Source organism: Parasteatoda tepidariorum, chromosome X1, assembly GCF_043381705.1.
Source record: "Parasteatoda tepidariorum isolate YZ-2023 chromosome X1, CAS_Ptep_4.0, whole genome shotgun sequence".
NCBI lineage: Eukaryota > Metazoa > Arthropoda > Arachnida > Araneae > Theridiidae > Parasteatoda > Parasteatoda tepidariorum.
In genome coordinates, this window is record NC_092214.1 from 46,199,380 (window position 1) to 46,262,268 (window position 62,889).

The window sequence follows — 62,889 nt, forward strand, 5'->3', positions numbered from 1 at the left end:
TATATATATATATATTAAATGATGAGAAATATTATGACTAATAATATTAATGGTTATACACAGTTATTATTGTATATATAATAATTATCGCTTTGCAATTATTCTTTCATATAATTATTCTTTATAATAAAAATATATTAATCATTTAGATGAACATAATGAATGCATTTTTTCTTTTGTGAATGTACACTTTTTTCATCAAAAATTGCGTTTATACACTCGAAAATTATTTTTCTCTAACATTTGTTCGAAATTGTTTATTGTATATTGCAATATTATATTCTCAAATGTGGATACATGTATCCTAATAAAAAACAACAAAATTTTTTTCGGAGCTTATTTACACTTTTTTTATGAGACTTTATTTCACTTTCCATTTTCTTTACTACATTTATTACAAAAAATTAAGTTAAAAAGCAAACATGCTCTGAAAACTAAAAATAAACTTACTTTCAAGTGACCATGTGAAAGAACGAAACTGAGATACCACAAGGGTCATGAATGAATGATCTATCGGTTTCATGAGAATATTTAAAACCTACTTAATTTTTAATATCTTCACTTTAAAACAAATATTTTTAGTGGAAAGTATGTGAAGTTAAATTTCTGTACGATAATTTAAAAATATATACGATTCTCCACTCTTTCGGCATCGAATGCGGTTATAATCTGGCAACAACATGGTTGAAGTTTCCATGGAAACCACAGCAGTGCAATCGCCAAGGCTCAGAAATAGCTTCGCCTGAGGGCAATTCTATGATTCATTTTCAATACGTGTGAAACCATTTAGTCCCTAATATCCGAGTTTATTTTATTATAAATCTTAAGGCAGCAAATATTTCTCCAAAGCTGCACAGTTAGAAAAATTAATTTTTGAGAGAAATATTTTTAATAAAAATGCGTCGTTAGCAAACTATTTTTTTAAGGGGGAGAGTAATGGAATAGGTTTTCACTTTTTATTTAATTCATGGAATAAAAATTTGATGCTCAAATATTCGATTTATTAATTAAAAAAGATAATTTTAAAAAAAAAATCTGGTGAGATTAAAGTGACCTATAACCTTTGTGATAACGTTGTTATTTCTCTTGCTTGCAATCTTATTTCTTTTGTTTGTTATTATCTTTCTTAGCAAGTCACTTTTTAAGTCTTAATTTTTATATTTGAATAAATAGTAAGTCTGAATGTAATATTTCTTCTATTTTTGTGCTTATTGTTCTGAAGAAATAAATCAGAAATCATAATTTGTACAATTAGTAATAATAAAATTTTTTGCATCATTTTTAATGTAACTTCATACGGTAAAATACAAAGTTTGAGCAAAATCGATCAAATAGTTTCTAAGAAATCAAATTTAAAATTTGATTTCTTAGGAACTATTCATGCCAATTTTGTATCTTGCAATGTAAAATTACATTACGATGTTAAAAAAATTTATATCCTTAAATTCAAAATTGTTTCAACAATTATTATATAAAAGAATAAAAATAATAAATATTTACTAAAAATTATTCTTTGCAGGATATTATCTTTGAATAAACGAATGTTATAAATTCAATAATATTTTAATTCGCTTAAAATTTTTTCAAAATATGGTGAAATACGCAAAATGTAAAATTGAAATTAAGGGATCCAAAGTTTGGATCACTCTCTTGACCAAATTATTGGAACCATATTTCCCAGATTGCCGCTGTATTTTGGGGATCATAAATACAAATTAACGAAGAAAAGGTATGTTTATTCAGGGAAAGTATGTTTTTGTGTATGATTTCATAACTTGAAATATCGGGGGCACTAATTAATTAGCATATTTTAGGTCACCCCCTCAAGCCATTAAGATTGAGTCAAAAAAATTGAAGATTCGATCATTTGATCAAAAGTTACTCAAAGTGGCTTCCTTTTTTTTTGCACACTATACTTGTTTGTTTAAAGCAAGCGGATATGAGGATATTTTTTTCTGTTGCCAACCATTTCTGTTTTAAAATAGCACAGTGTTTTATTTATTTAATTATTTATTAATTACTTAATAACGTACATTTGTGGGTTTGTGGGCTCAATAGAATGTAACAGCTTACAAATCCGGAACACATACATAGAAGAAGAGATAGCACGCACTAGAGGAAGACAGAATAAAGATACGTCAAGATTTATGGCGGGATCCGAACCCGGTACCTCAGCGTTTCAGAATGTTAATGCCCTTTAACCAAAATTATTGTTATTCTGGATTTTGCTGTTTAAAACTGAGCATTTTAAGACATAATTTATTTTAAAGTTTACAGAAAAAATTGGGCAAAAATATTTTAATTATCATTAAATTAATTATTAAGAATTACTTTTTACGTGAGATTATCTTCGTTTAACGAGTTTTAAAGATACATATATATTTTTTTTAATTTGTGGCATTATTTTTTTTAATTTTACAACCGTCGTTGAACAGCACACCCAATTTTGGGTTTACGACTACTAATGTTTAACTCCATAGCCTTGTAACTTTGAACCCAATCCAGAAGACAAGGAATCAAGTATATCAAGCGTTGGAAGAAATTTGCCTCCGTGGAGGACTTTTTGATGGAACCAATCCGCATTTGCTTTACATGGAGAAGAGAACCTCACACGGTTAGCCTGACGGCAAGGGGACTCTAACCCATGATCCGTCTACCACTGAGGATATTTTACGTTAACACTGTGGTCGGTGAATGATGCGAGCTCGTATCGACCAGTCATCACTGGAATTCGAACCAGGTTCACCTCATTGGAAGGTAACAGATTCCCTGAGCCATCATGGCTCTGTGGCATTAGTTAAAAATTTGTACGCAACTAGATAATAACATATTCTTGCTGAATAAATGAATACTTTTGACTCAACTAATTATGGTAATACACGTGGCACAGTAAAAGAAGCACTTATAACAAAAAATTCTTGCTTTATGAACCATATATCATGTACATAGAATACATTCAAAATGTGAGCTTTTATTTTTTAAACTGTTTTCAATGATAAACGTGCGTTGCCGTATGACATAGTTTAAAAAAAAATGCGAAAAGTGTGCTGTAACAGGCACGATAAATTTGCAAAGAGCCTTATTTACTTTTGCAAATACTTACAATTTTATTAATTGATTTTAATAGCCGTTTTAGAATACAATTTGGAATATTTAATACAGGTATAAAGTAATTTTTTCTTCTTAATAATGCCCTTCAGTTTTATATTTCTTATTGTTGAAAGTGTCTACTAAAGCTCATTTTATAGAGAAAAATCATATAATATTTCTAAAACCTTCAAGAAAAAATATATTTTAAACGGACATTAAATGACGATTAATTATTGAAATGATCCAAAACGAAGGTTCCGTTTAAGATAAATAAAATATAGTGAAAAATACATTATATCGTACGAATTTTCATTTTTAATTAGTTAAATGTGTTATCAGAGTACCTTATTTTTGTACAATTAAGACAAATAAAAATGAATATTTTAATAATTATACATAGTGGGGGAAGCTAGGGTATGTGGATCAATGATTGATGATAAATCAAGGAGTATATGTGTAAAACAAGATTGCACATTGCTTAGCATGTGCTTTTGATTTGAAATTGTACACTTTGAATGGAAAAAAAAAGTATAAATTGCAAAAATTATACAAAAGGATTAATGCATAAAGATAATACCACTTTTGGTTTTTACAAAATGATTTATTCACGAAAAATAGTCAGATGATATTTAACTTACTGATGTATGAAATATAAATTTTTTTTTAATCCTTATTACACGCCGATGCAGAGCTTTTAATAAGAAGATTATTTTCCTTAATAAGAATGCCGCAATTATTTTTAATTTGAAATATGCAACAATTATAAGGTTACTTCATTTTCAGTTCACAGAAATAATAACTTTTAGTTTTGAGGATAAATTGTTTTAATTGGATTGAATATAAAAGAGAATTTTCTAAATATAGGGTAATAAAATGGGTTAAGGAATTATCTTACAGAAGAAGCATTTTCTTCCTTTTAAAAGACAGATAGATAATTTTCTAGTTAAATAATGATGCAAATGTATGATAAAATATAAAAATGTGACTTTGGCGTAATTTTTTCCAAATTAAAATAAAGCGTGTGTTATTAAGACTATATCAATTTTTAAATGAAAAAAATTCGTAAATAAGTTCATAAATTCAAATAATCTATTTCAAATTATGTACTAGAGTCTAAATGGATTAAAATATTCATGATTATTCATGGCTCAATTAAATCTATGTATTTAATAAGATCATAAAATTCTTAAATTCGTTGTAATGTTATTCCTAACATCGATTGAAAATACATTTGTAATAATTTGAATAATTTATAAGATGTAAGACTATTTGATTTATGGGAAATAAAAGGAACTCAGATTGTGTTATTATTCAGCTGTTCAAGATGAGCTGGGTAAATAAGAAAAAGATCTGCCAAATCTGCTTTTAATATTTTAAAAGTTCTGAAAACCGGCTGTAAATATTTTGAATCAGTAATATTTAAACAGTACTTAAATTATATTAAGTACATAAACTTGGTACTTTAAATGACTCTAATCCAATAAAAGCTACACTTATCAAAACAAAATATGAAATGAATTCAAAGAATCGTTCATTCAAAAACGGTTTACAAATTCTAATTTTATAATAAGTAGTCGCTTATTTATACGAAACAATTAACAACAATTATCAATACGAAACAATTATCTATACGAAACAATTATATATATGAAACAATTAAGTTACTCACGTATCATGCAATAATCAATTCACAAATAAAAAAATCTTGACTCTTTAACTTAAAAAGTTTTGTTACTTAGAATTTTAGCGATAAAAATATTAAAACGTTTTAAGTTACGCATTATAATCCTTTTTCAACTAAATTTTTTTTTAATATTATGAGAAATATAATGATTTCGTGACATTCTCAATCATAAATTAAACCATGTTATCTCAAAGACACATGAATCCTGTTCGTTTATTATACATAAAAATTTATCAATCATAAAAATTGTACGAATTTCATTAACATTTATATAAAATATTGATTTTTATCACACATTCAATTTTGGTTTATAGAGATGAATTAAAAAAATCATCAAAACTGACTATCAAAACAAAACATTTGAAAATGTCAGAAGTAATTACCCTCCAAATATCGTAACAAGTAAATAATAAATTTAAATGCTCCCGTGTGTAGTTTTTTAATACAGATAAAATAATCAAATATATCGATACAATTTACATTGACAAAACATTATTGGAATCACAGTTAAAACCAGAAGCAAATCGAAAGAAAACTCATAAGTTAAAAACTTTTAGTTAGGGAATTTATTCATCCAAACAATAAAACATTTATATTTACTCACATAAATAACGTCTGTAAAAGTAAATATTGGTTAAAGTAAAGTATAGATTATTTATGTAAAAAAGAAGAAAAAACCTGTAGAAATAACATACTTGGAGAGTTGCGACATCTACAAGCATCACCACGAAAGATTATTCTATTTTTAGAATATAACTTGGCCTTCATGATATTATTTTGACAACAAAAATCATTGATTTAATATATAAAATTAAAATCCAATCTTTAGTAAATTCGAATAATATTTTTTTATTTATCAAAACAAGAAATGATCGTAAAATGTGAGTATCTTTAAAGAGAGTTATGTAATCATTACGCCGTTGAAAAATAAAAAAATTAATGAAATTAGAATTTTTTTTACCCTTTATCAGTTTTCTTTGGTAATATAAATTCCAGTTGTAAGGGATCGTCATCAAAAGAAGGCATCCTACTTCTATTTAAACTAAAGAAGCGTAAGATAAAAGATGCTTTCTCAAATGTTAAGATTCTTGATCATCTCCCTCCACATCATAGTTGTTAAAACGGAGGAGTAAATGCATGAAGCGCAAGCGCAATCCGAGAATCAATACAGCTAGAACTGCACATTGCCTTCGAATTGAAGAACGGATGAAAAACGCACCTTAAAAACAAGAAAAAAAAGAAAGAAAAAAAAACAGTGCGTACTCAAGAAAATTGTAATCTACCCTCAGGAGTTTATTTCACAAATCCATTAAATAATAATTTTATCTCTCCGGAACTTTTTATCTTAAAGATTCTGGTTTAAAATATATTTAATTATTGCAGTTTAGAATTCTCGTATGCAAAACTTGATACTAAAAAGTTATAAGAACTTGTTATAATTAAATTAAATATTTTAAAATTGGATATTAAACTTGGCACGACTTACTAATTACAATATTTGGAAAAATAATTGGTAATTCAAAGTGAATTTTAATATGAGGGTGATTTTCAAATTTAAGGCATTTTGAAACTGAAATCTTTTTAAAAATGAAATGAAAATTGACATTGTTGTTGATTAAAATTAATTCTTCCATATGTTTTACACGCATTTTAATAGTCAGCATCAAGATTGAAACAAAATTTAGACCTGGGTATTAAGTTAATCAAACTGCGCATCAGATTTGAAATTTAGAAATTGGGTATTGAACTTGACAGGACTTGCTAATAAATGCTGTAAAATATCTGTTTATTCAAAGCGTATTTTAATATGAGATAATTTTCAAATTTGAGACATTTTTGTAACTGAAATCTTTTTAAAAATGAAATTAAAATTGAACATTTTGGTGACTAAAATTTATTCTCTTGTATGTGTACTCTATACATTTTAATAGTCAGCATCAAGGTTGTATCAAAATTTAGATCTGCAGCGATCTTATTATAAGTCATCATTAAGCAAAAAAATACACTAACAGACCCCACAAGTAGCACACCGGATAATTTGAAATGAATATTTTTTTACTACCACGTATGAACTTACGTATCGTAGTAATTTAAGTAAACAACTTGAGGGCACCTGATAAGTATTAAACGTTTATTTATTCATTTTTTTAATCGAATATAGACTTGCCCAGTCGGGCATGTAAAGGCAAAAAGAAAATTTACATTCATATATATATTCATATATATNTATATATATATATATATAAAATCACATAGCCTATTGTGCAGCTCTAGTGCGACGTAAATGAACAACAACAACAATAAAATCACAGGCTTGTAAAAATATATATTAAAAGATAGAGAAATTTAGGCCCAAAAGAAGTCTTCCTTAATACTTAATTTTATATTATAACTGGCGTTGATCAGCCGACCCATTTTTGGGGTTTGCGGCTATCAATGTTCTACTTCATTGATTTGCAAATTTGAATCCAAACCAGAAGACAAGGGCACTTCAGGGTCAAGCATGTGAGTTAATTAACCTTTTGGGGAACTTTTGATGGAACTAACCCACTTTTGCTAAACAGGGCGAGGAAATCCTCCAACGGGGAACTCGATGACAAGAGTATTCTAATTTATAATCCGTCTACCATTGGTTATATTTAAGGTGGGCACTGTGGTCGGTGCGACCTGGGATCAGAATTAAAACCGATCAAACTATCGACAAGCCAAAATCCTGACATTGTCTGGTTCTATGTGAGTTGAGATTTTGGTTAAGACGGATTTCGGTATAATCGGTCTCGTTCTAAACTCGACTCGGATAATTTAGTTTGCGTTGTGTATTTTCCAATTCCTGTCCTTCTTCCAAGCTAAACAGCTGTGATATTTGAGGGAAAATGGATAACCAAATAATCGATAAGCCAAAATTTCAGTACTGTCGGTAGGTACTTTATTTAGGTGGCACTAGAGCTGGACTATGGGCTACTGACGACGGTCTGGGAAACATCCCTGAGGATGATCCGAAAGCATGCCATCGCAATTTTGATCCTCTCCTTTGGCTCCCCTGCTTTTGGTAGCCCGACGACCTGCACGCGAAGTCGAGCACTTTACGGTAGAACCGCTTAACGAGGACCGATACCAATTCCCTTCGGTCCTGACACAGGCTGATCAAAGTGGTCACCCACCTGCTTACTGACCACAGCCAGTGATGCTTAACTTCAGCGTCGGATATTCTAAATGTGTTGAAATTTTGGTTTAGAAGGATTTCAGCATTGTTAGGATTTTGTATGAGATGGGGTTTCGTCATGTTTCACACCTGACTTGGCAAATCTTGGTGAGCGATATCATTTTTCAGATTAATACCTTTTAAGAGCTACTCAGCTGTGATAATTCAAGACAAGATGATCAGCCAAATAACCGACAAGCCAAAATGGGGATAGCCAATCTCGTATTGTGACGTAAGTGACTACGTGATGCATGAAATTTGTGTGAAAATTATCTCGATACCTTCGAACATGGCGTGTAGGGGGTTCAGGAGGTATTCCGAGAGGGTTCCAATCATTGAAAAGCGGAGACGGTTTGAAAAGAATAGGAGAAGGATTGTTCAATTGACCTAAATAATGATTGGTCATAGTTTGAAAACGTTTTCGTTATTCCTCATTTAAATATTTATTTATAAGTCATAATATGCAGAGTTTCTTTTTTACCCAATTTTTTACAACGATTCTAAATTTATAAAATTATCATGGAACATCCTGCAGTTAAACGTCAAATTCAATATTCGCAATCACAACACTCGAATACGCCATCTGAGGAGAAGATCAGTTCCATGTCGTGACCCTCCCCTTTTCAGCAGTATAGGAATGTATTACAATATTTTCCCCTTTCTTAATATTTTTCCTATTTAATTATGAAATTTTTTTTTACGATTTCCACGATGTTTTCTTTTAGAACTATTTTCAATCTAGTTTTCAGTTCCATATAGTTTCTCAACGTAAGAATATTTAATCTATTTGAAAATCAATACAGAAACTAACGTACTTTCTTCTTCTATGACTCTCCACACGCTCTACCTATGGTAAACATGCGAAGTGTTACCATAGGTAGAGAGTTCTGCTCTACGCCACCTACAGCCCATTTCAATCGCCGATAAAACAAATTGAAATTTTTGAGCAATTTTTATCAACTGCATCAATAGTTCTGATCTTTCCAACTAAGTCACATTAAAAAGAAGAAAAAGAGTTTAATATACATACAAGCAATTGGTTTAAAAATTTATAATTAAGTACAAATTGTTAGCCAAATGCCCCCCCCCCCTGCTGTTTACCGTGTTGAGCGTATTTAAACATATCAAGACAGAGTGTTTGGTTAATTTGTTTCGAACCAATCTAATCAGGAAAATCAGAAACAAAGTAGGGCCGGTGGAGGGAAAAAAAAACGTTAAGTACAAAATGATTTAATTTTTGAAAGGAAAAAAAAAAAGATAATAGTTTTAGCGCAAAAAAACGCAATCTAAACATACTACTCTCAAAACCACTCTTACTAAATATTTTATTGATTTAAGTGAGAAAAATTATTTACTATGCTTTCTCGATTGTTATTCTTTGTAAGACAATAGAGAAATATTAAAGACAGAATAAAGGTAGTATGGTTTAGCTGCATTTAACTCTTTGACGCAGAATTTTTATTAAACATATTTTTCCTCATTTTGTATTAATTAAGGTCAAAATAAATGAAAAACATTATATTTAGCATTTTTATAACTTATTTATTTGAAATACAGCACGAAACTACGAAACTCCGTTGCATTTTTCTGTGATAGAGGAAAAATCTCCCAAACACAGCTCGCTTCCAAAAATTTTTTCAAATTTGCACTTCTTTTGATCTATAAGAAACAGCTACTCATAATTGAAATTTCTTTAATTTACAAAATCAATACTGATAAATTAATTAAAATGAAAAAAGAAATGTTTTTTTTACACAACTTTTTTTGAATTTTATATTTTAGTATAAATATAATTTTGGTAATTTAAGAGATTTTTTTTAGTAACTATTAAGACTTTTTTATCATTTAAAAACACCAAAATATATTTTTGCTTGTAAGTTTACTCAGAAAAAAATATATATAAAAGGGGCATCTGTGTCTCCTCTGCGTGAAAGGGTTAAGCCTCAACACTAAATATAATTTTGTTATTGAAAAATTTTTTAAGCGTTAATTTCTCTCATTGAAAAAAAAAAAGGTGAGAGATCAAAAGGGGGCAAGACTAAATAGGAAAGAGGCATAATGGATAAACTGCCTTCATAAGTTTACTCACATCATATCATCTCGAACATTTAAACATCGAAAATAAGGAACAGATTTAAATTTTTTGCAACATAGAAAAGAATAAAAATAAAGATAAGGCAATTATAAGCAATCTGCCCCTCCACACTAAACAGGTCCCTATGCTCCTACCTCCCTGCATCTAATTATCAATACATATGTAGATGTTCAAAACGAATTATCTTCGTGTGCATTTATATTTTTACTTTAATTTGAAGAAAAAAAATAACTAAAGACAAGATAAAGAAATGAAAATCACAACAAAATGTTCACTTCATAAAACATCAATTTATTAATAAAATTTTCAAATAGCTGAACAAGATAATCACAGCAGTAACACACAGAAGGTAGCAATAAATACTTTTAGAAGTGGGTTTCATTTCCACTTAGGTTTTTTTAAATTCTTTTATAATGGATTTACGAATTTTATGAAATAATATTCAAGATACAATTATTCAAAATTGATATTTTAGGTACATTTTTTTCCAGTTTTTCAGCAGCAAATATTTGCTGAGAAATGTTATTTAAAAATTAGTGCTCTAAAATTCAAAAACACGTTTTGCATGTGAAAATCTCATTGAAAAAGGTATTATTACAAGGCCACCAATGTTAACGTCAAAAACTACATATTCAACTCTGAGCACATTCTTTATGATAATCTATCATACATTTATTTAATGTAAAAACACTATGGTCTGTCACAGAGCATTCCTGATTTTAATGCAGATAAAGTATTTAGATGTTAGAGAATCAATTTTATGGAAGAAGCTTTTTATTTCACTCAAAGATAAAAGCATCTCATAATAGAGAAAAATAATTCAGTTAACTTAAAAAAATATAAATAAGTTTATATTTCAGCAGAAAAAATAAAATAAATTAATTGAAAGGATATACTTGGGTTAGATAATTACATTTTTAACTTAATACTTAGGGTCTCAATATAAGTATATTACACTAGTTAAAACCATTGACTAGTGCATTTTTTCAGTATTGTTTGAAAATAATGTGGCATTATGTTTAAAAATAATGTGGCAACTTACTATAGTTCCCAATGCAGGTCATACAAAGGGAAAAAAGAACAATCTGAAAACTAGCACTAGCCCCAATTTCCTATCTATTTTTGCCATAACTATAAAACTTACATATAAAAAATAATAAAATATTGACTGCAGAAAACTTTGTGCGTTTAACATTATCGCATTATAAATTATTTATTTAAAAATAAGTAAACTATTACTCAAAATATCCCGATTTAAAAAAATGTATATTCTAATGAAAACAAAAGGGCAAATATCTTTCTGATGAAGACACTAGCAACTTCTGGTACTTTTTGAACATATATCAGATTTATACTTAAGTTGAAACTACCTTTTCCTCCTGCAACCTTTCACTAAACTTTTTGTCACATCAAATATGGAGTAATTATGAGCTTTTTATTTGTTGCGTTTTATTATAAATCAAAAAAGGAAAATATTCGTTTAAATACATTACTTACATTCTTTTTCCAAATTTTTTTTTATAAATATGAATGATTTTTCATAAAAAGCTAATCTAAAGAGAGATTTTTATACTAGATAGTACCATATGTTTTGTAAAATTTCAAAGCAACTTCTTTCTACAAAAATGAGATATGAGCATTTTCATCAGCTAGAAGAGCTTTAAAATGGCGAATTTGTTGAAATCAAGTGCATTATGTTTTTTTACTACTTTTTATTTTTATTTCAATGATATTATAATATTTAGAAATAATTTTACACTTTCCGTTAATAATAATAACAAATCTTAGCAACAAAATAACGCATGTGGAATAGTTTAATTATTTTATAAATTTGCAAAATTAATGTAGAAAAATCATTTTTATACATTTACTATTTTTTTTAAATATTAATAATTTTAAGTAAAATTTCATATACTAGATATAAATATTTATAAAAATAAACTTTCATTATAATACTGTTTTTTAAATCTTTACAAGTATTGTCAGTTGGATTAATTCTATTTTTTTAAAAGTTTCAAAAGCAAAAAAACATTAAGAGCCATAAATTAATAAAAATTACATTAAAAAGAAAGCAATTTTCCTAAACATATGAGATCTTAAAGAAGTATTTTCATTGATGTGAAAATGCTTCCATATAATATTAATTAATGAAAAAGAAATGTATTTCAGCATGCGTTTTTAAATAAAAACTTGGCACTATTAAATTAAAAGACATTAATTAAATTTTAAAATAAGCAAAGTACTATGAAACAGTCGTTTTGTTAAGTCTAAAACCTTAAAAAAGCTTTTCCTTTAATATTAAGGATATTAAAGGAATATTAATATTTTTTTTATCTTAATATTATTAATATTTTTTAATATTTGAATAATAATTATTTAAAATTTTTGAACTAAATTTCATTTGTTAGGAAAATTTCACAATAAAAATAAGCAGGAAGTTCACGATGAATTCTATGATAAGAAAGTTTAATAAAATTGTGCTTTTAGTTTTAAGGTAAAAATACACTTCATTCTGAGTGCAAAGCATTAAACAATAGCCTTTTCTTAAGAATACCTCAAGAAATTTTAAACACAAAAAATTATAAAAAAGAAAAAAAACTGCAATACACGAAATTTAAAAACATTATTAAATCAGGAATGCTCTAGCATACTTGAGAAAATAGACACAAAATGCTAACAGTGATTTCTTAATAAAAGTCTAAGTTCTACATATACTGAAAATAGTATTTGCATCATATCAGAAAAATTAAATATATATAGTATTGCGTTTTTAGATAGATACTTTACGCTTTACAGCCTATGATACACATAATTATTTAACTAAGCCAAAATTACTTAAGTTGGGTAGTTTGTGTTCATGATATGTTTATATGCTTCGACTAGCTCACACGCTAGTAGTTAACTCTTTATGCAACACTCCAAATAGTTACATTGACAAAAAAAAATGCGTCAAAGAAATTGAAAATACATTCACATACAGTTAGCAATCTAATGATATAAATGCACATTAGATATTTTAATAACTTCAATAAAACAGGCACATAGCATCAAAATTTATGCTAATATGATAGCAATATTATATAATATTATAAAAATTCATAAAATATAAATCAAATACAATAAAAATGAAAGAAACTTCAAAATTTAAATTTGTAAAGTATGAAATTATTAGTTGGTTGTATCAAAATAATTTTTATCTTTATCTTTTAATGCCAATAAAAATTTATATATATATTATTCTTTAATTGAGCTTAATGTTAACCTTCTCTAATTTTATAATTTTGCTTGGCTCAACTTACCAAATAAAATAAATAATATCGCTCTTTATAAACTTTAAGATTAGATTTAAAAATTAATAATTTAATCTTTAAAGAATATTACACATTATATACCATAACAGATATTTAAAAAGATAATGTTTCCATAACACAGAAAAAGTCTAGAAGAATTACTGAAAAATTTTTTTAAAATAATTTATACATGCAATTGAAATGTTTAAATAACATAAAAAGCAGATTAAAAGATCAAACAGTAATATAATACTTCTGAAACAATTTAATGTTTTTCACAATAAAAACATTGTGCTCCAAAATTTGAAAATAAATTACTTCATAGAAATTATATAAAATACTATAATTTTACATTTATTCCGTTAAAAAATTAATAAAAATTCAATGCAGTTAAACAAAAAACTATTTGAAATTCGGGCACATTTATTAAGTTAAAAAGACTAGTAATATTCATAATGTTGTTCATTTAATTGAAATATTTAATATAATAGCATACTGAATGCAATTAATTTGGCTGAGAAAATTTAAATGAAAAATATCGAACTAGAAATGAATACTTAAAGACGCAAAAGTTTCAGCACCGATAATTCAAAGTAGTATAAAATTTTCAAAAATTCTGTATTTTTATAAATATCTTCAAAAGGAATACTTTTAAAAGTTGAGTCATGTGCTTTTTTTGACCATAGGAACAAAATATTATAATGTTATTTGCCAGATCTATAATGGAGAATAGTATGTTCAACCAATTTAATTGTATTAATACAAATACAACAAAACTAGCTCATATTTTAAAGAAAATTTATTTTAAAAAGTAATTTGTATTATGTATTTTTATATGTATGACAATATTGTAGTGAAATGGCGCTCCTGTAGCTCACTAATTGGTTTAAGAAATTTCTGAACAGATTTTTCTAAACTAAACAGATTTCAATCTGCTACCAAAATAAGCTTAAAGTGCATTTTAGTTTCTCCAAAAAGAATAATAAAAAGTTTCTTCATTTTAAAAGTTTATTTTAACAGCTTGTTTGTCACATTAGAAAATGTGTTAATCAATGTTTTTTATTATAAATGTGTAATTAAACCATTAACCAGGATGGATTATTGATTTAAAAAGCAAGACAACAATACAACATTTCATGATATGGACCCTTACTAAATAAAATTTGTATTTGTCCATTTAAATATAATTATATATTTTCCTGATAATTATAAAAAATAAATAAATAGTGACAAGCATAGTGATATCGATTTCTATGACTACATAAATTAAATAAGTTTTTTTTCAAATAACATTTTTAGATAGAAATTAGATTTTTAATTCATCAATGCATATTATGTACTTGTTCTGTTGCATTTCTATAAACATATTTTAATCTAGATGAGATGTTTTCAACAATGTAATCTATATCACTAATTTTATGTTCTCTAGTTCATAAAAACATTACTGATTTTCAGTGAATTTGTGCTAATGGATTGAAATGTATTGTTATTTATTTTACATTATTAGTGAATTATTTTGCTTCAAAAATATATTAACAAGTTCATATTTTATATTAAGTTTGAATTATTAGTATTTTTCCTCTAATATGGGCCACCTAAAAAATAAAATAAAAATTCTATTGTAGTTAGTACAGTTGAATTGTAATGAAATTTTACAGTTTATTTTGACCACCATGTAAAATCCCAAGATTATTTAATACATTCTTCCCCTTCAATTTCTTCTTTTTTTTTTCTTCTTGTTATTAAACTTTTTGAATAATTGGTAGAGTAATCATCGGTAAATTTTGTTAACATAAAAATACACAATTTAAAAGTAGCATAAAAAAGTTATTTAATAAATATCTTGTTTTGAATTTGAAAGATTAAATACATCCTGATACAAATAAATTGGCTGAACGTACTTTAAACGTAAATGAGTATGCTTACTAAATTATAAAGAATTGCTAATAAAATATAAAACTACACCCACTAAGTGAAACAGCAATAAGAAGTTTTGTGTATGGACACCATTTAATTGTTTGCCCAGTTGGAACGGTTTCACAAATTTAAAGTCGTTTCCTACAGTTTGTACAATAAATATTATGAATTATTATACAAGAGAAAAACCATTGAATAAACTTTAAATTAACATGACAATAAAACAACCAGCTAAGACAATAACACTATATTATATCGAATAGAAGCTTTTGCAGTTAATATTGAGCTGCTACACCTATGAGCATGTAAGACATTGTATATGAAATATATTAAAATCTACAAAAAATATGCTTATATTAGACTGATTAAAAACTAATTAATACTTAAATGTGCTTACTTCAATGAGACACAAATTTTTTTAAAAAAATATTTAAATATACTAAAAATACAATTATTAAGATGTTAATATAATTTTAATGAAATAATAAATTTATTAATAAATAATTTTATATAAAGCTAATTTTGAGTTTAATGCAGAATGTACTTTATAAATAAATTTTTATTTTTTAAAATACTTGAAGATTCATTTCTAAGGTATCACCCTTTCTTACTTATTCAAGTCAAAAGATAAAAAAATATAAGTATTCCCATATGTACTTAATATTAAAATAAACTCAATATATGATATTTGTAGAGCCAAAATTTATGTGGCATACACAGGGTGAATCTGAATTGTTTTTACAGATAAGAGTAGTGGTTCTGATCCAGAGAAATAATATTAGCCATGAAACATAGGATTATACTTGACTCTTAGAGATAATAAATAGTAAATTAGAAATTGATAGAATATGAATTGCCTCTAATGTACTAGTCCTCTCTTATACTAGTCTACAAGCTATCTTCAACTGGCCAGTGAGAATTGTGCAACTACATGTATGATTACCACTTTGAAAACCAGCAGTGAGTTTTTCTCTAATGAATAAATCAAATTGTGAAACATATGATATCATTTACTCGCTTTCTCAGTAATGTCATAAGTTTATGCTGAAATTCTAATCTTGCTCATTTCTGTTCAACAGAGTGGAATAGGACCCTATTTTACATGACAATTATTGCTAGTCTGAATGGGTACTATCACATCTCTAATTTTGTAAAAGCAATTTAGATTCATCCTATATTTTATCAGTCAAGAAGAAATATAAAGTTAAACAGTCAATAATAGTAGAATAGGTGCAAATGTACTTCAATCCATCTTAAGTCTTAAATGGCAGGTATCTTTGCACATTAAAAACTATGATATATGTAACAAAGTGGTAATTTTAATGATTAACTCAGTAAGAAGGATGCATTTAATCCACCTATAAAAATGATGGTTTAATTTTAAAAATCCAAATATATAAATAATATGATAACTGTATAAATTTTAATTTTTAAATGTATTCTTAAAAATAATAAATATTTTCATCTAATAACAAAATTAACAGTATTTTTAACTTCACAGTTATGAGTATAATAGTGATAAAAACTTATTTATCTAAATAAATATTAAGAAAACATTTTCTTTTAACAATGCTATAAAAAGGTTGAAATTACTTTTGACCATATATAGCAAGTTAATAACTAATCTAAGCTTTATTTAAAAAAAAAAAAAGTAAAGTATTTTAAAAACCAAATTTTCCTTCTCAAAAACCAGTAAATAAAATCTAGTCATTATATTGTTTCTATAAGCATTAAGTTATACTGATTTCTAAATGAACAATAAAAACTATCCTAATCAATAAAACATTAAAAAAAACTATATTTGAAAAATTAATTTATTATTAATTTAATATTCAGTTAGATGAGAAAGCATTCTAAGAAAATGTTTGAAATGACAAAAAGCTTTAAAATTTTATACATTAGAATATCCATTTTCAGAAATAAAAATTATATCTTAAGGTGTAGTTAACTGTAAAATATTATTATTCATTATTATAATTTTTGATAAAATTTAAGAATATATAAGCAATTGAATGATAAAATTTATAAAAACTAAGAATTTTGTCTAGATTGAGAAATAGAAATAAAATCTAGACGTACTACACAAATTTAGAAAATAAACAAATTTGTTACTTTGCTTTCAGTACTATTAAAATTTATTGCCAACCTACTGTTCATTTGACAATTACAGCATCTAGCTGATAACGGGGAAATCTTAATTATCTGCAAAAACTGTAGACCATTAATCATTTGAAATAACATTTCTAAAATGCTTAAATATGAATTGATTTAAAATTTAAATGTGTTGTACAATTGTTCTTTAATGTTTTTTTTATAGAATCAGATGATTCAATTTTATCTAAAAATAATGGAAAAAATTCCCCAAAAATATTTAAATTATTAATATATTATTGCATTAAGAAATTAACAAAATTTACTTATAAGATCACATTTATATATTATCGCTTGTATTCGTTGCTAAATTTACACCAATTACTATTTGCATCCAATTAGGTTTAAATTAATATAAAACTTCAAATAACTGCAATCCTAATCTAAATGCCACAGTATATTGATATTTATTCGTGTGAACACATAAGAACTTTTACACCTATAATCATGTACACATTCAAATATTTTCTTCATACATGCATATTAACTTACAAGGAAGACTAATAGAAGTGCAATATAACCTCTAGAAAACAGTTCTTCTTTAAAAACTCCTTTTTTTAATTTAATTTTTTTTTTATTAATTTAAATTAACAATAGTACATAGCAAAGAATTTTTATATATTTTTTAGTTTACTGTTGAGATTTTAAAGATTTTGCATCGTACATAATTGTTGATTAATATAGAGTGTAGCACAAAAAAGTTTATACTTAATGTTCTAAAAGCTAGAAAATAAATCTGGTATCAACACAGAAATAAACCATGCTTTTTCTAATCAAAATTTTGACAAGTCTCATCTTCATTACTTGGCACACAAAATCCAAATAAAAATTATTATCTCATTATTTAAGAGTAATATCAGCATTTTAATGTCCTTTATTAAATTCTTCACAAAATTTTAATTTATAATTAATAGAGTTTCTCATTAATCATGAGTAAATTCTTAATTTGAGCAGATTTATAATATAATTTTAGAAGAAATATAAATGTGAAAGGACTTAAAGTAATGTAATATCCTCCCTACCAGAATCCTTTTTTCAAGATCTTTAAAAATGAAACAAAATACTAGCACCGTCATGATTACTTGAATTGAATATTTCCTAAAATTTTCAATGCTTTATTACAAAATTTCCAGGTTTTTATTATCACTTCTTATATTGGATAGATTCTTCAATTTTTTTAAAAATGACTTCAAGTATCTATCCAATATTTCTATTAAATATATATTTCACGCAATTAAAGCGCCATTATTTATCATTTAAATAATGATATAAGTTTGTGACTATTCTATTTGACTAAGCAAAAATAGTATGTATTTTACTTTGTGCGTGAATTTGCATTCAAGAAATTTTAAGATAGTTGTTATGGTTTAAGTTTTATTTCATGTAAAGGCTAATAGTGAAGAGTTTTAGCAATTTATAAGAAAGCTTACTGTATAGATTTTGCACCCATTTTTACATATAAGTTTCATTTTTGCACCCATTTACTTATTAAATCAATTGTCAGTTAATTTCATAAATTATGTTAAGATTTCAAAATTGAAAGAGTAACATTAAAAAGTTATCTTAACAGTTCATGCTGCATAGAAAAAAAGAGAAACTCGAATTTTTTATTAAAACCAGTAAAAAATTCATGAATTAAAAATTGAGATTTCACGTTTTTTGTTGTTGTTGCATCCTGTATATTTGATTCTTAAGGAATCAACCAAATATCATTTTTTAATTAACTTATATTTACTATCAATAGTGTAATAAAAAGTTGTAAGATTAAAGTAAATAAAATGTTTCAATACATTTAATGTATAAAAGTTTTTTTGATAAATGATAGCTTGAATGTTATTTAGAGAAAGCATTAAAAATAATATGTTAAGTTAAGCACTAAAATTATGTTAATTATTAAAAATATTTTACCTTATATTCACTTAAGTAAAATAATAGTATTTAAAAGCAACTGTAAACCTCTATTTTAAACTTTTCATACAAAACATGTTAGAATATATGATCTACCTATGCCAAAATTGCTTTTTTTTTACTTGTTTACAATAGGAAACACTTTTATTTTTCTAATACACTTGGCATTTATATAATGAAGTCTAATTCTATATGTTCAATTTTAAGATAATGTAAAGTATAAAATTTGCAATTCATCCATTTTAATCAGTTTTTCAATGATGATAACTTTTTACAGGTAGTCAAAAAAATTTAACTTCATTGCTTTTTATACAAAATTAAGGTAATTTTTATGCAGAATATTATAGATGGATACCAAATTTCAATAAATGCTTTTTTATGAAGTCACAAGACATAAAAAGCTTGTTTATCAAATTTTTCAAAAAATTTACTTTTTTGTTGTAATGATAAAATATGTAATAGTTTTATTTAGATTAATGTTAGGGCAAGATTAATAAAGGCATCATGAAGATAAAGCTATATGAATATAAAAATATTTAAACCTTTCTTACTTTAATGACTTTCAAATGAAATATTTCCAAATATACCAAACAAGTTTGCAATAGATTAAATAGAAAGATAAACTAAATCTGGCAACTAATTAAAACAAAATAATACAGAAATAAATTATTATTGAACCAAGTTTGCTTTGTAATTTATTTTCCTAAGAAATTTTATGAATTTTGTAAGTTAATATAAGAATGTGATAAAGTAAGAAACTGATTTAGTAGAAATGAGATTCAACATAGTACAGAATTAGCAAATTTAATTCTATTTATAGAATAAAAAAGATCAAGAATAAAAAAAATATTTATAATATTTGATCTTTTTAGAATATGCATAAATTTGTGAAGGCAAACAATAGTTAACAAATTGCAAAAGGAATGAAGTTTGTAATAAGTAGTTCGCATTTTATATAAGGCATTACGTTTGAAAACCAGCTTGTTTGATTTTCAGAAATTTTACAAGCACATATCTTACTTGGATATTTGAAATAAGGCAGATGTACCTAGGAAGAATGTAAGTAAGTATTTAGCTGTTTTAATTGCGAAAACATTTAAGTTTTTAAAGCAAATATAAATTTTTAAATAAAGCAAATATTTTAGATCAAGCTGGTTTTAACACAAAAAACAATTCATCCTTATTCCTCAATTTGTAAATGAAAAAAAAAATTTGCACGTTTAATTTCATGGTTGTGGATTCAATAAATAAAGAAATATATAATTTTTTTTAAATATAGATTTAGTTTGTTTTTAAATCTTAGCTTTAAATTTTCAAGTAATTCAGAATAAAATTAAAAATGTAAATTTAGGTAAAAAAAAAATTAAAAAGTGAGTATTTTGTCGAATTAGAATTGTAGAAGGAGTTAAGATTTTAGAATAATGACAAAAATTAATTTAGCAAAAAAAAGAAGAAAAAACAAACAAACTGAAATTAAAGGCATCATATGTTTCTAAGAATAGAAATTAGTTATTAATAATAGTTAATATTTCTCTCTGCACTGTTTCCAGAAAACTGCATGGAAAGTTTTTATTTTATTTAGAAGCAATAAGGAATATTTCGTATTGAAACATTTAGTATTCGGCTTTTTTAATAAATCATATTTCTCATGAAACTAATAATAAATCATTTCTAGTTAATTTAAGGTTTAATTTGCACCAAAAGTTCATAAAGAACTTACGTAACAAGATATACATGTTAACACCCTACATTTTCACATACACATAAAATTGAACGCAGGTTAAATTCTAGCAATGTAATTCATAGATCATCTGCTAGACAATTATTTCATTAGTTATGTACCTATAGGACATATGATGCATTTAGATATCTTGCAGCTTTAAAAATATAACGCAGATATTAAGTTGGAAATACATTTCTACTTGGCATTCTTGTCAATACAAAAATCCTTCAACTGATTAATAATCATATAATTACAATAATTTAAAAAAAAGTTTTTGTGCTATGTTTGTTATGTTTACTTACTACGCTACAATTTTTTTAATTGTTGCTCATACACGCCTTTAACAAATACATACTTACTTTGTTAAAATAATAAAATTTAATTCAGTTCTCTTAGGTAGAATAAGACAGAAAAAACACATTAATGTGATAAGTTTAACTTTCTTAATACATGAAATATTGCACAATTTAAGTCATTAGTAGCTGAAACATAAGAAAGGAAAACTACATTAGGTAGTATTAAAGTCAAATGGAATTCATATATTGTGGCTTAATGAAACTAGTGCATAAAGAGAATATAGTTTCAATTATATAGAAATTGTAAAGTATTTCTAAGTACTTCACAAGAAAGTTCCATTTTAAGAAAGCAATTTTTGAAATCGTGTGTACAACTTTTTCAATAATATTAATAAGCCAATTATTTATAATGTATAAGAAGTACTTTACATGCATAAAACAAAACCAAGTTAGATTCTGCTCATTTACAATATATAAAATAGTTTAAATGCTAAGTTGTTTGATGAAAAATTATTTATAGATATTGTTTTAGATTTTAACCTGAAAATGGTTTGTTTATGCAGGCTAGATTGAATCTTTTAAAAACTAGGCTGTTTACATGTCGTTATTTTGAAACTCAATAAGCTTATAACAAAGATTCACATATATACATAACTATAATAGAAACACCCATGTACTAATAAAAGCATGCATTAACAAACAGTATATAAATTTAAGAGCAGGCAATTTACACTTCAAAAAATATATAAACTATGGGAAAACAATTAAGATATAATAGATAAAAAATGAATTCAAGAATATAATAAATTAAATATAAAATGCATAAAACTAAAACTTAACATTTCTAAATAAGCAGTAAACAGTAAATGATATTTTAATTCAACACCCAGTTAGTTAGATGAGAACAGACTAATTAACAAAATTTTCACAAATTATGCAATATTTGGAATGACATGGAATGATTTTATACAAGTTTTATAACAGTAAACTAATTTAATAATACAAAAGTAGTTTTTATTAACCACATAAACATAATAAGAAAATAATTTTTATTTAAAACTAAACCTAGAAATAAATAAAGAGCTCTATAAATAAAAAACTTTAATCGAAGATTGTGGCTAAGATCAATTAAACCTTGTACTGCCCACAATAGCAGTTCACTATTCTCTGTTTTCTGATCTATGAGCTACACATAGTCAACAAAGAATTTAAATACAGCTGAATGGATCAAGTTGCAATCTAAAAAGTAAATTTTATTGCTATACAGACATTTTTACTAGGATTAAATATGTTATAAATGCTTTTTTAACATAGATCAAATATACTTTAACTAAGCACTAGAAACACACATGCTTACATTAAAATTGAATTCAATAATATATATTTTATAACGACTTTAAAAAGAAATTCTTAATTAAGTTGAATGATTTTGGCTAAACACATTTTTGTTTTACGTAAAATGTTATTATGATCTAAATGTGTAAGAGTTTATTATTTAAGATGTTCAATGATAGCAAAATGTTAAAAAAAAGAAATAAATAAAAAAACTGATCATAGCAAAATGATAAAATAAAAGACAAGCCATGAAATACAAAGCTTATTAAACAATTTGTGTAATTTTATGTGATTCTTGCAGGTGCAAAGATTTAGCACAATAGTGCTCAAACGTTATTAAATTGATTATGCCACAAAACAATTAGTCATCAAACAAGAAATATTTTTCACTCCTCTAAAGCTTATTATCAGTGAAAACGGTGTCTTATTTTTATAACTTGAAAAAATATTTCAACTCTAAGCTTTTATGATTTCTTTGAAAATACATTTAAAACAGAAAAAGGCAAATTTTCTATCAATAGCAAAATTTTAACTTTTAGTTACACTTTGATTATATAAATATAGAAAACCCAAATTCTTTTAGGGTGGGAAGTATAAGGTTTAATTTTATACACTAAAGCCACATTTCCAAACAACAAAGCTACCTTATACAAAATTTCATATTTTCCACGATTTATAATAAACACGAATATTTCATTACTGAAATCTATTTATCTATATAGCTTACAAATAACTACACAAAAGCTTGTATCTGAGTAAAATTTTAACTAAAATCTAGTGAAATTTCTGAACACTTTGACATCAATAACAAGAGGAAGGAATGAAAGAGAAAATATAATAAAGTATGCACCAACTATTAATTCTCTATGAATTTTACTGAACAAAAATATGAATAATACTTTTAAAAATAAAAACTAAACATATTTTGTAAATAAAGAGAATAACAAAACTTAATTAAAAATATTAAGAAAAACTTAAGCAGTTAAATATCAAAAGTAAAACTTATCATTATATCAATTTTAGATATGTAGTACATGAAAGTAATTTTAAAAAAAGTTAAAGATTCTATAATTAAAAGATTCTCATAAAGGTATCAGAAATTTATACTGATTTATTCAAGTTGATAGCATTAGGAATGGAAAAAAAATGAAAGAAAATTTAAGAGTCAAATCCTTAATAAAGAATCAACCTTAAATAGAGAAAATTTAAAAATCTAATGTTCAACAATGTTGAAATTATATAAGAACTAAAAATAAATAAATGAAAACATGATAATTTAGTAATAAAATTATATCCAGAAATAAATCAAAGAAATTATTATAACTTTAAATATTTTTATAAAGTTAAATGAGAACTCGAAGTTGCTGGAACATTCTTTCAATAATACTATACATCATTGTATTTTTCAAAAGTTCAATGAAATCTAACATCTACAAGAACTTCTTCAAGATTTGCAATAAAAAATAGGTTCACTTTGTGCAATGAGAATTCGCTCTTCTTTTACTTTGGGAAGTGAACATCCAAAGCTTTATTTTTACTTACTAAACTACTCCATTTAGAGATATGAAAATAGATTTTACCAGACTAATTTACACCATAAAGGGAACTTGGCAGGCGTGAGGAAAATGGAACTGTGCTACAGACACATGTATAACATGGATGGCATTCACCTACCATTTATACTAAAGATACCATAGAAATAGTAGTAATTTACTACTTTTCATAATTGAAGTCAGCAATATTCATAAAATATTCACCATAGCAAAAGCTTCAATTCATTCACCTGAGAACAGCTAGAATGGAAAAATGTCTATGGAATTAAAAGCTTGGTCTTAATCACACATTATTCTAGAGACAATAAACATTTCATCATAGGTAAAATGTGCAATGTACAATGGGAAAAGTACCCAAAAATTCTTTGATATAAAATCTGAATGAAAAAGGGAACATTTTACATTTACTCTAAGGTAGGACATTCTTAAAGCTAACAGCTTTTTTTTCCATCTATGAAAAATTTGATTACAAAATGTGTAATTAACAGATTTAAATTTTCTTGACTTTAACACTTCTAAAAGTTATAAATTTAAATTACAAACTTTAGGATTCCTGTTTATTCAAAGTAATCCGACAAAAGTTACGGAATGTATGACTAGAAGACAGTGACCTAAAGCATTAATCTAAATCATGCTAATATCGATTTCCATAAAATTATTTTTCTAAAAGCACAGCAACATACATGCTCTCAGCAAATGTTGTAAAATGCAATTTTTAAATTTTAAGAAGAAAATTAAATATTAATGTGACAAATGCATAAACAAATATAAGTTCAAAAATAGTAAAATCGCATGCTTAAAAGAAAAATAATGTACATAGATATAACTAAAAATAAGTTTAATAGCTTTAATATTGAAGTGATAATCAAATGACTAGTGACAAGATTTAAGTCTAATTTAAATAATTCAATAGGGTTGAAAGAAAAATTTGCATAAACAATGGCTAATATGTAACATAACAATAAAAGTAACATTTTAAGAAAAATATAAAATTTGTACATGCTTGTATAATAAAAAATATAAAAATTTCAATAAATACTATGAAATAATATTACGTTCTAAAACAGTAAATAAGTAAAAAAATAATCTACAACTCAATAGTAAAAGTTATTTAAAATGAAAATTTAACAATCAAAATAACGAAAAAGTGTTGTAAGTATTTACTTATAGATAAGCATTAGTGTATTGACCAACTTCTTGTGATAAATTTTCAATTGGTATGCATATAAAGATAAACAACACCCTAATATCACTAATTATTACACAACAGCTCCAATGTCATGGAGTAATACACATTAGGAATCATAAGCTCACGTATACAATATCGAATACAACAAACACTTGAGTTAAAGGGCACCTGCTAATGTTTTGTACTATCTAACCATCACTATGAAATGGACAGACTAGTGTTAGTATTCAGCAAGAACACTATGGATGCAATATGATGTGTACAAGTAAAAGTTGGGGAAATAATTTTAAATAGAATCTTACTAGACAAAACAACAGTGTTACAGTGCTGTAAGATAAAAAGCTAAATCTATCTATACATTTAATTCTAAATACCTTTTCTTTCAACAAATTAAGTCCCCAATATTTCCAAGTACACTAGTATACATGTAAAAATACATTTCACAATAAGCACAAATTTGTTCTATCTTTTTTTTTTGTGCGAGTGACATAAATTAGAAAATAACTTTTAATGGAGAAGAACAGCAAATGTATGTACCACATGGTGTTTTTACTTCATTGCAAAGATAAAATGTGAAAGCTCTATTAAATATTCATCCTTATATAAAACATGTCCTGTTCTACTAACATCATAAGAAATGAGCTTGATCATCATTCATTTGCGAATTAGCACTAAAAACTAGTAATCACATTCAATAATTGCATTTAGATTGTTCACATTGAGAAAAATAAGATGTATATATATTTATATATATTTTAGTAACATTTTAAACATTGGAAAAAGAGTTTGAAATAGAAGAAAGTTTCAAGGGGGCTATTCACTTGTAGAGTGACTGATAATATAAACAGGAACACATGCAGACATTACTGCTATCAACTCTCTAAGATAATGAATACTTATTTCTATTTACTTCACAATATAAGGAATAAAAATACCTATTTAAAGTACAAAAATAATAAGTATAACACATTTTAAGCAAAGTGGGTAACAAGGAGAAAATTGTTTAAGGAAAAAAAATATCGACAAAACATTAGTTAGAAGATTTTAAGCATGACGTTATATTTGTCTTTCTAATTAATGAGCAGCATTGAGCAATGAACACAGAACTTAGTAAACAAATACATAAAAACTAATTCATATCTCTACTAACCATATAAAATATACGCTACTATATAATATAGAAGAATAAAAATATACATATGTGAAACACTGAGGTAGGCACTATAATAGACTATCAAAATTAAGATAGTAAAACTGTAAATCTTCAAATTCATGTATTTTATCAGTGTTAAACATACGGGAACAATTATAGCATCTCTATACAAATAAAGAAAAATTACAATACATAAGCAACAACATAAAATATAAATTTGTTTTAAAAAACAATAATTACAATAATAAAACACACAAAAAAAAATGTAATTTCAGTAAATAAGAAAAATTAGTAAAAAGTACTAGAATTTCAAGAATGATTCAATTAAGTATCAAAACACAATAAGACAGATCATATTTAAAAAGCAATAAATTTCATTAATCATGTCCAATTACATATTTATTTTCACAGCAAATGCAAAAGATGAGAAAACATCAAGATATATGAGATAATGTCTTCATGTGCGTGCAGGAAAACTTTATTTACTTTAAAAATGTTAAAAGATAAGTTAAAACTAGGAATTAGATGAAATATATGCTGTGAACTATGCACCCTATATTTACAGTTTTATCACAATGTGAAAACAGAGAGAATTAAGCAGTACAATTAAGATTATTTATTCATAAAGCATTCACATTAACACATTAGTTTGATAAAAAGCATAAATGCTGTACCTAAAATGTTAATAAAAATTATTTAATTCAACAGAAAAATATTAAAAAATATTCCTAATTGCATTGTCTGTAACAGTAAGTATCAGGAAAAGTTCAAATTAATTATACAAAAAAGTTTAAAATCATATAGAATGTTTAATACATAATTATAATAAAACTGTCACTCCACATTCAGTGATTTTAAATTCATCTGACTAGAATTGAAGAACTTTGATGATACTTTGAGCCTGTCTCCAAATGCAAATTTTATGCATGATGATAAAATAGCAAAAAACCACTTAGAAATACAAAAAGAGTGGAAATATTTTGAATCTTAAATCAAGCAATTATACCTAACAGTTTTTATTTCCATTGAAAACTAATCCCTCAAACAAAATGTGAGCAAAATTAGTGATACACAAAAAATTAAAGTTTAAGATAATAAGATAGTAAAGAAAAAAATATTTTTTATATTTTAACCCATTAACCATTGGTGATCTGTTTATACCACTATCAATATACTATATGATTCTGAAAACTTTACTATGAAACTAATTTTAAAGAGATTGCAGTTTTCGAACTATGAATATCATGAGAAATGTTTAGATAAAAAAATATGTGCATTCGATATCTGTTTTTTGCCAATGCTAGTTTAATATTAAAATTCTTATTTTAAGTTTACAAATGTATTATTTTAAGCCAAGGCTATTTTTTTTTTATCAAAACATAAAACTGATAAATATCTTATAAAAAAAATAAAAGGAAAGGAAAAGAAAACGGGTTTTGTGTTTGTGCACTGTCAGCATAAGGTGCAAATTTCATTTCTTATTGATTGGGGTGGTTTTTCTTATTTTGTACACATAAAAATGCATATAAATCAGATTTCAATGGCTAGAAGATTTTCCAGAACATGAACTCACAATTTTGAGAGATATAAACTCGAAAAAAGACAGAATAGAGTTGGGAAGAATTTAGTGCCAATTAAGTTGCAATTCCTAGAATTAATTTTTCCAGAAAAAGTTGTAATGGCAACTATTATAAACCAAAATGTAATGACTATAACAATTTCTGAAATGCTTGAAGAATCATAAAACTTTGGGCATAAAAATCCTCCGGAGAATTTTAAGTGGGAAATTCTGGTACATCTTTTGCAAATCTATTTTGAGAGTAACAAAGCAGAGAGATATTAACTAGCCATAGGAAGGCTAAATAAAACTAGCCTTCAGTTCCAAAAGGTCATTAGAATTCAGAATTTCTAAATTTTATTATTAATTTTAAAAACAATAGAAGACTTTACAATTATCACTGTGATAGCTGGTACAGTTATCAATATATTGTATTTGATTTTATTACTTTACAACATCAATGCAGATACTCATTTTATGTTCAAATAGTTTCATGTGTTTAAATCTGACAAATTCTAATTTTTTGAAGAGTAATATACACCTTTCTGAACATGAGCAAAGTTGAAAAGCTATTTAAGAAATTGAATATCAAAGAATCCAGAACATAACTTTGGATCAAGTTTATCAGTATCACCTTTCTGCTGATGTTGCTCAAACACAACACCACACATTTTTTTAATTCTTTTTATAACATATTATTATGGTATAAGATCAAAATAATAATTAATACCATTTTTATTCAACGTTTATAATATAGCTATTTATAATGAAGTTTCTGAGTTTTGGGAGTTAATGGGTTAAGTAAATTTAGAAATTTAAAGATATTCAAATTAGTTTGTTAAATTTTAAAAATATACAACTTGCTAATCAAATAATATATTTAAATTTTGAGAAGTAATAAAAATCTAAAAAAAAGGCAGTTTTATTGCCAAATAAAATAAATAAAAATATTAATAAACATAATGTAAACTATAAGTTTTTAATCCATTTTTCCAACAAATATTGCACAGGCATAAAAGAAAATAGTAAGATAACATAACTACAACAAGAAAAATACTGTACTTGCCTTTCAATAAATAAATCCTTTTCCAAATTTGTTCATTAATTTAAATATGAAAAAAAAATCTACAAGAAATTATTATTATTGAAAAAAATCTTTAAACTTAATAAAATGCTAATAAATATTACTGATAATTTTTTTAAAAATTTGTTACATCATAACTTTTCAGAAATTCTCCTTTTATACAGGAGGTTTAAATAAATTTCAAGTGATACATTTTTAACACAATATTTTTCTGCTTCTAATTCTAAATTTTTCAATAGCTCTTGTTTCTGTAATTACAGTTATGGACAAAAAGACCAAATTTCTTATTTTGAAACTTTCTGTTAACTAATAAAAAAACATATTTTCCTTTTCAAAAGTATGTTTTCATTTTCCCTTGTTGCCAACATAATGAAACGATTAAAACATCTATAACACATGCTTCTTAAAAAACATTTAATAGAGTTCCGTATGTTTCTCACATAAATAATTTAAACTTTTTTTGTCGCATAAAACCTTCATAGAATTATAAATTTTAAAAAGAGGAATTCATTAGACTACTTTAAAAAAGAAAGAAAACACAGCTTATTTGTTGGAATAATGAAATTTATCAAGGTTTAATAAATATCAACAATAGCTTCTGAATAATGTATTCTAAGATATCTATGAACTTTTACTAAATTAAAATGCATATTTAAGATAATCTAAAGATAAAACTTTTTCTAAATACTTGATTGAATGATAGCTTTTGCACACCTGATGTGTTCAGTATTTATTGCTCAAAATCTCACATTACTTTTGATGGCGCTTGAAACTTTTATGTTCCATAATGTAGTTGATGTTTAATTAAAACTTGCTCAGAATTTTATGAGAAATTGCATATATTTTTGGTATCTGAATTTTCTTAGGCACATAAGACATTTTTGAAATATATAATTACAATTACATTTTAAGGAAAGTTTTGAGAAATTATTACAGACAACTAATCTAATATTTGTGGCAAAAACCATAAAGAAAATAAGTAATAAAAGCTCTTTCAGTTGAAGTATAAAACTATGAATGAAAATATGGAAGAAATGTATACATCAAAAAACAAACTCACATATGATAATACAAAGAGCTACATTGTAAAATGTGTGCCTCATAAATGATAAAATCATTAGATTTGAAAAACTATTAAACAAAATAGATTTTTTGAGTTAATAGTTTCTTAAAACTTAAAAAAATGTATGATGAAAAAATAAGGCAAAATATCAAGTGAAACTGTTAATCTCAAGAGTCTATATCTTCTTTAAATCTTTTCAATTTTATTTTCTTGTCTTGAGAAGTTTTCAAGGCAAGATTTTTGGCAAAACAGTAAAAAAAAAAAAAAAAACATATTTTAAGCATATATAGTGATTAATAACAAGTTCAAGTTTTAGCTTATTCTGTTTTCTTAATAACATTTTGCAATCACAATATGCTCGTAAAACTTTTTTATGTTATGCAGGTAAATAAAAAATATTTGAATCCATATTTTTTTGAAAAAAAATATATGTGTTTAATAAATTAAATTAATTAAAATTTTAAACTATACATTGTTGACATGAAGCCAAAATAAATCATAATCATTAGTTGTGTCAATGAAAACTTTACCCATTCCAAGATACAGTCATTTTAAAGTCTAATTAATAAATCCTTAAATTAACATCTAGTTAATTAATCAGACCTAACTTTTGGGTAAATTTTTCTTAGTATTAATCAACCAAATAATGCTAAGGAAATTTGTTAAAACAAAAATGAAAACAATTTATATATTTTATGAGATAGATCAATAGGTATTAGCACCAGTGTTAGTAATCATATTTATTTAGTAGGTAACAACAAATAACTTGAATAAGTTTCCGAATAAATCATTATTAACAATTGCAAATAAAAAATCTATTAATCTCAAAAATTATTTAGTGTACATTCACTATTGCTTGTATGAAAAAAAATTATTTTTAACTGTTCAATTTTCAAAAAGCAGCATTTTAAATTTAAATGAGAAATAGCTAGGATGGTCTTTCTTTTCAACAACTATCCAGTAAATATTGTTTAAAATGAAATAAGTATATCAGAGCAGTCCATTAAATAAAGAAATTTTGGTAAAGAAATTATAAACAATGCCAAAACATTTTGTTAGACTATAAAATTCTGTACTACAATTCCACTAAAAAAAAGTTCTAACAAAAGTTCTGGATTCCCAAAATCTAACCATATTTAAACAAATATTTAAATTGTATATTAAAATATATGCCAAGTAATTTCTTATTACCAGTTAGAAAGAAAAATTTAAGATCTTTTATGAGAGTATAACTAATGCTCAAAATAATTATATTATTTTTTCATCTAATCTATAATTAAATAGTTATTTTAAGAAAAGTTATATAGATATATATCTTTTGATAAGTGTGTAGTGGAGGGGGTATGCACAGAAATATAGAAAACCCTACTGTTTTTTTTTTCGAAATCTTTTTGTCAATTTTGCAGTTTTGTTTATTTGAAATTTTTTTCCTTCTGTTAAAATTTGTCTATATGTGGAGAAGTATATTAAGTTAAGCACAAGTGATACTATGGTTAAAATCTAAAAATAAACGTTCGGTTACAACTTTGGCTTCAGATTTTGTTTACTTCTAAACTTAAAATACTTTTTCCTGTATTGTTATAGTATCTGTATTGTTCACAAAATGACTTGTGCTATTTATCATGCAATTTTGGAATTTTTAGCATTCTCCCATTGAAAAATTTGCCACTACAACACTGCTTTTGATATCTTAAAGTGGAAAGTATGTAGGAAGCTAAGAACATTTTACACAAGTCATGAATGTAAGTAAGAAAACAAATTAAAAAGAAGCACAACATTTTACGTAACTAATTTGAAAATATTGTTTAAAAAGAAACAAAGAATAAAAATTGTTTTTTTAAATTTTAAACATATCTTCAAAACTTGTGGATAAAAAAAAAGTTAGGATGAGAAAAATTACATCACAAAGGGTGTCATATATATTTAGAAGGCAAAGCTGCACATTGTATGTGGTAAGCAACATGGATATTTAAAATTCATTCAACTACACACATTTACAATTTGATAATCACATTTTACAAATAGTCAGAGGATTGACAACTTCACATAGCTGCCACTATCTTCACACATTAAGCATTCACACAAAACACTTGTACTATGAGTTTAATGATTTGTTTTTAAAACATGGAAGGGGTACTCAGTGGGACAAGGCAATATGAAATATATTGCATAATATTTCTCACTCTATTACGAAATTTTTGCAAAGCAAGTGTAAATTACATCAAAACTCTAGAGTATTCAAAGAGCTAAAAACAACAAATTATTTTCCTGTAACAGGAATTTCTTAATACAAGTGGCAAATACTGCAGAATTTAAGCAGCAGAATTATCTGCTACTTCATTAGAGGGTTTTGGCGCATCTTCAAATTCTTCGGAAGGCTGACATATATTATTTATAGCTGCACTGTTACACGGTTCTTCTTTTGCTGCCATACCTTTAGATAAGCTTTCTGATTCGTTTTTGACACTAGAAATTTCTTTGCTGGAGGAGCAATGGTCATTTAATTCAACAGTATCTTTATTTAAGAGAGCTTCTTCAGCAGTACTAACAGCACCATATTCCTGAAAATCTGAAGGCAATGACTGAGCAGTAGCAATATCTGGATCAACATCTAAAAGAACTGTAGTAATTAATGCACACCACATAGAAGTTCGAGCTTGTCGAGATGCTTTGGTTAACTCCATTATGCTTGAAGCTAAGGCCACAACATCTAAGAAATTAAAAATAATCATTAGAAACTAAATAAATAGTATTTTAAAAATTATAACGATGAATAAATTTAAATAAATGAGAAAGTGAATAAAAAATTGAATGTAAGCAATCAACAATTAAATTAAGTAAAATATAAATTAGCTAACATTAAAAACCACTAAATTTAATTTGTAAATTTAAATTGTTTTGGTGTTTGCAGTCTAGCTTCCTTGGTTGCGTTTCATTAGATTTCGATACTATGCTTTTTCCTTGTTTTAATATTAATTTGTTACCCCTAGTGTGTTTACTTTTTTTTTAAACAAGATTCTAAACATATATTTAACAATTATTATGGAATACCATGTGTATTTAATAGTGTGAAATTTTTTAAATTTATCTTACAATCATAGAATATAATTTTTTTCCAGAATTCTCTCCTGTTTTTCTGTATCGGTAGAACAAAGTATGCATATAATGAGTTAATTTTATTTTCTCTTTCATTCCCCTACTCAGCCAGTCATTGAGAACTGCTTTGTGGGGAAAAACTTTTTAGCACTAGAACACTGGTAATGGCACCGTATTCATCTTTCTGCTATCAAAGAGAAATTTAAAAATTTATCAGGTTAATCTAACATCACTGGTCGCAAACATTTTTAATGAGAACACATGAAAGGACGTTTAGAGATAAGAGAAATTCTTAATGGCTCATGGTAATTATGTTTGTAGATTCCCCTTTTATATGTTTATAAATCTGATTTTTAGAAAAAGAAATGCAATAATTTCTAATACTCTTCAATAGACTACGTCTTGATAATTAACTTGATAATTAAAATGATAGATTCTTTATTAAAAATCAATAAACTAAACTTAGCGGCGCGACACCCCTTGAGGGCCAAGGCCTACTGTGCCCATCTCAGTTTTCCTGACCCTGGGCTCTGGGGTGCAGGAGCAGATGTTCAGGTCAGGTGGTCAGCCGAACGTGGAACCCCCAGTGTTTAGTTCCCAAGCATGCTTGGTACTCATTTATCCACCCACTGAAGGGATGAAAGGCTGAGTCAACCTTGCCTGGCCCGAGGATCGAACCAGGGACCTGTGGCACGACAGCGCGATGCGCTACCACTCAGCCACCAGGCGTCATTAAAAATCTCTGAGTATGATAATTTATTTCAATACTGTATATCATAATGCATTAGTTTAAAATTGCTTTGTGTTGAAAAAACAAACAAGAGAGTGTTCTTATAGAGTTGGAAATTGTTAGCTCAGAAAGTGAAATATTTAAATAATAATAAATTTTTTTAAATGATTTTTACAAGAAGATTTTTTATTCCAGAAATTCTTAATTATTGAGAAATTTTAAAAGCATTTTGACAAGCTGCTTATTAAATCAAAAGTCAGTAGCATGCACATTAAACTCATAAACAAAGTGTGGAAATAAGTAATTTCCAGTCATAAACTTTATTGTTTTAGTCTTTTGCTGATTCGTCTCCAGGATGGAAGTGAAGGGAAGTCAAGTAATAATCAATGTGACGTAAGACATCGTGTTCTATAAAAGAACAAACAATTCTTTTCATGATGGATGAACAGCCTGCCCTTCTTTTCAGTCTTAGGCCGATGGCCTGATATCCGTCATAGGATTAAGATTGTTGCTGATGATTCTTTATATATTTGTTCAACATTACGATTTTTAGATCTAAGTTAAACATTTAAAGTATTAATAAATGTATTCTCCAGTTTACTTGTGTAATAATTTTTTTTAAGTGTACTCTGCTTTGTGAGTGAAACCCACAAAAAGTATGGTGCGCAAAATAAAAAGCCGACCACCTGAAGAATTTTATTCTTATGATGGGATTTTCATGTACTAACATGCATTCTTAACAGTTTGAAAAAATGACCTGAAATACACCAGTAATTAATTTGTGCAAACAACATTTCAAGATACAAAACCAGACATAAAAATGTACTTTCTCTGAATAAATACATTTTTTCTAGGAAATTCGATTCTTGACAACAAAACATGAGAAGAATAGTTACAATATGGAAAATATGGTCTTAACAGTTTAGTTGGGAGAAGAAGTAATCATAAGTTAAGACCTCGTAATGTTAATTTTCTATTTTGAATATTTCTGGAAATATTTAAATGAATCAGAATCACTTTTTACACAGAATAATAAAATTTGGTAATACAAAGATAATTCCATGCAAAAAAGTTATTTTTATATTCACTTATTATTAAATTTAATGGCAAAAATTTTTAATTGTAAATTTTACAACTTTTTAAACTATTTTGAACAACGTAATTTAAAATGAGAATATCCAAATTTTGAGGGGAATCAGTCAGATAATTGAAAAGAAATGATATGATTTCTTTAAAATTTTATTACTTAAAAGCAATGTGGTTGATTTCATTCATATTTTGGATTTTGTCATTCAAAATTACATAATTTAGAATGAGGTAAAATATTGTATGCCTCACAATTCAAATATTTTTTAACCATCACAAAATTAAGCAATAATAAAATAATAATCACAATTTTTCTTCACCTGGATTTATCTTTGGATGAAGGAGTTTTAAAATTTTACGTAAAAAATTTGTTATTTGTATAAAAAGTTCAAACGATATGGCAAAATACACAAAATTTGAGAAGAACACATGCTTTGCTAACTTTCGTCTGCTCTCTTGACCAAATTACTGGGTTACTTTTTTTTAAAATGTGGCTACTTCACATTTTTTGAAGGTCAAGAATCCAAATTCATGGAAAAAAGATGAGTTTTGCAAAGAAAGTACATTTTGTATCTGATTTTGTAACTCAGAATGCTGATTGTATAAATTAAACAGCCTATTCAAAGCATGGACCATGAACCATTAAGATTGCATCTTAGAGCACGAAAATTAGATGAGCTGGTTAAAAATGATTTAGGTTCCATTTTTTATTTTGTGTACTACTGTACAACAAAAAGTAATAAACCATATATGGGCAACCTCTGATTCACAGACCATTTTAAGATTACAGTGAAGAAAATAAGTAATCTCAGTTTTTGTCAAAAAGGGAGCGAAAAAAGCATTCTTCTGGCTAGATTTTAAAATAAATTGACAAAATTTATATTTTTATCCAAAATTACTATCTGATAAGATGGATGTCTCAGAAAAATTGTCACTAGGTTACAAATCTTCGAGAGAGGTAAAAACAAAAGAAAAAACAATGAGGAATTTTGAGTTTGTGGGAGAGAAATAGTGTAACAAGGCTTTGCTTTTGTCTATCTGATTTCACCAGCAATAAAATGGATTTTACCATGTTGCGTCAGCTTTTTTTTTATCAGTAAATCAAAATGTTTGCAGAAAGAGTTTTATTCGTAGGAACTATTTATCTCTACACGACTCACTTATAGTGAAGAATATAGCAAACTTATAATTTTGATTACTAGTTATGTGTCACTAAAACCCATGATCATAACACTTCTGCATTTCACTACAGATGTTTGTGGAATGTCCTATTGCACCCTCAATCACATGTCTCGTCCCTTTTAGGTGCACTTAATTTAATATGAAGCATAGCCATAATTTTTGCTTCTTATTAAGTTTTCTTACTTTTAAAAATGTATGAAAGAATATCTGGCGTAAAAAAGTAAATAGTAGGTATAAAATGACACTAATTTCAAGAAAGACGGATAAATAGGTTTTTATCATATTCAATTGCATATAAAATAAACTGCATGAGTATTTTTTCACAGCTACCTAATACCTACAGCCTGCAACTTTCTGAAGGTTACTCACATCTGTTATAAACAGACAAAATAATCAATACTTAATAAACAAAGCCTATTCAAAATATTGAAATTGGGTAAATGACTTGTTCCAATATATAGGGATGCCAATTCCTACGCTTTTTGGAAAATATTTTATAGAGGGGTAGGTATTGAAAACTAAAGCTTTTGGAATGTTTGTTTGCAATGCAAAGTGATGTTTTACATAAATTTTTGAATCATTTGAACCTAGTGGTGTAGAAAATAATTTGAAATCAAATTTACAAAACAAAGAATAATACATTAAAACAATCTTAGTTATCACTAGAAAACAAATTTCCCAAAAAGCAATGAAAGTTGGCAGCCCTGCTTGTAGCCAAATAAAGTATTTTTTGCAAGATCTTTCAATGACTTCACTAAAATATATGTGTTTAATAAAAGTAAAGAATGCCCATAAAATAATACATAAATTCAAAATGCTTTTGTGACTGTTTAAAAAAGTATACACTAAATATTTTAAAACTTGCCTTTATCTTCCTGGATTCGGCTAGCTGAGCTGCGTTGACGATTAGCAACATTGATTATTTCGTCTCTTCTACGAGCTTGAACATTACGAATTGCATCCAACCACTTCTCCATTGTCAAATGGATATTCGAATGAACAGCAGCTTTACGTAGTTGCTCCATCTTTGCAATTAATGTAATAACCTGCAATAATTTTTTTAATAGCATTTTTATTACAAAACATGCTTAAATAAAATTTTTACAGGATTTGCAGTTTTACTGAATATAGTGGTCAAGACTTCCTTTATGCTTGACTTATCTTTTGCACCATCCTAACTGCCAACATTAACAGTAATGAGGAAGCATTTTCTTGATTGTAATAACATTTACGTTTAAAAAGATTTGCTTTACTTACCATGACAAATCAATAATTTCAACATATATATGTAAAATATAATATAATTCTTCCTAACATCAGTATTATATTAGTACATATCTTAGCTAACAATCATATAAGCTGACAGCTAGGTAATTTTAATTTTATCTCTGGGCTTAAACTCATGAATCAAAACAGTTTAAAATAATTTATAATTCTTAATAGCTTATTATTCTAATAAATATAATCAATACATCTTTGAATTGTAAATAAAAATTACATGATTACACATGGGGAAAATAATATTAAAGAGAATATAATTTTAAACACAATGCTGCAATTTTAACTTATAATATTTTTGCTTCTGCACTTTATTCATGGATCTAAATTCATGAATCAAAACATTTTTGAGCTAGCAATAATAAAACTTATTTACTTAAAGAAAATTTCCATTACATTATAACTTTTGAAATTTATTTAGTTTATTAAAGAATGATCAATACATTTTTGAGTGACTACACATGAGGAATAAATTTTTTAAAAAGGTCAAAACAAATAGAGTTCAGTAATTTTAAATTGTTACTAATTTATAACAAATATATCAATTCATTAAAAAAAATTTTAATGTAAGAATATGTTAAATAAACTTTATATAAAATTTTATAATCGTATGATTCAAAGCTGTTCTCATCATTGTTAAAGTAAAAAAGTAGTTATCCGCATCATAAAAAATTGAGTTGTTTAAATCATATCTAAATCTGGTATATTAAACTTTTAGTTGCGGCTAGTCAGGTGAAAAAATTCTCCTCTCGTTACGGCGCCTTTTTGCAGAAATTCTTCCCCCACTCAGTCAGTGGGTGGTAACTATTTTAACAAGCTATGAATAGGAAACGTTTTGTTGTAATTTGTGAGTTACTTTTCGAGGATGCAAAAGTAGTAGGGTTGTTATGTATATCGTTATCGTAGACGTTTTGGCATAGTTATGCAAACTTTGGCATTTTTTTATATGTGACGTTTATCACATTATGAGAATAAATTGAAATACAGCTTTAAATTAATTTTACTTAATAAAGTGATGTTTTTTCTAATGCAAAGAAAGCATTCATTTAAAAATGATTTAAATATGTTGCTAATTTAATATAAAATAAGAATTTTTTTTGCATCTGAAAGATTGTTAATAAACTATTATAAACAAATCTCTTTAAATTTTTTAAAAGAGAATAAAAAAAAAATATTTTAATAAAATGTGCATTTTAAAATGTGCATGTGCTCTTATAAAACGTGCGTTTTATTGCATCTGAAAGATTGTTAATAATCTGTTATAAGCAAATCTCTTTTAATTTTTTCGAATATATAAACCATTATTTGAAGTTCTATTCTTATCCTAAAATCTTGAACACACTAATTAGCTTTTATAATTTTGTAAAGCAAACTATTAGAATTTGAAACGATGAACATTGTATCTCTTATACATTTCCGAAAGTACTTTTATCTGGGAAAAAGAATAGCAAATGTAGATTTTGTTTTGTTAAACATTTTTTACTCATTTAACTTGTTAGTTTTCCCCTTAGAGTAGCGTCTATAACATTCAAACAAAATTAAAATATAAATATTCTTTGATTAAAAATTTTCCGAGAACGTTTCGCCTTCATTTCTGTTTTGAAAACAGAAATGTTACACGCGTATATTAAATAGAAATTCATTAAGATTTTGCAAGTATATTTTATAGAGACCTTATTAGAAATATAAAAGATAATTATAAAGACACTGAAAATAAAGAATATGTTTGAAGTAAGTTCAAAGAATAAAAAAACTCCATTGTAAAATCTTTTTTACAGCAAAAATATTGAGCAATAAAAAATTTGCCACGTTTCCATTTACCTTACATTTGACCCCCATATTGAAAGAATAAAGATATTATTCAATTTTGAAATTTTGCAATTATAGATTGATTGGTTTTCTTTATACTTTCCTTTTTCCCTTCTTTTTCTAATACAAAAAGGAATATTCCTCTTAATTTCTTATTTATTTTTATCTTTAGTAGGAAAGGTTTTGTTCAAAAAAAGTATCCCCTGAGTTATTTCACTTCGTCATTACTCTGAGAAGTATTTCACGATTTCCATGTCCATATGAAATTTTTAAGTCATCAATTGTTATAAGACACATCTATACAAGTTCTATTGACACAATGATGGTAAGACATGCATTTCCTTTAGTCATGGTGTGGTCTTTCTGCAGGTGTTTGAAATAACTATTGTCAAGAATTTTAAAAATGACAGTAACCAAAATAAATAATAAGAGCCCTCCCAAAACGCATTCTGACCGATAACGCAACAATAAGCAGGAAATGCCACCTCGCCTGTGGAAGAGGCAGGAATGATTTCGTTTTCCTTTATCTTTTAGAGAAGGAGTAACAATTTATTTTGTGCCCAGCAAGTTAAATTATGACAAACTGTAAAACTCTCAATAGAAAAACTTCGTCGGAACTTGAAAGAATAATTTGTCCTTGAGAACTTCAGCAAGAGGCGAGAAAGATACCTTTTTAAAATGGTTCAGTAGTTAATCACATATAAATGTTTGAAAAGCAGAGATAGTTTCATTGTGACTAAACTTCCTGTTCAAGGTCACGCATTGAAAACCTTTCCACAAATATTTAATTTTTTTTCTTTTCGGTTTTTAACAGTATTTTTTCACAATAAATTAATAGTATATATGCGTTTTTTTTCTTCCTTTGTTTTAAAAAAGAAAGAAATCTGAAACATTTTCTAAGCGGTTTCAAAAGTTAGATTCCATAAAATTACCAATGAAAAAATTTACACATGCATTCATTTTTTTGTGCAAGTTAGATTCAGAGTTTCAAACGGTTGATTAGATTTTCCCTTTAACCCTATAAAACAGCATATTACTCATGTAAAAAATATACAATACTTTGTTTTCATAATAATCTTGTGCTATAGACTGGAATACAAAAAATAATTGAACTTCATTTACTCAATCATACTAGGCAAAATTCAATATTTCGTTTAATAATTAATTATCTTTCTTTTATCTTTTTAATAATTATTACTTTCATCTTTTTGTGCACGTTAGATTTAGAGTTTCAAACGGTTGATTAGATTTTCCCTTTAACTCTATGAAACAGCATATTACTCATGTAAAAAATATACAATACTTTGTTTTCATAATAATCTTGTGCTATAGTCTGGAATACAAAAAAATAATTGAACTTTATTTACTCAATCATACTAGGCAAAATTTAATATTTCTTTTAATAATTAATTATCTTTCTTTTATCTTTTTAATAATTACTACTTTCATCTTTTTGTGCACGTTAGATTCAGAGTTTCAAACGGTTGAATAGATTTTCCCTTTAACCCTATGAAACAGCATATTACTCATGTAAAAAATATACAATACTTTGTTTTCATAATAATTTTGTGCTATAGACTGGAATACAATAAATAATTGAACTTCATTTACTCAATCATACTAGGCAAAATTTAATATTTCTTTTAATAATTAATTATCTTTCTTTTATCTTTTTAATAATTATTACTTTCTTCTTTTTGTGCACGTTAGATTCAGAGTTTCAAACGGTTGATTAGATTTTCCCTTTAACCCTATGAAACAGCATATTACTCATGTAAAAAAATATACAATACTTTGTTTTCATAATAATTTTGTGCCATTTTAGTAGAAACATAATTTAAATGCTTAGAAGATAATTATTTTAGACAGGGTAGCATGAACTATTTTTGGTTTTAAAATTTTTAAAGAATAAAATTGAAATTGTGTATTTATATGTTTTTAATAATGTTACTACATTTTTAAAATAAACGTATAAGATATTAAGAAATATTGTGATATACATAAAGAATAAAATTGAAATTGTGTATTTATATGTTTTTAATAATGTTACTACATTTTTAAAATAAACGTATAAGATATTAAAAAATTTTGTGATACATCAAAATATGGAATTTTTCCTATCCTATAAAGTACTTTTTAGCTTACAATACCAAATATTCAACATTACATCCAAAGCCAGGAATTTATATCCTTTTCAAGATAGGATTTTTAAATATTTTTTTGTTAATGTTAAGTTCATGCACTACATAATATATTTATAATAGATGACACAATAATGATCAGATAACGTTCAAATTCTTGAACTTGGTCCCTAATTTTTTTCTCGGTAGAATACAATAATAAACACAGTCCGAGTTAAAACTAAATTTCTTCATTAAATGATTAAGACTAACAAAATCAAAATCTTTAAAAAATCAAAACCAGGTGATCTTCTCAAACGATAATATGAATAATATTTTTTGATACATACTAATACAAAATGCTGATTAGATAATTTAAAATAAAACTTTTCTAAGGGTGGGATAAAACAAGTATCACCGAAGATTAAATAGTATATAATGTTACATGCATGTAAAAATCTTTTAAAAAAGAGCATATAATATTAGCTAGCCATAGCATACCTTTAGATTAACAACAAACAATGTGAAATGATAATGCTCCAATAAAAAATATTTTGGAAGAATAAATTATTTTCAATAAGTTTAATTATGATTTAATTCTAAAGAAAAATATTATTAACATGCTAATACTAGCAACATATTTAGATTAAAAATTTTACAGTAGCATTTGTTAGACCTGCTGAATTTTGAGTGATCTCATTTTATTAAATCAATAAGAGAGAAATAAGATTTACTTCATTTTTTTTTGCTTTTATTGACTTGATTAATTTGACTTTCTATAATGACATTCTATACTATTGGGAGTACAAATTAGTTCAGTCCATTTTCAAAAGATGGCTCTGGCTGTTATGAATGTTTCATAGCGACAGCTGGTTTCGGTGGTCTCAGAGAGGTTAAACATCTGTCAATAATATTCAGATTATATCGCTTTGAGTTTCATACAAAAACCCTGTTTTTTACTTTGTTGAATAGGTCAAATTTTGTGGTAACTATGCAGCATTTATGGGAGGTTTTATGCTTCTGCTTTAATTGGAAGAAAAGTGCAGCTGAGCACATCGAATGCTTGTAGAAGTTTATGGTGACAATGCTCCAACTAAACAAATAACCAAATTTCTAGCAAGTTGGGTATATTTTTCAACTGCTGAAAAAACTAAATATGGAAATTTCCATTTTATTGCAAAACCTTTCAAAAAGTGTGGAATTTTGAATTCTGTAGATAGGGGTGAAGAAAATTTTTTGTGGAACTCATGCATATTGTATGATGATACAGCTAACATTATTGAATCTGACACAGATAATGTTCTAGCATTTTTAAATTTTCAGCTTTATGTTTTCATTGAGATATATTTTTTGAAATACTCTTGAATAAATTATCTTAACTTTTCTTATTCTTAATTTTTCTTCCGAGCGTAATTTAACGAATTGATTCTAAAAATACTTTATATGTAAAGAAGATGTGATGAGGAAAAATGCAAAATTAATTGTATATAACACATTAACACATCTAAAAGGGTTTTTGAAAGGAATAAATAGATACAGAGTTATTCTTACCTATCCCTTCGTTTATAGTGCATCAATATTTCACTATCAACGAATGTCTACTTGATTTTCATAAAATTTCAGAGCTTTGAAAATTCCACTTATATATTGGGACATACATTGCACATACATACTTATATATTGCACATACACATAGTTTTATATTATATTCAAGAATAAAAAAACTGGGTACTTTTATTAACATTTTTCTCAAAATTATGCAATTACAGAGTTAACTAAGACTGATCAAACACCAGCATCAAGAAAAAACAGTACTGTAATTTGATGCACAGAATTATTTTCATTTTCTTCTCAGGTTATAAATATAGATTTTTATTATGCCTGAATCAGTCTTGATCAAGCTTTTACAATGATTTTATGAGATACATAGAACAAGCTCAGTATATCCCTAACATCTATGTTAATTTAATATATTAATGTAACACAATTTTTTTTAACACAATAATGTAACACAATTTTTAAAGGAAAAAGAAACTGTTACATTTCTTCCTCATTTAAACACTTATTGTATTGTGACAAAAAACATCTAACTATACCTTAGCATGCTCCCGCAGTTCATCAATAATCAAACGATCAACTCGCGATGGATTAGCTGCCAAGCGTGGGATGGGGATAGTGTTTGTGCTGGAAACTTTTTTACCAGGGTTTTGGCGAGCTAGTTCTGCTTCAGTCTAAATAAATTAATATTGATATAAATATATTTGTTTCAATACGTGCAATTTAAGCACTAAATTTACAAAAAGAAAAAAAAGTCATTTGAATGAATAGTTAAGAGTGAAAATCCTATAAGTATTATAATATTTTACAGAATCAACAACACAGTATCGAAAATTATTTAATAAATCATCATAATCCACAGTTTTATATAAGTAAGATTTCTCTTAATGTGGGCAACTTTTATAAAGTGTTAATAAGAACAAATCAAAGTTAATTTACATTTCTTATTTCACATTCCTTAGCATTTGATAATACAATACAACTGGTTAAAGTGAATGAATATCGCAGGGTTAAATAACACTGATTTAAATCTAATTTGAACTTTATACAGGATTAATGAAATAATTGCGCCATGGTAATAAATATGCGACGTATAATGTGGACTTTTTAAAACACTTCTACGTGTTGTTTATCAGATGCATCCTAAAACATAGTGTGCTAAGTTCAATGTCTATTCATTAGTTGTTTGTTTGTTACTAAATATATTTCTCAAATAAATTGGTCGAAATGTAAAGGCTAGTTTATTTTTATTTTCCCCTATCGACAATGTTGCTTATTTTGAAAATAAGTCCAATAAACAAAGTTTTGAATTGATAAAGGGTCTTCTGTTTGGATAATAGGGCTATGCTCTGACTTTTGACAAAGACAGTATATAAAAATTCTTATTAGACATTTAACCTTCAATATGAATTTAAAGAAACTTATTAAAAGCTGAATACAAACTTAGATATTGTGAAATAACAATTTCCTTTGCTATCAAATTAAACTTTTATGCAGAAAAATATTAAATGAAATAAATATAATTAAACATATGCTAAAACAAAAAATTAATACCTTTTTTCGTTCTTTCTCAAGATGTCTAAACTGCTCATAACATTCTTCTAGTCGAAGATGCAATTCGTTTGAGGGACCGCTACGCCTAAAAAGAAAATGTAAAAAAAAATACTCAGTAAAGGAGATTATAACCTTGGTAACAAATAGTGAAATATAATTATAATTTGCTGATATTTAATTACCGAAGAGGGCGCATTCCAATGAAAGTAGGTGGCACAGAGAAAAAAGCTGAAGATGTAGGGTCAAAAAACATGTCATTAGTTCCATAGACAGATGATGGTCCTCTACGATGAATAAAATCATACGGATGATAAACTTCAAAAAGAGATTCAGATATTGGAGAAGAACCAAAAACATGTGATGGATATTTCATCCCTGAAGGTAGAGTGAGTGGTCCTCCATCACAGTTACTTAAGTCAGCATGCAACATATCATGATATAAGCCAAAAGCATATAATCCTGCCAAAGTACGAGCAGATAAATGCTGAAGAATTTCAGGAGATATGGGTAATCTATTGGAATTAATGGCTCCTAATAAAGGTTTATCTATATCAGATGAAGATAAGTTTTTGTCTAAGCATGAAATATCATTTCCGCGTACATAATGCTTCAGAAACTCTGGCTGTTTCAAACAACAAAAACCAGAATTGCTGGCTTGATGTGACCTCTGACACTGTATTTTATTTAAGTTATGTCCACTTCGAACTGATGAAATATTGTCGAAATTGCAAGTAGTATTGGCACTATTATCAAACATTGGACAGAGACAATCATTTTCAGTAGATATTTGTGAAGATGAGATAGCTTTTTGAGCAGTCTGGTAACGAGAACTTAAATTACGAGGGAAATTCTGATAAGCTGGAGAGATTTGGTTTAAAGTTCCATTTCTATTTATTGAGGAAACTGAGCCCTTTAATGATGGTGATGAATTTATCCCATGAATACCATGGCAAGATGCAGCAGAAAATGAATCATGTGCTTCCGATATATTGGCCATATTCAAAATATTTTGACTTAGAGTAGATGTCATAATATCAGTTTGGGAATCAGAACTTGAGCTAGATGCAGATGAAATTGGCTTATAAGTTCTATTGTTTGGATGTCCATTGTCTTTATTAAAATGATTCTCATTTAAAAGCATCATTTGAACTTCACCATTAACAAGTTTTTCTCGGTCCTGAAAAAAAGATACTATAATACATAAAATATAGTAGTACAAGAGTTTACATAAAGGCTTATTAGAAAAGTTTATAAAACTTACATATTCAACTTAAATTATAAAAATACTAACAAATTGCATTCACCGTGCAGTTAAATTCAATGCAATAAGATGAAATTAAAAATGACTACGACTATTTAATACTTATTTAGAAAATTAAACTGAATATGAGGTTTATAATACAAGGCCCAATCATATTTTAAAAAAAGCTTATTAATCTATTATTGGCTAGGGTAATAAAATTTTGTAATTCTTACTAAAGTTTTCATTAATTGCATTTGAAACAGAATAAATAGGGCTAATCAAGTATAAAAAATAAAAAGAACATCTGAGTGTGTGTAGACATTTTATAATGGGAAATTATAATAAGATGATCTAACAATCAATATTTTAGCTGTCATTCTGAGGATATAAGAAAACAATAAAAAATTACATCATATCACTAAGAAAAGGAAGAAATTAGAACACTTCCACTGGTTATATGAATTTAACTAAAATTGAAAAAAAAAATCTGATCAACAAAAATTTATAAATTTAAATGTTATTTGATAAAGAAAGCAGTTGCAATAATTTATTTCTAACTAAATGCATACTACCCAATGCTGTAGAGGTAAAAACGTTTTTATTGGAAAGCATGTTTTACAAGAGAGGGGCTAACATAATGATTTAAAATTATAAAAGATAATTTTAGATTAATTACGAAATTATATATTATGAAATTTTTACACATTTAAGTTACCTCATTTTTATTTTCCTACACCTAGATTTGTCTTCATTAGTAACTCTTTCCTCTAGCCTTTTTTCAATTTTAATCTCCTTTTATGATTCTACAAACCTCTTTCCTCTAGCCTTTTTTCAATTTTAATCTCCTTTTATGATTCTACAAATTAGGTTTTCATAAATTTTAAAAGGACCTTTTGGTTTGTCATTCAGAATAGAATTGTGTAACCATCTTTATATTAATGTTCCAACCAATTTGAATGCTAAGTCTGTATAGCGATAATATGTTCAACAATGTTGTAATGCTAGTAATTTTTCAATGAGTTTTGTAAATAAAAGCCAAGGAGGGGCTTCACCCTGCTGCTCGACCAGCACTCGTGCTGATTAGAACCTGCCTCTCCTTTCCTGAGGGGGACTGTCATTGCGAGTTCATCATGACTATCCCGTATACCCTTATAATTAGGGGGAGGGTCAGGCTTACCATAAACCCTTTTCATTAGCTAAAAATATAACATGAAATACATTTCCTTACCAATAATCAAATCATCTTTTCCAAAAAATTAACTTATATTGTATAGAATCATACAAGTCTATGTGTCATTTATTAATAAAATGAAATTGAAAACAAATATATTAAACTGATTTAATGATTCGAAAAATTTCCATACAGGTAAGGGAACAGATGAGAGAGTATAAATGGGTTTAAACAAACCAAACGTTTTCCAAAGGTTAAATTTTTATATCAAATTCTACCTTAGTATTGTCTCCATTGGGTACCTTATAAATTTTGTTTACAATGAAAATGAGATTAAACATAATATTGCCTTAAGCCCTTCAAATATAATCAAATGTTAATATTGTATAACTTAATGTCCTCATTGTCTCATTATAAATTAATATATGAGTAACACAAAAAAAAAACATTTAATAAAAAAAGCATAAAACTGATCAATAGCTATCAGATTTAAATAAAAAGTACCTGTTTTCTAGACAACTCATTCATCTGAGCATGAGATGAAACAGCTGATGAATTAATCTGACTGGAGGTATGATGAGAGAATGAAGTTGTTGCAAGTGGGGACCACGAAGTAGCATTGTTAGCCATGTTTAGAGCTTCTGATACTTGTTTACCAAAATCCTGAGTCCAGAACTAAATTAATTGAATCAAAATATAAGTCAATGAAATTTTGGCTTGAATTTTAAAATTTTGAATTATATATTAAACTTTATGTACCTGTTGATCGATAGAATCACAAAGTGTATTGTTATCCAAATCTGAAAATGGAAAATCTGGCTCACAGAATAAATCATTCTGGTTATCTGCTTTTTGTAAAGCATCAAATGTTCCCCAATCATCATAATTTATAGAATTTCCATCATCTTGAGGAAACATGTTTCGGGCATGTCTTGGCACCTAGATGTTAAAAATGTCTATTATACAAAGAAAACTGGACCAAAATAGATAAATAAAGTACATTCACATATTTTTTGATGTTAAGAAAACAATCGTTTGATTTAAGCTGAAAGATTGAAGTAAAATAGAAATTTAAAAAAGGGAAATTTCTTCCATTCTGTTCAAAAAAATTTCATAGCCTTATGTGGTAATACAGTTGATCCTCAATATAATAACTCCAGTAGTTCAAACAAAAATGGAGATTATAAGGTAAGATCGTTACATCACGAGTACACAAGACTATTGCAAATACAAGTGATGACTCAAAAAATGGTTTTTACATAGAATCTGAGAATACTTTTTGTTATGTTCCATACACTTGAACTATTAGTACTTTTGTCACATTTCCTACACAACAGCATGTTAAATTGACTTAATTAATAGAGGCCATAAGATTTTGATAAAGTCGTGAAACATTTTATTGATATTTTCACCCCGAATGTTAATGTTAAACTATATGTTTCCTGAACTTAACATTCTTAGGTAGAACATAAGAAATAACAATGAATAAAGGAAACAGCAGCATACCATTTCTCCACTATAGTTGAAAAGAAAATCAAAGCAGTCTCATTATTTAATTGCTATAAAAGCATCTACTTGTACAGATTTCTTTACATTTAAAACACAAAAGTTAAATATTAAAGGAAATTAATTTAAAAATTTATACCTGATACATTTTATTTTGAAAATTCAAGGATGATACATCACAGTTTTCATGATCAAATGAAGAACTGAAGGAAGTATTTGGACCCAAGTTTTGAGCTTGTGCTGATTTTTCTAAGAAGCCAATATTGTCACATTCAGTGTTGTTATAATGTGCTAAGAATTCTTGAGAATGACCTCCCTTTTTCAGATTATTACACCGCACATCAGATATGGCTTTTGAAGGTAAATCAATATTTCTGAAACATTAATTTTTATAAATTAACTAGCAATCAGTTTTGTAATTCTTAAGATGTTCTAATTTTTGCTAGTAATTTAATTTAATGGAAGGACATTCAAAACAGCAAGCTATGAAAAATATGGAGAGTTATGAAAATGCTATTAGATAAGAGCTAGAGTCGCCTCTACTACAGAACAACAAGATGAAGAAGTTATTTTCGAACCTATAATAGCTTACAATATCTTCATTTGATAGAAAAAAATAATAAATTACAAAACCAATAATTTTCATTCTATAAAGATAAGAAGGAACAACAGTGTGATAGATTTAAAAGAATTTTTTTTTTCTAAAAACTTCTAAAAAACTTTACAGCACTACATCAGAAATTTTTTTTTTAAAGGAATATGTTCAGAGACATGCTGGACATAAGGTAAAAAAAAAAAACTACAACAATGAAATTGCAATATTATTGAGACGATTTGCATTAAAAATACAGATATGGTCCAAATTGAATGTGCCAGTCTCCTATTGCATATACTGAAACCTGTGCAAATGATAATTGGCATATTAGTTGCGTACATTAAGTGTTCGCCCTTAAAAAATTAAAGCACAATACCCAGACAATTCTGAGAAAAACGCACTTGAAACTTTAAACACACTTTATATGCTTGTTAAATTTTTACTTCATCAACAGTGTATTTGCCTAATGGTAGAGTACTTGCCTGATTACAAGAAACTTGGAGCTTGATTCATGCAGTGATTATTTTATTTCCTTTTCCTTTGCTTTTTTTCAATGAAGATTTTTCTGTTTACAAATACTAGAATTAATTTAAATATTTTATTTTATTTATCTTAATTCTTGATATTTAATTTACAGTAATTTAACCTTTCAATAAAAAAATTATGGTTGAAATAATAATAATATTAATAAAAAGTGCTAATATTAGTAAATAATATTTGAATTTTTATCAATAAGCTTTATTATATATGCTTTATTATACGAACAATAATCTTGATGAAGATGACAATTATTATGAAAAAAATTTAAAACAAAAAGTTTTGTTATCTATCATAGTTAAAGAAATAATGATTGCTTACATGAATAACGCTTTTGTAACTGATCTTCGGAAATACACATTTCATTAATATTTCTAAAAAAATCTCTATCTCTTGAAAAGTTAGAGGCATACCAATCACAAACTATAATTTTTTTTAAAAATTGGCAAGGAAAATTTATGAACTATTGTTTGCATTTAAATATACAGTCTTCACAAGAATTTATTTTCTTGATTTTGTCAATTAAACATGATTCTTAAAATGTCTTACTTGATTATTACTGTAATTTAAATGAGTAATACCTAACTGAAAAAATACAATATATATAAGAAATAAAGAGGTTTACTGTGTGAATGAAACCTTAAGTGACTTGCAGTCAGGCAGATACCCTATCGTTTAGGCCTTTGCACAACTAATGAAGTGATAATTTAACTAGTATATAAAGTGAGCTTAAATTTTCAAATGCGAATTTTTCAGAATTGGCTGGCTATTGTGTTTCATCATTACAAAGAGTGGACATTCTTAAGGTATCCTAACGATATACTAAGTTACATCCGTAAGTAAATTTCCACAGTTGTGCTCATTACTTGTGAGTAAAAAGATATTTCTTTTCACTGAAGTTTGATTCCAAGTAATTTTAAAATTATTACACAAAAGTTTTCAGCGACCCAATTTTTAATTAGTTAATGAAAGTTCAGTTATGTCAGTTAGAGTAGTTAAAATTGAATAGGTAAACTGTAGATTTTGTCACTTGTTTTGCTTTGTTTTAAGCTGTTAATGTCTTACATGCAAAAACATTACATTAATTGTATATTCTTTTGATTTCTCAAAAATAAAAGTAAAAAATTCTTGAAGTTAGAAGATTTCAATATTGATCTATAATGAAATATAAACAAAGAGTAATGGTTTTCTAAAATTACTTGGGAGCGTTTCTATATAAAGTCTTAGGGATTTTCACATTCCTTTCTTTATGATTTTTAATGGGTTTCAACATATCCTTATCAAGAGTTTAGCCCTTTCTACTCATATAGCCCTAAAGTTTAAAAGGGATGATAATTATGCTAGATCACTTAGGTGCAGAGGGAATAATAACAGGATGTTAAAGACGTGTGTTATTTTAAATTTCTTAAAGGTAAATGAAAGAATTAACCAGTTTTTTAAGCAAATCAAAATTATGTATGGCAAATGTCTTCCACAGTGGAATAAAACTGTGGAAAAACTATAGCACAAGAAATAGGTTTCTTCGTATCCAAGTGGAAGAAACTCTTTTTAATAAAGAAGTATCAAGTATTAATTTAATATTTTAAACAATTTATCATTGCAATCTAGTTTAAATAATAGCATTATTTCCAGTCAGTTAACAGATCCTTAAATAAGAGAAAATAAAAAAGCAAAAATTGGAAAGAAAAGAAATTTAATGCACTCTTAAGGAATGAAAACAATTGTGATTTTTTTTCAATGTTTTACATAAAGGAGTATAGTCGAACTTTATTTTAGAAATATAAACAACATTTATTTATACTACAAATGACACATTGCAATCATAATAACAAACAGCAAACTAATTTTTTCAAAACTAAATTCTGTTAGATATGAATACTAAAAAAAATTAAAAGATGGTATAATAAAGGTATTTATCAATAAATATTTTTAATACAAATTGTATTCCTATATATCTAATCTCAAAATTATAAGTTAATTATTATTTATAAAATAAACTTTATACTAAAGAGTATTAAACAGTGTACATTATTATTCACAAATTACTGAATTTTCATTTTCAAATCACTGATTTATTTTTGAAAAATTATGTGGTAAACTTTTTAAAGCTTTTTTAATACTTGAGTAAAAATTCTGCGTTAAAAGTTGTAAGCATTAATTTTTTAAAAATAAAACTTGTAAGTTTTCTAATATAAATGTTATAGCTAAGGTTTTTTTTCCTTTCATATTTTGTTAGCTTTACAGTATATTGCTTGCGATTTACTAATATTACTAATGTTATAAATTTTGAGAGCCCAAACTAGTTTTTATTTTATTGTGAAATAAATCAAAAAAAGAAAATGAATTAAATAAAAAAGAAAACAATTCAAAAAACAAAATTAATATCAAAACTTACTAAAAACTACATTGGCCTTAAAAAAAACTTGCAATAAAAATCAATTGAAAAAAATTTGAATGAAGTAATAATTTTGAAAAAATTTTTTTTACCAAGTAATATATTTTTTTCAGATAATTAAAACTTTAAAAAATATTCAGTAAATTGAAAATAATATAATGTGACATCATCTAGATATAAGTATACAGATGTATTTAGGAAAATAAAGATAACAAAAATAAAAATATGGGCTTTCAAATTCTACATGAAATTAGAATATGTAATAATAAAATAGGTGTTTTTGTAAAATAATTTTTTACTCTTTTTATTTATATTAAATTTAAACTATTTATTTATCAGTTATCGTTAAACAATTGTATTAGTCAATTTTAGTTCACTCCATTTCGTTCAGATTCTTCCATTTCTTCGTTTTCCCATTTTCTTTCAGTGTCATGGAAGAAATCAATTTCTTAAAGTCAAAATCCCAACACTGTTCCAAACTAATTCTGGGTCAACATTAAAATATAGTATTTTATTCAATAACAAACAAAAATTATATATCATGTCCATTTATAAAAACTTTACCTATTAGACGTAGCAAACATCCCATTGTTTAAAGTTAAACCTAAAAACTCTGCATGTTCTTGCAAAAGAGCAGTATTTAAATGCTCATCATCAACAATTCGTGAAACAAGATCATCAAGACCACATCTATCATTTCCAGCTCGAGTTATAGAAAATCCTTCAGTTACACCACAAGAAGCAGAAGCTTGGAGAGCCATTGTCATTAAAATGATACCTTTTTTAAAAGTAGCTGGAAAAAAAAAATTTAATATTTAAAGAAATTTCTTTAACAGTATATTTGATAACTAAGTATAATTAAAAAAAGTATTACAACATACAGAAGTCAGAAACTCTATTTCATAAATATGAAATTGAGATTATCAAATGAATATATGCCACAATATAAAATTAAACTATCATGCATAAGTCTCATTTATTTAGTTTTTTTTAAAAAAAAAAAAGATTAATAATTAACATCACAAAGTGTCTAATTTACTCGAAATTATCTATTTAAATTAAAAAACTAACTCTTTGATATTGAACTGATTGGGGCAAATCTCACGGAGCATCCTCCCCGCATGCAGTTGCCGCTGCTCCAATTGCCGTCAAGGAAAAAAAAAAAAAGAAAACAGTCGTCAAGAGAAAATTTCATGCAAAAATTTATTTCATCAATCAGGTTCTCATAGTTTCTTGATGCTGATTAAAGGTGTGTGCACCGTATGCAGTGAGAATGGCCCTTTATATAGGTCAGTCAATCTACATGATGAGAATGCCTCTGTGGCTGAGCGTTACTACGAATTATGTCTGATGCTTGAGAGCAGTTTTTTTTTCATAAAGGACTCATTTTAGTGATATCAAGAAATATGAAAATCATTTTTTGTGTGTATGTGTAACTTTGCTTGTTTAAAAAAAGTTATCAGCTTCAAAGTGACTTGCTTGTAATTTGAATTGCCTTACCTTCAAATGCAAAAATACCAGGGTATGCAAGTTTTTAAAGATTGTCGGTTTTATACAGTTTAAACCATGGTTTTATCAGTCATGTCAAAAACCCAAAATTCTAGTGTATGGATTATTATTAGCCATTATAAAGAAGAAGCATTTATAAATAAACATACATATAAAATTACAAGTGATCAAATTACATAAGGAAGATAGGGTACAGGTGGATTCCCCATGCTTTTCTGTGATTGTTTCAAAGGCACATAATAACACCTAAAATCAAATAATAAAGTATCCAGCACAAGAGAATGGCTTAAATTAAAAAAAAAAAACTTATTTATTAAAGTCATTAAATTGCTTAACAAAAATTATAGTTTTTGATGTTTTACTTGTTTAAAGAAGTAAATCAGCCCCACTATTCTTATATAAGTTTATTTAGTCTGAAACTTACCCAAAATAAATAATTTATTTAGCCTCATATTTCTTTCATACATAATCTTTTAAAAACATGTTGGGTCAGGGAGTTTTGTTTTAAAAAAAAAAACGAAATTTTTTTTTGGGGGGGGGGGCAATGCTTTTTTCTATAATTTGAAAAGCATTTTTTACTATTTAAATTGTTCTTCACACTTTAAAAACCATTAAAAAAATCTAAAACTTAATAAAGAGTATAAAGGAGCCCTCTTGGGTGACATTAATAATAATAGGATGCAAGAACACATTTTTGTCTACTGGCTTCATTGTTATAACAAACAATATTAGCATTCTTAAAAGAATAATAATAGTCTCAATTTACTAAAACAAATTATGTACTATTTAAAAAAAAATTAAATCAACAGTAAAAAAAAAATTACTTAAAAAAATATTTTTATTTAGAAAAATATCAAATACTCACTCTTTAGGGCAACGCCGAGTCTTTAAGTAAAAACTCAGAAGCAGTATAATTCAAATTAATACCCATCAAAGCCGACATGCTCACAATATTTTTCAAACTTATTCAGATTATAATTTAAAACACATAAAGTTAGGAAATAGAAAAACTAAGAAATTAGTCCAAGCAGAACAAGCATGCCAATAGTTGGAACTGATACTTCTTTTCCATAATTTTTCATGCCTCCACAAAAGTAGCAAACATTTATACGAAAACAATTAGTTCAAGGAGAACTCCTCTGAAGTATACGAATCTGAAAATAAAAGTATCCATTTGAAAAATTCAATTTACAAAAATAACTTATCACATGAGAAGCTTTACTGTTAGTCAGAGCATTAGTCATTACTTAAATTTGCTGTCTCTTTCGTAAAATGCGCTAACTTGTGAGAAAGTTTCTTCCGTAATTTGTTACTTTTTTATAGTAAAGATCTATAAAGAGTATTATGTATTCACCACTCTTAAAAGTACTAATAATTCAGTAAAGGAAAATATTCATTATCAAAATCTGATAAATCATTATACAACAAGGTGGAATTAAAGACATCAAGACCCCTTTCATTACTCGAGGAAACTATAAGATTTAACGCCTTTCACCTTTTTTAAAATTTTTATTATCTATTTCTTTATTTTTCTACCTTTTCATTTTTATTTACCATATTCCTGGCAGTGGTTTTCTCTGCTGTCAAAAGATGGCAGTAGAATAAGAGGCATTTATAACTTTCTCTGGATGATATGAATGCATTGATTTACACTAATTTGAGCTAAGAAATTTATATTTTTATTTAATGTTTCAAAAAAATTCTTATAAATGATATAAGTTTTAGAGAACATGCTATGAAGACTAAAAAAATCTTTAAAAAATGTGGATAAAGAGGAGATTGATGGAAACACATTCCTCTTGATCTTTATGAAAGGAAACATAGTATTTTAAAATGAACTTCAGTAAAAATTAAATCTTTATATGAGTTCAATTTAAAGACTAATTTCATGTATTATTATTATAAATACATAATAATAAAACTTAGATCTTTTGATTAAAGTACAAGTCAGTTTGAAAAACAAGATTGAACACATTTTTCACTATTCCAAAAAAAAGTGATACAAACTTAATTATGACAAAACTATAATCATTCAATATTTATTCCTATAGATATTCAATAAAAATTTATTCATAAAACTGAAAAAAATAACTAAAAAAAAATTTGTAAAATTACAAATTTGCAGCTTACGTAACGTAAATCACAGTTCTATGTCCAAGCGATATCTTTTCTTTTTCTTAAAGCCACATACAAACTAAATTGTTTTCTCATCAAATAAAAAATGAAGTGAAGAACTGTTTAAAAATATTCTATATTGTTTTTATTCCATTGTTTCAACTGTGTTATGATCTAAATCTTAAGGAAATAAACAAGCTCTGGACGTAAAAAAAAGAAATAGTCATGGCATGCTAAGACATCATGGAAGAGCACAAAACTTTGGTAGGGTTTGTTTTCACTTTTAGGATAGAAGGTGAATACTTTTATAATTATTTTTAGTGAATGAACTAATAGTGGTACTTATTTTGAAGGCTGTAAAAAATTGCCCAACTATTTTTGACGTTATTAGATATTGCTGGTATTATTTATCTAGATATAACTGTACACATGTATTTAGGAAAATAGGGAGGATCATAAATCTAAATTGGTGTTTAGTTTTCCTATGTATAATTTCTCGCAGGAAGTTAATTTTAGTTTTAGGATTGAATTTTGCATGACATTAGTTTTGTGTAGACTGATTGTTTTAGTAGGGGTTTCGGTTTTGTGAAATGATTTATAGTTGTATTTGTGTGAGTTTGAATGTTGGAATTTTTAAGATGTACCTTTATATTAAATAAAGGTCATGATGTCATCAAATAAAAGATTTTAAATATTTGTGGATACCTCTTATTATGTGTTTAACTTGAAGATTTCTGGAAATCGATTACCCTCTAACATCAAGGAGAGTTTTTTTATATTTATATTTTGGGAGATTTTATAATGAAATTTTGTGCTAATTTTATGAAGATCGTTTACAAATTTTTTGCTTTGGGATAATGATTCATTATAGATCTGTAGTAATTTTTTAATTTATTTAAATGTTAAAATTGATGTTTTTTTTAAGGTTATGCCCTGATGTTTTTAAATTAAGTGTCAATGTTAATGGTTAAGTGCTAATGCTTTTATAAGGTAAAATGCCACTCTTCGCAGTGTACCATACACTGATATTTTAAAAAAATTAAAGTGCCAATGCGTGGTATACCCTGAGGATTTTTTAAGGTTAAATACCATTGGACGGCATATTTTTTTAAGGTTAAGTACCATTGGGCGGCATACCCTCCCCTATTGATGAGAAAATTCGATGTCAATATTCTGTATTATAATATGGTCCTATATATCCCCTTATTATAGACCTGTAATATTCAAATTGGACCACATATTATATTACCGAGTAATAGTGTACCCCACCAAAGGAGATAATTATAGGATTATTAGGGGTAGACAATGTGGTCCCTTAGGTTACAATGTATGTATATATAAAAATGAAAATTGATGGTAATACAAGTGAACTTCAAATTTCACAGGCTGAAATATTTCATTCCGTTTTCGACATAAAGTGCATACAAAACAGTTCCCCGGGGGTTGTCACAGATTTGCAGTTATTTATCAAATGCATGTTTTGTGTTAAAAAATGACCATAAGACAAGTGAAATTTGAATTCAAAAGGCTTGAAATATTTGATTCTGTGTTCGCCATGCAATGAAAGCAACAACAAAAAGAATGTGCCATATAATCTGTGTATATCATATTTGTATTTATTACCGTATTTGCATCCCCATATTTGTTAGCGGGGGAAAAAAATCCCCGAACATCAGGTGCAGATGCTACATAAATCTGTTCTATAAAATATTTAGAGGTTTCATCGAAGATGGCTATGGGTTATACCTTTAAAATTTAGTTCTGCAAATCAGTGATAGATATTTTTTTTAGTTTCTCTGGGGCCGCTGGCAGGAAGTTGCTAAGGCCTGATAACTATTTTACGAAGATCATTCTGTTGGCACTAACAGTTACCAATGCGGAAATATGCCACAACTAAAATGAAATAAACACAATAGTATTTAGGCATGTAATGAAATGAAATAAGCCCAAACTGTGAACCTCCTTTTCAGAAAAAACACTATTACAAACCATTTTGGTCTGAAATGGAACTTATACTAATTAAAATTTACTAAATAATCATGAAAGAATTTGAATTAATAATCTTCAGTGTCTTCAAACAATTTCTATGATATTAGTCTATAGTTTCAAACAGATACTTTTTTTGTGGTTCAAATCAATGAAACATACATTTTGGTATGCAAAGTTACAATTAAAACAAAAGCTAAAATCACCCTGAATGTGCAATCTAACAAAATCATTTTTGACTATTTATTTCACTTGAATCAGATTAGGTTGAAACAAATTTATTATATCACAAACAAGTAACAAAATTATATAGGACAGCAATTAATTATCACAACATATTAAAATAAATTAATATAATGTGAAGCTCTGTTACAATCAGCCACTGAAATGATAATTTAGAACCTAACTTAAAAATATGCAATTATAAATATATAAAAAAAAGATAATAATTTTAATTAAAAATAAATTTTTACTAATTAGAAACATACTTTGGATAAATGAGAATTCTATTAATTATTTTGTAAAGCAATCCTGTAAGGCATTATGAAAAATAGACAAATATTTTTCAATTCTGTGAGAAAAAAACCCAGTTAAAATATCATTAATCGAAGAAATATTTCATCAGGAGGTATTAACTACCATTAGACATCAATAAGTCAATAGACTTTCCAAGCCTGAACAACAGAATTTATCAGGAAAAATAAGCAAAATAATATAATGACGATTCATAATAGCATATATGTCAACAGTAATTAAACAATAACGTTAAAAAAGTCAATTAACATTCAATACTGATTTAATATAAGTTGAATGTTAAATTTTAAAATAAATTAAAAGACAAACAAACTAATAATAATGCCAAAATTAATGCCATATGTACTCGAGAGCAGTTACTTGACATACCAACAACTCATCATGTAAGAGTTTGAAGACTAAATTTCAAACATCAAAACATTCTTTAGAGCTGATATAATACGCTCCATTAGCATTTGATAGCTAAAAAAAGTATTTCACCATTGTGCAGAATAAGATTTGACGGGAGCAATGCAAGTTAACTGAGAATGAAGCAGAAAATATCTCCCATCACATATTTCTTTTTCAGTTTCGTTTTCTTCTATTCAAACTCGCATGCGCAAAGTATTGTTGTATTCCTGAACTAAACTAGATCTTCATTTTTAATGGAAAGCCTCGGCAGCCGCTTTCAAAAATTTTATGAGCTTTAACTTCTTAATTAATATGGTTGTTGTTGTTGTTGTTAATTTACGTCGCACTAGAGCTGCACAATGGGCTATTGGCGACGGTCTGGGAAACATCCCGGAGGATGATCCGAAGACATGCCATCACAATTTTGATCCTCTGCGGAGGGGATGGCTCCCCCGCTTCGGTAGCCCGACGACCTAATTAATATGGGATTGGAAAGATGTGATCCTTTTGCGGTTATGATATGCCAGTAAAAATAAGAGAATTTACTTTTTGGTTGGATATGACGTCTGGTTGGCTTTAATCGACTGATGAGAGAGTAGAGAAGAATGAAAGGCAATTGTCGCTGGGTGCAATTTTTGTTTTTCTGCATGCGAGAACGTGAACGGATTGAGAACTTGATTGGTAAAAGACATTTATCCACGGAAAACTCTCAAATTAGATTCTTTTTCGCATGCTGTAAAAATGGCTCAGATTGCTTGCTTAGGCAAGAATCGATTTTACATGCAATCGCATATGCGAATTTCAAGCGATGAAATTGCAGCAGGAAAGGTACCGAGCATCTCACTAAAGAATTGCTATTCTCACTGTAACCGAAAAATTAAACTGTTGCGTATTCAGAGATATGAACGAGAACTTGATTGATGAAATGAATTGACCCACGAAAAACTAGCCAATCAAGTTCTCGCTCACTTCGCAGATGCGCTCTCTTCGCACGCAGTGCAAATGCTCCTTAAAGCTGTAATAAGGGGTTCATATCAACACATCCGACAGCCCAGTAAACGCTTGCGACTGTTTCGAAACTACGAAAGAATAATTGATTGCACATGCGTAAATTGCACACGCAAGAAATTCCTGTTTTCTCTTAACATGATAACGTGCGTAAAAAGGTTCAGAAGAATGCATCCAAAGGGCTCCCCCCCCCAAAGCTTCGTAGTTTTGAGACTAACCTAGAAGACAAGAGAATTTCTTGAACAAGCACTGGGATAACTAGAATTCATGCAGTAATTTTTGATGGAACTAACCTGCACCTGCGTTACATATAGGGGAAAATCACGAAAAACTTACACGGTTATCGGCAAGGGGATTTAAGCCTATGATCTGGCTATCCGAGGATATTTTCCGTCAATACTGTGTCAGTGCGAGCCGGAAGCAGAAGTCTTATCAACCAGCCACAGTTTGAATACGAACCTCGGTAACCTTAATGGGAGACGTGCGCTTTATCCCCTGAGTCACTACGTAAACTCATAATTAGGTCGGCTGCTCAACGCTGATAGTAAAATAGAATGACTATTCTCAAAAGAGTCATAAAAAGTGTAATGAAAATATAATTTTGAATGGTATTTTCAATAAAGAAGACTGGCTGATTTCAATAATGTCTCTATTTGCAAAAAAAGTTCTTAATTTTACGAATATTTCGCATATTTAAGGTACTCAACTACTTTATAATAGCTAGACTAAGGACAATAGCTAAACTAAGGTTAAAATTTTGACTAAGTTTAAGTTATCAAACTTTAGATATAAAAATAATAATTCAAATTTATCTAATTATCTCTCCAAAGACGTTGAATTTCGCTTTGTATTTCATTTAGAGCAGAAATCATGCTGATTTCTTTTATGTATGAAAAAAAAAGCACCATGGTGAATGAAAAAAAAAAAAACATTTATTAATGGATGGAGAATCGTATAAAACTGAGCACAGGTGGTGCTAGCAGTTAAAATTCGTAATAAGACATTCGGGTAACTACGTCCGATTTATTTTTACTCCTAATCTTTAAAAAAAAATGTGCCCCTTTATTAAAGTGTTATTGTGTATTGTAGTATTTATAATATGACTTGTGCTATTTACCATTCACGTGCACAATCCATACACACCTTAAAAAAAATTCTAAACTGAAAGCTTCACAAATTGGAAACGAACTCTTAAATATGTACTACTAATTATTGCCTTCATTTTCTAAAAATACTAAATAAGATTTTATTTTATTTAAAGAAAACTAAAGTTAATTAAATTCTGACCTCAAGGGTAAAGATTTGGTCCTATTGGTGTCACAGGAGCTTTTATTTTGAATTTTTCATAAAATATACTACTTATAATTTATGTATGAAATTTATATTTTGAGTCTATTTATTTATGTTTTTAATATTTCAAAATAATTTCATAAGTTATTTCAAATTTTGATTTTTATTATTAAACAATTCTAACAACTTTTAATTTTTAATGTCTTATAAAATTTAAGCTTTTTATTTATCTAATTCTCTTTAGTTTTCATCGATAACTTCTTTTTTTCTCCTTTTTATCAAATGAAAAAAAAAAATAGAATTGTATTTTTCTAATGCTTGAAAATAATAATAAAAAAAATTTAAAATTCTAATGCTGCTGTAAAGTTTAAAATTTGAAACACAGGATGAACAACTCTGATTCTTCCCATGCGTGATGGAAAACTGGAGAATAATAATTTTTTAATAAGCTAAAAGTAGAAATTTAAGTAAGCGGTTTTTAAATTTATGTGCTTATTGTATATATTGAAGTATTATTATTATTTTAATAAAAAGAAAAAAAATCAATTCTGAGCAAAATTTTTTACTACAGAGAATTTTAGTTAATTAGCTGACAATAGTGACTTTTTAAAAGTCAAAAGTAACAATCAATGTTTTAAAAGCATGATTAATTTTATTTAGTTTTTTTTCTGTATCTATACATTATTACACAATACAGGGTGACAATTATTAAGCTACACGAATTTTTTTTTTATAACCTTTGGACCATTGGCGAGAATCAGCTAAAATTTGGCCGTTGAATGCTGGGTGTGTTGGGATTGGGATTTTTATTTATTTAATAATTTAGTTTTTTGAGCATTTTTTTCCCCATTTTTGTTATTGAACGTTTTCGAAGAAAATTTCCAAAATACAGCGTTTCAAAATACATGGATAATTTTCAGAAGAAAATATGACATTTAAGCAAAAACGAAGAAGAAAAAACAGGAAAAAAATCTTTAGAACAGTTTGATATTTTTCAGAAATATTCTTTCAGTAACCCGTATTAATACCGTATAGAGAGCAGTGCGGTTTACAAACATTTAAGCAAGAAAATAATTAAAATAGAAATTTGCTATATTTTTAATGCTAAGAAAATGACCAAGAGGCTTCGAATCAGAATTATTATCAGATGGAACATAGCATATCGAACGTACATTGCCACAGATATTTAGGAATAAGATCTACCTCTGTATTTGAGACACATTATAGTTTTTTACTTAAAATAAATCCTTCTCTCATCAGTAGGCCTCATTATGCTTAAAATGAAGATATTCTGTACAACTCCTGGTATAAGGTATTTCCCCCTCATAATTTACTGCTATCCTCTCTCCTTTTGTAAAACTTCTTGTAGATTCTAAAATAAAAGGCGGAAAATTAAAATTGTGAATTATTTCGTACGTATTTAATAATAATTTGCACTTCGTAATAGTAATTTTTCAACTAATAATAAAGTTGTCTTATTGATAATTTCTAAAATGTTAATAAGATAGAACAAATTCCAAGTAAGAGTATTCAAGTGAACCAATGCCGGGTTTAAAACTGTTCTCAGCTTAATTCACCTTGTTTTATTGCTTTCTTTCTATTTTTTATAAAATAAAATTTGTGGAAAGTTTAGAAGCAAGAAAAAAAATTATTTCTAATTTTTTTTGCATTCAAATGCCAGGAAAATGACAGCTAGGATATTGAGATTTTAGTATGCTATAATTTTTTGCAACCATGTTCTTCAATTTTTAGACCTACTAATTTTGCTTCGTATTATTAACAACAATGCTTTTTAAGACTGTTTTTTTTTCGAAGGCTCCATATGTATATATATATATATATATATGGGTCATTCTCACAAAAACAGTCATTTTCATGTCCCCCGTATTAGTTGTTGAAAACAAAAC

At 26.7% G+C, this 62,889-nt stretch overlaps 2 protein-coding genes across 3 annotated transcripts in view; both read right to left on the bottom strand.

The window, feature by feature from the left end:
- Positions 1-5,971, bottom strand: part of LOC107448581 (protein prune homolog 2) — a 27,311-nt gene extending 21,340 nt beyond the window's left edge. The window contains exon 1 of one of the 2 annotated variants that reach the window (XM_016063843.3): positions 5,736-5,971. In XM_016063843.3, coding sequence (XP_015919329.1) covers positions 5,736-5,800 — 65 coding nt within the window. In that variant the 5' untranslated portion in view covers positions 5,801-5,971. Of the gene's footprint in view, positions 1-450; positions 655-5,735 lie in introns of those variants that run through there. The other variant, XM_016063844.3, reaches the window with a different exon arrangement.
- A 25,691-nt stretch (positions 5,972-31,662) lies between these two features.
- Positions 31,663-59,053, bottom strand: LOC107448579 (meiosis-specific coiled-coil domain-containing protein MEIOC). The gene is made up of 11 exons (XM_016063838.3): positions 58,664-59,053; positions 54,525-54,813; positions 52,715-52,943; positions 48,763-48,997; positions 47,877-48,056; positions 47,622-47,792; positions 44,886-45,880; positions 44,704-44,788; positions 43,689-43,823; positions 37,251-37,431; positions 31,663-33,001 (listed from the first exon to the last, which is right to left on the bottom strand). Exons 3-11 carry the CDS (start codon positions 52,915-52,917, stop codon positions 32,604-32,606), a joined length of 2,583 nt encoding a protein of 860 aa, XP_015919324.1. The 5' UTR covers positions 52,918-52,943; positions 54,525-54,813; positions 58,664-59,053; the 3' UTR covers positions 31,663-32,603.
- Positions 59,054-62,889: the final 3,836 nt, after the last annotated feature.

Excerpts from the sequence above, each read along its gene's own strand:
- LOC107448579 (XM_016063838.3), bottom strand. The coding sequence starts at position 52,917 with ATGACAATGGCTCTCCAAGCTTCTGCTTCTTGTGGTGTAACTGAAGGA. Across the intron at positions 37,432-43,688 it reads AACTGCGGGAGCATGCTAAG|GTTATTACATTAATTGCAAA; the intron begins GTATAGTTAGAT and ends AAATTATTGCAG. Across the intron at positions 33,002-37,250 it reads CCGAATCCAGGAAGATAAAG|ATGTTGTGGCCTTAGCTTCA; the intron begins GCAAGTTTTAAA and ends TTAATTTCTTAG.